Below are 72089 nucleotides of genomic sequence, written 5' to 3' on the forward strand. Positions count from 1 at the left end.
CCTTAAGTTTGCCCACCGCCTCACATGCGGTATTAATAACACCCAGAGCCAGAGATTACGTTTTAATGGTGATGAGATTCGATAAATCACGAAATGTGATGAAGAGGTGACTGAGGTTGACGCTGTCGCTCAAACTGACAAACTGTTTTTGGAATTTCCCATCTGCTTGTGCATCGAGTTCTCCTGCGTTGTTTTGTCGTTTGCCAAAGTCGGCGTTCAACTCTTCTCAATCTGTTTACACGATGATGCGTCTCGGTATCAGCTAATTGCTGTGGAACAGAAAGAAAGCGAGCAGTCACGCCGCGGCCCCTCTGTCAGGATGCTCAAATCAAGACGTAATTGTCCCCCGGCTTTTCCACGCCACACAGTGCAACTCCATTTCCAAATCTGTCTCACTGTAAGTAATACGCCTGCATACTGCCATGAGTGACACGGGCCTCTCCTCCGCGGCGCCGTGACCCGTTTTAGAGATCAACGCCAGCCCATGAGCCTGCACCCAGCAGTCGTCCTCCCTCTGAATGTTATTACAGAGGGAAGCAAGGTCAGATTGCAGAGATGATGATACATGGGAAGCACTTTGGAAATAAGAAAGTCCTCTTTTTCCTTTTTTTTGCCGCTGCATCGCATATTGACCTTGGCATTTCTGACAATAGCATCCATCACACACATGAAACCTTTCCAACAGGCAACGTCGGTCCGCTGAGCAGCCAAGTGAATCAGATTAAGGAATAACACCGGTAGATGGATGCCTGACGTCAAAGCGGCGGAGGGATCAACCTCCCTGTTCCTTGTGAAGTCCACTTCCTCTGCACCCAGTCCCCCCCCCCTCCTCCTGCACCGCCCGGCTGGGTTATGTTTCTCTGATTTTGACACAGATGATTAACGGCTACTGGATTACTTTGTGCTTGCGATCGATACTACAGCATTATGCCGGTGATTAATTCAGCGCAGCATTGAGAGGTTGTCGATTCAATCATCCGCCGCGCAAGGGTTCAGCAGTTTAGACCCAAAAAAAGTTCAGTGAAAGTAAAATCTATTACCCATGTATAATTTAATCACCCCCCCCCGTCCATTCTTTTTTGTGGATTCAGTTTGTTTTTATCTCTATTACAAGTTATTACAAGTTACTATAATGTGAAAAACTTGCCTCGCGATAGCAACTCAGTCGCTTTATGGGCTTTCCAGCTAATCACTGCAGGACATCCCTTGTAAGACTAATGAAATATCCATTCACTGTACGCAAACCTTGTTTTCAAATGTCTTGCATGGGTTCAAGTTCCCCGAACCATTACAAATCGCATTACTGTAAAACAAATATAAAAAGCATCTCTAAAAGAAATGACCCTTTTTTACGTGGGTCGCAAAGTGAGATTCCAGGCTGACGGATGCTCTGCTCCAGGATCAGATCTCAGTAGTTTCCTGGTTGAGACTCAGGAAATCCTGCAGCACCTGCGCCAGAGCAACGGTGACAGTGGACGTAGAGAATCACTTTACTTATAAATTATGTTTTTATTTAAACCAAGAACACAATTTGTTTCTTCCGACACTAAAACGTCCCAAATAAAATCTAATAATTGGTAGAAAACACAACCAGTTTGAACAGTGACAAACAAAAGGCATTTGTTTTTAGGGCTATTTAGGGCAAGAGTGTTGTTCCTATAGCAACAGTCAAGTGTGTGACAATGTTTTTACTGATTATAAAATGAATGAGAAAAAACATTCAGCTAATGCTCGAGTATCAGAGAGAAATGCAGACTACAACACAGCCAAAGCTTTGTGCCAGCGTGGAAAAAGACATTAACACAGTGCACGTGTGTGTGTGTGTGTGTGTGTGTGTGTGTGTGTGTGTGTGTGTGTGTGTGTGTGTGTGTGTGTGTGTGTGTGTGTGTGTGTGCTTCAGTGAAGGGCTGCACTGAAGTACTCAGCTGGGAGCATCCAGTCAGTGACCCCTGTCTTTCCAACTGTGTGGAGAGAACTCTTCAGTGTGCGTGCATGAATGTGTGTATGTGTGTGTGTGTTGTGTGTGTGTGTGTGTGTGTGTGTGTTTGCAGGACAAAAAGAGAGAGAGGCAGATCGAAGCACAACACAAAGAACAGTGGAGCGTTGTGCGGCGCTGAGCCTCCTCTGGTCCACTCCGAGCTGCTCGTCCACATGCTGCAGCTCACGTAGCACGACCAGAGGAGAAGTCCTGAACCGCGCTGACCTTTGCACTTTGCACCGACACTGACTCACACAGGCCAAGGTGGCCGCCGCGCTGCATCTGTCTGGCTCGGGCCAGGTTCAACACACTCCCTGCACCCGGGGAGACGCAGCACACTCACTATACACACGTGGAGGTGGTTCTCATTTAATATTCAATACTGACGCACTGTCCTCAGCACATTCATCTCCATGAGCTCCTTTACTGCACAGATATGGGAAATTTAATTACATAAAAATATATTTAGAAATTAGAAAAACAATCATATGAAAAATGTTGTAAACTTTTTCTTGAACAATTTATTGAAAATATATTGTTACTGTGATACAATGATTTTCAAATCACTCTGCATTTGCATTGGAAAACTGCAGTATCAGTGTTAATTGTTAATAATTAAAATCTCTCTCTCTTCACTTTAGAATTAAATCACAATTGATTCATCTAAAATTAATTTACTCTGAAATTACAATCTAGAAAAATGAAAAACTAATAAAAGCTGAAATTGTTAAAAATCTGTAATTGCCAATAACCTAAATATTGAATTGTGCCAATGTACCTAATGAATATATTTTTCATAAAAAGAAAAGAGAAACTGGGATTAGATCTTTTTGTACTGTGACAAACATGTGTCATAAATCTATTGGGTTTTGGATGCAAACAATTTTGAAAATAAAAACATCTCCAGTTTTTCTCTTTATCAGTCGCAGCGTGACGGTGTTTTCCACAATCAAGTTTTACGGTGTGCCAGCGGTGCAGCGTGTCCACAGGGACTCTGCGGAGGAAGAGGTGAACACCAGGTGCTGCGACCCCTCTCGCACCATTACCACCGCACCGCCACGGCTTTCTGTCCCATTTTTACCTTGTGTACACTCACCCCCCCCCCCAACCCCCCGCCCAACCCCCAAGAACAGGATGGCACCACAACAGCTGCATGTTCTGCAGCTTTGTCCATTTACAGCAAATGTCCAAGTCTTCAAGGTTTTTTTTGTTTTGTTTTGTGAAATGCAGACAAAACATGGAGGACTCATTTTGTGAAGGCAGCATGGAAGCACCAAACTAAAATGGAGAGGGGTCATTTCATTTTTTGGGGGGTGTGGGGGAAGAAGAAGGCGGTAGTGTAGGATTGCAATGCACTGAACAACATTCTCCTCAAACATGGACTTGGAGCACCCTCTACCCATCGCAGGTCAAAATGCAGGCCCCGGCCCCAGAGTCGTCCCGCGTGCTGCACGTCTGTAATCGTCTGGTTGCTCTTCGCAATTTCTCTTTTAACAGAAACCATGAGACCGGGAAGCTTCTTTAAAGGCTTCATCAACTGTGACCAACCACGGTCAGCAGTAACCCATGTTATACAGGCCGCGGTTATGACACCCTCAAAGGGCTGCCCCACGAGGAGGCAGGCGACAGGGAGGGGAGGGGGGGGGCTACGAGTGGAACAGGGCCTCAGAAGTTTCCCACCTTCCCTTGAACCGCAGCCGCACATGCTCGGCAGGAGGTGGACAGGGGCAGCTTTGAAAAATAACACCTTTGTGATCCCCGGTGTTTGGGGATGGATCGTGGTCTGCAGATGGCTCCAGATACTCAGAGAGAAGAGAAGAGAGAGGGACTTCTCTTTCTCAGCTATTTTGTACCAGAGGAAGATTGGACATCCAAAAAGTCTCTGGACGTGACCTCATCTTGACAAATATTATATTCTAACCCTGCAGTTTCAAGTTGGTGTGTCCAGAGACTGAAGGTTTTACAGTCGTGTCTCCTCTAACACGGCCTTGATGGTGAGAACACGGGCGGCAATTAAGTTATACGAAAAAGTTGCCGTCATTCAGAGGGCTCACACGTGTCCTGCATGTGGCTACAGCTAATGGCCGTGAGTGGAAAACCAAAGAGGCAGACGTAGGAGCGGGGGAGCGGAGAGAGTTTTGTACAGGGGGGAATAAATTATTACGGGCCAAGCGACGGTGACAACGTTTCCCCCTCAGTCTGGGGGAAGGAAACACTGAAGCGCTGAACTTCTAACCCCGGATTCTGAAATCATTTTTAGCCGCGGTTGACAGTCGGTAACCGGCACTTGACAGCGAGCGAGCTCACGAAGGCTGGTGACACTTTTCCCGTGGCTCAGCGGGGCCCTCGAATGATCCAGCCCTCTTCTGAAGGTGATCGGCTGTTGTGCTGTTTCTCTTTTCTTCCTCTTGGCTACTCGCCGTGGAGCAGAGCAGGTCTCATCCCCTTTTTTTCCGCCTCATTTGCATCCAACCCTCTTTTTCCTCCTCTTGTTCGGTTGCTAACATCACATCAGGATCAAACACTCCAAACACACATGTCACAGTTTGAAACATCCTCTTCTCGGGGACACGACGAGGGCACGCCATAAATATTCTTACCAAACCGATGGATTCCATTCAAGGGAAAACGTTTGTGATTTCACTTGTTTTCTTTTTAAACTTTAAAATTTCACGTGGACTTCATCCGGGGAATGTTTTTCCAACCCACAAATCTGAAGTGATGATTGCGATTCAGTGTTCATGTAGCAAGCCGGCTCACAGAGTCAGCGTGAGTGCCAGTCTGGGGGCTCGGTGCAGAAGACAGTGCCTCCTGAAGGCTTGTTTTGCCTCCAAACAGCTGTGGTGCCTCTTTTGTGTTATTTGGAGGGCCTGTTGCCCCTGCTCTATTCAGGGCTTTCACACCAGTCTCACTCACTTCTCACTCCCTGGGTTCCTCCTCGCAGGTCATAAATTAAGCGGAGGGAGGGGAAGGCTTGAGATCAGGGGAGAACCGGGAAAAAAAAAAAGATCAGTCAGGACCTTATTCCAGTTTGTTTGTATCACATTATATTCTATGATATAACCCGAAGCTGGAGGAGTTGATTAAGTTTAACAAGGAATATGCCACTCGGAGATTTCTCGTCTCGTCTGTGGATTTGTGAGTGAGGCAGTTTGGGTTTATCCACTTGGGGCCACGCTGCTGTTGACACTATATGTTATTTTAATGAGTGTTGCGGCGTTGTGGTTAATGTGGCCACAGCTCATGGCTCAGAGGTGCCGTGTGTGCTCATGAAGGGGGTCGGTGGGTAGTGGGGCGGGATGGGGTGGGGTGGCAGTGGCAGTGGCAGTGACAATATGGTTATGGTGACGAGCGCTGAGATAACTCACAACGTCTCTCCTGTCAAAACAAAGGCGACTTGAAGTGAATGACAGCGATGCACTTTAACCGGAGAAGCTTCTGGTGCAGCAGACTTTTATTTTCCATTCATATTACTATTCATATTAACAAATACAAAAAAAATCCCTATGATGGACATATTGTATTCAGTAAGGTCACCATACTGTGCACACTGTGACAAGGTCCTTAATGGTGTTAATAGAGGAAATATTGCACAGCTCAGTGGCGTGCATTGCTTGCTATTATCCCTTTGTAACGCAGAAAGATCAAAATTATGAAATATCATGTGACCCATGTGGGATCTATTCAGCGGTATCACAAAACTCCCATTGAAAAACGGTTAAATGGCTTCGCATGAGGCTGTGTGCGCAACCATATGGACGCCTCCACGTCTCCTGGTTTCATACATGTTTCTTTTGACATCAATAACGCCTCGGCATCCAGTGGCGTCTGGAAGGCGTCCAAAACAATTATAAAGCTGCCGTGGAAACTGAGGTCCTGTGCCAGGGTGAGGCACACTGTCTCCGCTCAGATAACCACATGGAAAGTCACAGCAAACAAAGCACTTGACAGGGGTGCAGGGATGGGAGTGAAAAGGGGAGGGGAGGGAGGTGAGGGACGGGCAGAGGTGAGGAGACAGGGACGGAATAACAAAAGCGGGCGAATGGGGCAAATTTGGACGTGCACAGATGATGAAAACGTGCACAATAGATTTGCTTTTTTACGAGAGGGTGAATTACACATATATTGTCATGCAAAACCCTTGTCATATGGATATTTATAGGAGAATCCGGGTATACGTCGAGGTTCAGTCAAGGGTTAAGTTTGTCCAGGTGATATTATGTGCATGAATGTGTGCGATTGTGTACGTGTGGAACATTGGGACCGGAGTAATGTATTGTAACCTTATGCTAACCTAATGAACAAGAGGATGAAAGCGGTGTAATGGAGGCATTTTCACATTCATCTTTAGGCTCCTCATTATGCGGCGGATATGACAACCTCGTTAGGAGTGCACGAAAGATTACCCACGCGGGTAAAGAGCACCACCTTCACGCACAAAAGAAAACACACAGAAAAATGGTAAAACAGGTAGGAATGCAGAGAGCAGGGACAATTGGTACACACACACACAAACACACTCACTCACTCACACACACACACACATCCAAACCCCTGTTGGGAGTAACTGGGCTCTTGGAGTCAGGAAGACAATCTGACTGGCTCTCAAAGACCCCCCGACTGTCCGCTGTGTTTATTCAGATGGGAGCGGAGATCGCCACCATTTCAAAGCCGTTTCATTACTTTGTTTTGATCTCGCTGATGAAGAACATAAGTTTCGGTGTTTTCGTTGGACAGTCGGGATAATAAAACGGGCCCTTGATGCTACTAGCGGCTCCATTTATGTCACGTGTTGCGTAGTGGGTTTAAATTTAACCACACACAAGCTCAAAAATGTAAAAAATATGAATCTATCATGGGGGAAAGATCCATGCAAAACAGATTTTGAGGCTTAAAACATCTGTTTGTTTGCGACGCAGAGAACAACTGAGTGTTTTCTCGGCTATTTCAGGTCACCATAGGAAATGGCTGTAACGTGAATCAATTAAAAACGTGTTTTAGTCGTCTGGGCCTGAAGTGTCAGCAGATCTGCACGCGAGTCATCATTTGTTCTCATTAGTGTTTCTGGGAGAAATCAGTAGCGCTTGAGGAAATCAGGTAATTTGTATTCGCAAATAAGGAGACTCGGCCCAACAACGTCACGTCATTTGTAACAGTAGTGTGTGTGTATTGTGTGTGTGTGTGTCTTTGTGAGTCTATTTGTGACTGTTCTCTTTTACGATGAAAAGGCAAATTCTGCATTAGTCTTAGTAATGGCCACGAGGCCCGAGCACCATTAGCTCAACACTGCTCTCCAGTGGATTTAAAGTATAATAACCGGCCCATAAAGTTCAAGTGCACATCAACTGTGTGTCTCCGTTATATTCTTTGTTATATTTGTGTCTTCAAACTCGAAACAGCCAAATGTTGAGTACTGACTAAAACTGCTTGAAATGGGTCAGTGTTCTCATTGTGTTTCCTACTGTACGAAACACAAAGGGTCAAAGGTCATTGTTCCACAGGACGTTTATTGTTTTAAACCTTTTTTCAAAAGTACTGGGCTGATTTTCACAAAACTTGGTGAAAGGATGGAACATGGGCCAAGAAAGAACTCATCCTCAGATCAGGACAAACGGGAAGATCCAGGATTTTTACGGGGAGGACTGCAGCTTCCTGGAAAACAAGCTGAGTCTGGATTTGGATTCTCCCATCATGGGCCTCAGGTAACTTCCTTTTGGGACCCAGACCCTCAGAGGATCACGCCCCGGTTTCACAACATCACTCGGAGCTCCAGCATCAACTCACCAGTCAGGTGAGTCAAGTAAGTTTTTCTTTTATCAAGATCTCAAAAACACCCGATCTCATGATGTTAAATTCCTGGCTCTGCTGCCTGATGTGTGTTCTGTCCTGATTCACATCCTTCCACAGAATTTGGTGTAAATCAAACCAGTAAAACAACCGACAAAGAAGGCAGACTGGGATGAAAACATAACCTCCTTGGTGAAGGGAACAAAGCACAAATACAGCTCCATTGCTGATTTACATATGAAATGAAAGCTCTGGTTGAAATATGAGGAAGTTCATGCAAAGCAAATAGGCATCATGCAGCTGCACCAGCTTCTCATCTGCCTTGTGTTTTGAAATTAGTAACTGCTGAAATGTATTTTTGAGGACGTTGTTAGAGCAGAAGGTGATGAGGACAGGTGGCTGCTGACAAAACCATCTCACAAGTCAAAGTGCACCCTTTTACTTTACTTACCTGTTCACCATCTCTCCTTGTGCTCCTCCTTGACTCTTTCTCTGGACGACGTCTGTTTTTCAGGCCTTGTCGTCATGTTTGATGCTGGCAGATGGTGAAACTGGTGCGTGCTCTTCATGGGACAACAATGTGTTTGTACATGTTCGAAGGTGTTTAAACAGATTTTCCTGACTTCAAAATGCTTCTGCTCCCTGGTTATTTCTACTCCATCCCGTACGGCAGGCGGCAGGAAACACTGATGGGTCATGATGATGCAGTCAGTGAGTTGTGTTGGTATGACGACCGACTGTACACGGCGTCGTGGGATTCCACTGTCAAGGTTAGAAATCAGGTGAAACTATCTTATGATGTCCATGCATTTATAGATGAACCATGAATAAAACGTTTTGTCATTTGGAACAACACGACATCAATGTTGCAGACAGATGTTTTTTTATTTTTTTATTTAATTTCTACTCAATACAAGCCAATGCAAAGACAAAGACACACTTATACACACATGTGTCACTACTTGAGTGAAAAAGAAAATATGAACGTTGTGGGAACAAGGATCTTGAGTTAACTGCAGGACTGAGAGATCAGAGAAGGCAAAGAAAGTGACGTCGGCTCATATTCATCAGAGGAAGAACAAAAAAGTAAGGCACTTATTGAAAGAATATTGTATGTGTCATTGAAAGTAATGATAATAGTGAAATGAATATGAAATTGTGATTGTGGAAATTCTGAATCCTATTTGACAGCTTATGTGAAAAATCCATTCATCAACTATCGGACAGTTTCTGTTTTCCACTGACCGTTTAAACTTCTCAGCATTAACAGCAGGGGGCATCTCTTAGTGTGGAAGGGTCTCCTGGCATGAATAGTGCTGTGGAGAATTTCTTACATATATATACTTCTTATATATGATAAAGAAAAGTGGAGAATTTCAGTGACGTTGATTAAAGTTTTAATAAAATAATACAATATTGTACTGTAAAGCACAAAGTACTTGCTTAGAAAAGTTCTGGAGCATGTGGACATAAAAAAAACCAGTTTGTACAAAATACTGTGAAACAAATACATGACAATCTTTATCATACGTTAAAACAAAAGTGTTGCATTGCAGTTCAAAAGTATTACAACTGCAATCTGAAGAAAGATTTTTTAAATGCCAATGTGCTTTGTTTAATTGAAAAATATAAAATATTGCTGTGTTTTTAAGAGGTTTTTATCACATCATTCACTTATATCAAGCTGTTCATTGATGACTAAAATGATGACAGTGTTTAATCCTTCATATTAAGTTGTAGTGCTAATTAACACAATTCACAACAGTAGAAATTCTCACCCTGCAGGGAGCGCCGGAGGAACACAGACATCAGAAGTGTTCTCATTTACTAAAACCCCAAAGTGGTTTTACACACACAGATACACAGATACACACACACACACACAGGCATGTACTCACTTTCACCACAAAGTGTCCAGGTAGGAAACTTATGGACTTGAGCCTCAGAAACATGTCCACCAGCATCATGGTCACAACCCTGAAAGAAGCAGATTGAGGTCTTCACAGGTATGTTTTCAGTGGTAAAAACTTAAAATGTCATAGGATAGTATGTCGTCAGGTGAGTGCCATTCCAGTCTGTCTGTTGTTTTAAATAAATAACTTCACAGTCTCCAATTCGTCAAGTCTCAGCTCTTTTACATAATTTATCTGTCAATAGTTGCTTCTTAACGGACAGGGATCTTTTTGTCTTTCTTTCTCTGCACTGTTGTTATCAATCATTTGATCAAAGGAATTAGTTCGCTGGCATAACAGCTGTGATTGTTTCCTTTACGAAAGAGGAATCTGGTTGATTGGTGACAGAAATGTTAGTGACGCTGACTAAACAATCCGTTTGTTAACTGATTCACAACTTGTTTTCTCCTGTGCTAAAACCTCAGAACAGGACAAGTGACACATTCTGAAAGCGTCTGTGTCTTCTGCCTCCTGCAGATAAATCACAAAAGTAAAACCACACTCAGCACCTTCTCATACTCGACCTGAATCCAATGTAGCCATTTATAAATGTCCTGAATTTGCTGAGTACGTCTGTTTATCGTATCCAGAGAAGTTTTACCTCTGTGCTTCCACTGCTTGTCTATCTGCAGCTGATTGACGTGCAGTGCAGGGTTGTGATTACAGCTTTGAAGAATTACTCCACCGCTGCATTGATGAGACACTTTCTCTCATAACATGTGATTTGCTTGAATACAGGAGAAGCAACACAATCACTGCTCGACACCTGACAGTCTAAACGCAGCTTAATAGAAGAGACGTGCTATTTTTGGGAGCATATCATTAATTTCTCCACTCAATCCACGCGCATCAGGGACATTGTTATTCTGTGCAGTTGAAAGAGTGATGCTGTGGTAATTAGAAAATGGAAAATGAGATTCATTATTGCAAACATTGTTTTTATGAGATAATAACACCTTTTTCATTCAGCTTGTGTGTATCCATGGTGACATCTAGAGGTAGAATAAAACCCTAAAAAAAACTATGATTAAAAACATTCTTAAAACGTTGAATTTTTGAGAAATAAACAGACCTGTGTGTTTCCCCTCTCTGATCCAGTTTCATTATGCGCATTATTGACACAGAGATCGATTCTATTGGATTTTGCTCTAGTGCATCACAGCTGCTTCTGTTGTGCTCGGTTCTACACTCCTGCTCGTGATTGGCCCAGGCACATGGGAAGTCCGGTGACGGCGACCAATGGGATTAGAGCTTTATTCCATGTCCTGGTTCCGGAGTGGCCTGTTTCTATTTTAAGTAGCAGGTGAAATATCGGTGAGTATTCCTCATTTTAACATTACAGTTGTGTTTCTCCCGATTAATATTAATTGCAGCACACGTTATGTATTTATGAGACGTGAGTATTGGAGGTAGGAGGCGTCTTGTGGATGAGAAATTGGATCGCATCGTTCCTCGGCGTGCGCGCTTTTTTACGCACGGATGAATCGTCCACGTTTGACATAACGAGTCGTAAAAGATGTGCAGTGATGTGAGCTACATGTTCACCGACACGTTGTGATGTGTGTACTGGTGGTTTATGTGCAAACACACACGCGGAGTAAGAGGATTTCTCATGGTGCTGCGTTCCCGTCACAAGTCCGTCACTTCCAGATCCAGCCAAGATTAATGTGTCGCCCACCATGGAGGGTCTGCAGCCGCCCCCCCCACCCTCCATAACACCCACCATTTATTTATCTATTATAATAAAAACACTCTGTGTGGCAGATGGATAATGTTGCTCCACACATTCCAACATTCCTCCACACAGTTCAAATCAGTGGATTCTACACAGACAAACAGAAAAAACATCCATCTGTCGATTTGTTTATGACTCTCACCTGCACCAACACAAGGTGGCGCCATATCTCCGATTGAATCCTCCTATTGATCGACAGCTCTGCCTGCAGGTCTGATAAAGATGGATATGTATGCTGTGCCCAGCCCGGAGATACCAGGCTGCCCCCCAGGACTAGAATACCTGACCCAGGTGAGCGTCTTTATTTATATCTGACATGTTTAATGTAATGTCAGCTGTTCATTTGGAACAACCTCACCTGCCGCCTTCTATAACTCAGTCTCCCAGTCTCTAGTAGTCTATAGAATTATAGAATTGTTTTATATTTAATTTAGTTTCCTGTTTTTATATTTAAACTCGCACAAATACACCACAGCAGGTTTAGGCGTCTTTGTCAAATGAAAAACAAAATGTCTGCATTCGAACGCGGCTGCTTCAGTGTTATTGTGCACGCTGGCTCACTGTCACGCTGTTGTGGGTTCGTGGGACAAGCTATAGATGGGTTTCCTGTTTACAGAGAGTCCAGTGTACGTGCACAGCAGGAGGAGAGAACATTTCAGCCCACACGAAAGAGTATTTTGGGACATTTTCAGTAAGAAAATAATGTATTTCAGATCAGAAATAAAGCAACTGGCTGGAAATCCCCTCACACATATTCCAGTGGGAAATACTATAGTAGCAAAGATAATACGAACAAAGACTAGACAAAATTAGTCCAAAACCATTGATCTAGTTACTGAGGCCCAATCACACTATTTAGCATTTAGCCACCTTACTACCAGAAGCGTTTCAAGGGACCTTGGGGACCCCGGGCAAAGGGAACCTTGGGGGCCCAGCGTAGAGCCAAACCAAAGTCAAAAAACACGTGATATCAAACCACATCATTCCAATCTTATGACAAATCTTTCATTGTCAACATTATACACATAAATAATAGTAAAGTAGTAAAGTACAAACCTTCACTACCATCTCAAATACATCATATACACACATGTAGACGTTCTAGTCTTCAACCAAACCTCTAAAAGCCGGAACCTGAACATATCCGATCATAGAATATAAGTTGGGTTCTCACACAATTATTGTTGCTGTGGAGTAATATAATCCACTGTTCTCAGGGGCCCCCTCCTCAGCTCGGGGCTCCAGACAGTCGCCTGCTTGGCCTTCACCCTGCTCTTGTTGTTGTTGCAGATTTAACTTGTGTTCTCTGGTTTTCTAGGTGGACCAGCTGCTCATCAAACAGAAAGTGGAAGTTGTTGAAGGTACAATACGTAAACAATGAAACAACAGAAAAAATATCAATGCTTCTGGGTTTTGTTCTGTGCCGTTGGGAACGTTTACCACTAACGCCTCCGTACGTGTCGTTCACCCTCACGCAGCCCTCGTCGGTTTCGAGAGCAACAACAAGTATGAAGTCCGCAACGCCATGGGTCAGAACGTGTTCTACGCCGTCGAGGAGAACGACTGCCTGAGTCGACAGTGCTGCGGCCCCATGCGCTCCTTCACCATCCACGTGCTGGACAATTACGGACAGGAGGTCATCACCGTCACCAGGCCACTGAAGTGCATGTCTTGCTGCTTCCCTTGCTGTTTGCAAGAGGTGAGTGGAGCCTCTTCTTTCTAAGCACGATCCGTTTGTGTCCCTGAAATGACAGAGTTCGCCGCGGTTGCAGTTCACGATATTGTCCAAGCTTCAAATTTACATGTATTTTTGAAACAGTTCATGCCTACTAATCACACCCTGTTCTCCCACAACCCCTCACTCAGCTGGAGGTGCAGTCCCCCCCTGGTAACACAGTGGGGTACGTTGTACAACAGTGGCATCCGTTCTCCCCTAAATTCCTGGTTACGGACGAACACTGCGAGCCTGTGCTGAAGATCCATGGGCCCTTCTGTGGATGGAGCTGCCTCCCAGATGTTGACTTTGAGGTGGGTTTCTCTAAACACAAGAAAACCATTAAATTGGTGAAAACATAACATGACACGGTAACATTCCCGCCCTCTGGGGGTGTTTTTTTGTACTGGATCCTCCTTGTGCTCTGAGAAGGAAATGTGCTTCCAATCAAAGTGCACTGTAGCTTGGACGGGGGCAACGCTCCTGTGTGGTACAGTCTGGCCATTGTTCCACGGCTCAGCTGCTTTTATTACACTGAGCTGAGACAGGGATTTGGGTCAATGATACGGACCTTCTACCAGGGGAGGAGCCAACTGAGCCATGATATCACCCAGCAGATTTGAAGTCATTACTGTGGTCGCTGTGGCAACGGGCATAAAAAAAAACATGATCTCCCTCCAATGAAATTAATAAGTTCAAGGACTGATCTTTATCTTAACGCGACACGTTGGCTGTTTGTCTCGTCCTCAGATTCTCACCATGGATGAAGTCAGTAAAATCGGGAAGATCAGTAAACAGTGGACGGGACTTCTGCGGGAAATGTTCACAGATGCAGACAACTTTGGCATCCAGTTCCCCATGGACCTGGACGTGAGGATGAAGGCTGTGATGATCGGCGCATGTTTCCTCATCGTAAGTGCAATGTTAAGCATCTTAGCACGACTCCATGGTTAGTTACAGTTACATTTCTTTTTTCGAAGGATTCTCTCATAGCAAATGAAATGTTGCCCGAATTGTGGCTGTTACAGTTGCAACAATCTAACGTGACCCAGCTTTTATTTGGGGAATGTATTCCTCTTCACTTGTGTTTGGATGTTTCATGTACGCACCTCTTCATGCACCACTTGGTTCCACATTTTGTAGGAAATGCGACCTGAAACCAGCCGATCGACACAAATGCAAAACAGCTTGTCAGAGCTTCCCTCTGCAGTTGCACGACTTACATTTGTGAATGTTAGTAAAGTGCGTACCTCCGCCAAGGCCCGGCGGCACCATTAAATTCATCAAGCTGCACCAATTTTCACATACTCATAGATATCAGTAAATTTTAGCAGTGATGTATCCATGAACGAATATGTCTCCTTGGCTGATGTATTTTACTGCAATAAGGCCTTAATATCATTTTAATGTTTTGCTTTTCTACAGTATTTACACTTTCTTCTCTTTTTCTCTTCACAGGATTTCATGTTCTTTGAGACGACTAACTAGGGGCCGAGCGGGATTTCCGAGAAAGCATTCAACATTCCTGGAAGAACAAGGCCATAAAGCCGTGATGATCAGTACTGAAAGCCCTGACATGGAGCAAACCTGTCCAACGGATGGTGTGAAGAAAGTACTGAGAGGTATCCACGTGTTTTCATTTTGCATGAACAGTGAAGCCTGGGGGTGTTTTAGTGTTTGCTGCTCGAGGTTGAAAAACATGATACTGTGCCCTGAGTGCAAAACTTCAAAATTAAATGATAACGACCAGAAACACGTTAATGAAACGTTTGTGAAGGAAGGATTGTGTTTCGTCATAGTTTGGATGGGGTCAGCCTCGTGTGCTTTGGTCAGATCAATAGTCAAGATGTTACTTTGTAGAGATCACTCAGCTTGTCGTTATATTGTGAGACCTGCAGGACTCGTGTGCTGCATTAGTTCCTAGATCTTATTTATTGATTTTTATATTTTGTGTTATTTGTCAACATCAGTGTGTGAGGTGCACGCAGCTTTTTCGTGTCCGTGTGCTACGAGTGCACTTGTGTGTGTGTGTGTGTGTGTGTTCACAGAATCATGAACTATTATAGGAATCAAGTTGATATTTTTGATGCCATAACAATTATGCGTCGTCGACTCCGGGGGAGGTTTACAGCATGTTATGCTGTCCCGGTCTTGTCCACTAGAGGGAGCCAGCTTTTCATTTAAGAATAATGCCCGAATGAACAAATTTAATCAAATACTAGAGTCTGATGACATCGTATATTTTTGGACAAACTCAGGTTGAACTGCATGGTACTGTAAAATAGTGTTGGCTGCTTACCTGCTGGCTCTGTGAATCCCACACCTCAGTGTTTGAGTACTTTGGAGGAGGTTTTGTACATTAAATAATATATATATTAATGTTATATGTCATATTTTGAATAGATATCCTGGTGCATCCTGGATTTTTCTAATCTATTCCACTGTTACTTTACATATTTAACAGTTTGAAATGCAAAGCTCAGAAAATACAGCTGATGCAGCATTATACAGTTGATTTGATGAGTGTGGCAATCAGTCTGATTTGGAAAGTATTGCAGCAAAGACATTAGCTATGTGCTACATCAACATTAAGGTTCCTTTGTAGCATCATCATTCTACAGATGGTTAAAAACACCCATCTAAAGTTAGTTATTAAGCCTTAAAAGCTTAAAAGGCTTTTTATTTTTGTATGAAGTATTATACACAGCCCGCTGGGAGGTGTTTCCATTGGCAGACTCATATTTTCTTGTGTGGACAGTGTTGTTTTTCTGCCTTCAGTGCAATGACACTTGTTTGTAGAATTACCATAAGTGGATTTACCTTTTAAAAGCAGCATTTCAAGACGAAACTATGTGATCGAGTGCTTCAGATGGATGTATTTTTGCATATTGCTCTGTTTTTATGGCTTAAGTTGTTGAGAAACTATTCGATTTAATGTAGAAATTTGAATTACATTCTTGCCATTAACATTATTTTTGGTTAAAGAAGCATTAACAGTAGAGGCTGGTACTGGATCCTCTAAAGGCTCTGTGATTGTGTTTAAAAGCCAAATATTCAAATCAGAATGTGATACAAAGGGAATTAAGCTATTTGTAGTAAGTTGTATATTTAACAGTTAAAGTACTTATTCTTCTACTTTTGCACTAATACTGTGAACTAATGAACCATGTTGTCATTTTGTCATGCGATGAATGCAAACTAACTCTGTGAGCTTCAATAAAACCCAAGTGTGATGTGTGCTGTTGTTTTGTGTTTTTTTGTAAATCGTCAGATCCATTAAGCTCCAAAACTCACTGAGCCTCAAAATAAGATTTTTTTTATCTGGCCTTGAGTCCTCCCTCCAGTGCAGACTCTCACAGTGAGCGTAACAATGGTCAGACCTTGTCAAAGTTAATGTAAAACCACTGAACCTTGCTTGTTAATTAGTGGAGCTCATTTGCCACCGTTACAGCCGCCTTCATCTTGTTTGAGCGCAGCCTCCTGAAAGTGCTCAGGTGAAAGCTGAAAAGTCGGAAGAAAAAAATGTAAACTGCCGCAGCGAGTAATTGACTGGACCAATTACGTCGAAACGTAGATTAAACGATTACATGAAAAAACGGAAATTAGACGATTAAGTTTTCTCCGTTTTCAAATAAGCCCATTAACCTGAAGCAGTTAACCTTTGGTGTAAAGTAAAGAAAATCCCTGTTTTAATCACACAACAATGGAAAGAGCTGCTCCGGGGTCGACTAAAGACGAAGGTCGTGCTTCCATTCTTACTGTCTCAGCTCAAACTGTAATTTTTTCTCAAACTGTTACAACTCTGGTATAATAGAGTCTTTTCATTTTTAATCGACAAAAGATCAGAAGGACTGTGTTGAATGGCCACTCTGCTGATACGAAACATTTGAGGCCACGCGTCTGTTGCGTTTAACCTTTAAATACCTTGTTCTATCTCTGACTTATATGAATTCCCATGAGTCATGGTGAGAACGAGGCTTTTTGTGTAAGTGTCGGTTTAACACATTCCCTGGAATAGTTGTCTGGAACATATGAGGCAAGTGCAGCCCTGACTCCTATAGCTGTGGTTAGAAAACAATGTGAGCAGTGGAGGCGTGTACATGCGCAGCAAGAGATGACATGATTTACAAAAAAAATATTTGTATAGCAGAATAACAGTGTAAGTCAATTCACCCCTGGGACGTTTTTATACAGATGCTCATGGTCCCCAGAGGATGAACCCTACAGACTTTGTCCATCACCTGACTTTTCCTCTAGCACCACCATGAGGTTGATCAATGAAATAAACACAAATTAGAACAATGTAAAACTACTTTTTTCTCATTTCCTCCAGATCGTGACCACAACTTCTAAGGTTTCTGTTCTCTGGCATGATGTAACATTTACTTATTGATGGAAACAGACAGCTTTTGAATTCCTTTTACAGCCGTGATTAGCAAAGATTAAGATTTACTATTTCCTACAAATTTCTTTCGAAATGGACCACGGAGACTTCTGCAGAAATCCCCCCCTCTTGGGGTAAGACGACACTAATTTCCTGCTTTGTTGGGTGAGATGTTACAGAGCAGCACTCGTCCTTTGGAATGAATTGAACGCAGAGGCCACACAGTGATACGGCTGATGTCATCCCTGCGATGATTTGCTGGCTGCGACATCCCAGTCTGGGAAAAACACAGATGTTTTGTACTCCCGGCTACAGAATGTGGGATTCTGCTTACACCCCATTTCATGGACTCCCCCCTTGTAATTAGAATCATATTAAAGTTGTGCAACTCGTAAAACTGTGTGATCACTCTCTGTTGTGCGGCGTCTTTAAAAATGACACGATTCATTACACCAGTTACTTTGAAGTCAAACAAACAACAGCATTAATAACTTTGCTTCTGTGATTGAAGCAGGCGTGGTGACTATTTCCTGTGAGTGTGACCCGTGTTTAAACCCTGTTTCTGTCCAACATGGCACAGAAAGGACAGTAGCGTCTGTCGGTGGGTCCCACACTGAGAAGTGTTTGCTCATTGTTAATGGTGACCACTGTTGGCTCCCAACAACCTACTGGAATTTCTGGTATCTGTGCCATAAACCCACTTGAGATAAACAAATGGGCTAAAGCAACATCTGTGCAAACGTCGCCAGGGAAAACACCACACAACACCCGACTGGGGGACAGACAGCAGATGTAATATATAATGGGGGGGGTTGTTTGTTTGGTTTAACACTGGCTTAGCTCAGAACAAATCAAAGACGGCAGAGACCGGAGACACTGGCTCCTAAAACAAGAGGCTCATCCGTAATGTATTTACTTTGGGAAACGTGTCATGCAGAAAATAAACTGCTAATCAGATTGTTTTCCACAGAACGGGATGAGAAAACAATTAGTTTAAGTATTTCATTTGTTTACCAATTTAGCAAAATGATCAATGTTTCAGTATAAAAAAAACAACAACACTGAGTTGATGCAGGAGACATTGACTTTTTACAATATTTAACTGAAATCTGACCAAAAAACCTGATTTTTAATCATTTAGCAGCAACTGCCAACAATATGTGGAACACACGGACCAAATCCCAGTCCCAGTCAGTGGTATCCAAGTCTCCTCCCAGTCACTGTGTGGCATTGGAAAGACGTCACCCAGCTCTTTGTACTTTCAAAATCATTATCTGTGAATCGAAATACAGGAAATTACAAGGAAAGGCTCTCTTGGAGCTTATTCATCCGCCAAAGCCCAAGAGTCCCTTCATGAAACCCTTTTAAATCCACTAGATCAAGATTTTTATTTGGATAAATATATTGGTAATTTGTCAAAATGTAAAAAATGCCCTTTCTCTCAATGTTAACGAAAGCAATTGGTCTTAATGGGTTCTTTCTAAGCCCAATTTCGGTTCAGTAGAATAATTATGTCAAACTAAACATCCAACCAATCAAACAAAAAAACATCCAACCAACCAAAGAAAACAATCAACCAACCAACTATCCAACCAAACAACCAAAAAACAGGAGTAAAAGCACAAACTCCTTGGCATATACTTAAGTTTCTTCAAAATAATACCCTGCAAATCAAATAAGTTGTTTATAACTATATTACTTCACTAAGTGGCACTGGAAGGACATGATTCATTTACTTTAGACGCCTTCTCTCCTCGACCTACGTCTGGTACATTTTTGGAGCCTTGTGGTTTTTAACATGGCCGCCTAATGATGACATTCAAATGAAAGGCCAAGAAAAAAAAGCTCATTACGTGTAATTTCCAAGGAACACTGCCCTAAACAGAAAAAAGGTGGAATCAGTGGAGATGCAAATTTACAGGAGCCCAAAATCGCACAGGTTTGAAAAAATCTCCAACTTTCCTTCAGCATTTTACAGTCACTTGCTGCTCAGGTCTCTGTAGTTAGCTCAGTATGAAACAATAGATGAAAGACCGCCTGTGAACAAAGTGAATTAATTCTCGTCTAAACCCTTTCCCCTTCTGCAGCCAGACACTGGGGTGACATTAAAAATCTAGTCTGCTGTGCTTGTTAAAAGCTCTTTGGTCTAAGATTAAATGAGCTGTTGATGACAAGACCCTGGACCACACCACGAGCCAGTGGATGCCCCCCCCCCCGGCCTCATAAGAGGAGCTGGCGTAGACAGAAGTGGTCCAAGGTATGATGGAAAGATGAGCTGCGCGGAGGAAACGAGCGTCCTTTCCATCGACCGAATTAAACTTCCTGTGGAACGATCAAAGCTTTTGGGTTTAAAAATAAAAACCTATTCTTTTACAATCATTGCGCAATTGTGGTTTCTCCGGCACGGTTGATGGGGACCACGACTCCAGGATTTGTGACTCACCCGTGCAATTGCAAAACCATCCGGCCATGCCACCAATAGAGGGTTGAGTCAAAAATAGAGTTAAGATGTCCAAGGTGGGGCTCAACCACTGACACTTCTGGGATTTTGGTTGCGATACGGCCTGAGGCAGTGCAGGGACAACACATTGTTTTTAGATTATAAACCCACAACCAGTGATGGTAGGAGTCCTGCAAATCATTGGATAAATACAGGAGCAATTTCCTCTTCACTTTCCCATGTGTCGTTATTTTTATTCCTTCGTTTTCCTCAATAGAATTCCTAGTTTTTACGTTCAATATCGGGCATCTGCTTCCCAGTCTCGCTAAAGAATCATCTGTTTCTTCTTTCAGCTTGATTAAATTGAGACAGCGCCTGCAAACCCACTGTCTCCACAACTGTGCCAGAAATAGACGCCGGTCTGCTGTCGTCAGGAAGCTGCAAACACTGTTTAGTCTTTTTAGTCTGTGATGCTGAGGACAGGGGAGGCTTGTGTGTTTTATTTGGCTCGGAAATTAAGCTAAATTAAATAAAAAAGGCAAGGGAGAGGACAAACCACCTGAGCGGTAGGAGGGTTTCCAACCGTCAGGGCTGTCTGTGCATGTTGGTAAACAGGCTCGCTGTGGTCCAAGGTCTGTGCATGTGTGGCTGCTCATCCAGATGTGCACTCCCAGCTTCTGTTTGCTCTATCTCCCCATTTCTGTGTGATTAAAAGTCATTTGAACCCTCGTCATCAGTGCCACTGCTGCATATTCACAAAACTACACCGAAAAAAATCACAATTTAAAAAGATGTACGACTAAACCGAATGGCGACATCTCCCAGCGTAACATATACAATTTTTGTCAGAGTGTAATCAAACCCAGAGGACGTTTCTCCAGCTTTTCTAAATATTTGGAGGGTGTTCAGATTTGAGCCAGTGAGCTGAAGCGAGACGCAGCACACTCCCTGTGACGCGCTGCCAAGATGCAACATGAGGTTCTGTACCACAAACACTTATATTTTCCAGCTGGGGGAAGTCGATACCTTTGTAAAGCTGCACAGGCATTTTTTTTTCCGTTTTTTAACTTGATTTGTGTTTGTCTTCATGGTTTCACAATGGGGAGAATGTCCTTTGTTGGGGTGAGAGTGTTTCAACTTGAGATACAGTTACAGTAGACACACGTAATAATGCGCTCACTTTAGTGTTGCATGCTGGATTACAGTAGGAATGTTTGATGCCCAAGTCAACTTGTGTGTGTTGAGTTTTCTGGCACGGCTCTACGTTCTCAAGGTTAACAGGGCCCCAGTGGAGAGAAGCAATTTATCTTGCACAAAAAAAAAAAAAAGAAGTAGTGCTTCTACTCCTGCATTTAAAACCACGAGCCCGGTGATGTCATTTAGTTAAACAGTCTGGGCGTTGGCAGCAGTCACAGAGTGCCACGCAAAGTGTTCGCCAGGATGGATTGAGCCACAGGGGCAAGTCTGTTCCTCCTAATAATTCAAGGGAGACGCAAATGAGACAAAGTGTTGGTTTCAAGGTCAGCCGAGCACGGGGGGAGACACAGATACAATCTGACGGTAAATGGAAGTTGGATTTAACGTCTGGTTTCTGTTTTCCTCATCATCTCTCCCTCATGTGTGTGTGTGTGTACACAGCTGTAGGTGAGCAGCTATGGCATCTGCAACTTGACTGTTTCTCACACACACACACACATGTACCGTCATTAGGAAGAGGAGGGTTACCTGCTGCGCTGCACGTTTATTTTTCTCACGGTGAATTAAAAACGTGTCGGCACAGTGAAGGCCGAGGGCTCTGGAGAATTGTAAAGGGATTTATTTTCACTCTTTTGTGGCAATTTACAAAACCAAATGATTAACACAGATGAGAATAATCATCAGTTGATACATTTTCTTAATTGTTCCATCATTAGCTCTTATTTGCATTAGTTTTCAATTGTGTGGTCAAATGCCTCAGATAAAGACCATGAAGTGTAACAGTAGAGTTAATATTATCTGAATGTCCAGAGCTTTAGGTCGACCAGTGGTTCAGAAGAGGATCGTTATTCCCTTGTTTTATTAAGAAATGGTTCATTTGACTAAAATTCAAATCTTGTCTTACATACATCACCATGTTGAAAAAATGAATGCAAGGCAATTGGAGCGGTTTTGCAGACATATCGGTATCTGCAGTTACGATTGCTGCTATGAAAATGATTAATTTACAGACATAAGTAAAACAATGTGCATTCATGTTTACATTCTACATTATAGCAAGTTGTTTATTTTCTCTTTACACTTTTGGGGTTTTTTATAACACAGTTGTGCATGGAAGTAAATAAAAAAATAATGCACATTAAACATATATTACTCTTCTCTGAACAGGAACAGCTTACACAGTGAGTACATTTTTCTATTAATAAATGCAAAGCTTTACTGCAAGAGAGTAGTTTTACATTGTGGTTAATTTAAGGAGGGGATCTGAATACTTCTCCCACTGCCAGTATAGAGACATATTCATGCTAGATCGCCTCATACACATCATTAAAACAGGGACAGGGGAACTACTGTATGTTATGTGAACAATTTTATAATAATGAATAAAGCCTTATACATTGAACGTTAGTTTTAAGATGTGATTTTGTAGTTTTACTCCACCTCTAACACTCAGGAGCCTGAAAACGTCTCTTCAGAGCAGATACTGCAGAGTGAGTGCAGTGCTGTTAGACAGGAGCTGTTGCTCAGTGGGAGGGGGCCAGCAGGAGGGATATTTAACAGCCAACAGGTGGGTCAGTGGGGGGGAAATACAGCTGTGCTCAGCTTCACTTTTGCACAAAACATCCCAGTGTCAGGTGTGAATACTGTTATCTATCAAACGCCTAACCAACACCTCCTCAAAACGTCAAAGATCGGACCAAACCTCTGCATCTGAGCCGCGAGTTACACACATCTGATGCAGGATGTAGGTGTTGCCATGGTTATGTCATAGAGAATTGGCAGGGGGGCTTGTGCAGAACATACACAGCTGCTAATTCAGTGCAACATACCCCACACCCACCTGTAGCCTGTGCAATTTTACATGCACGCAACAATATATTCACCTTTACCCTAAATTATACTCCATGGTGGACCACATGCATAGTTGATATAGTTCATATATTCCTTGAAGGGTGCATGTTGTGCTGCCTGATTCAAACCAAATCCCCTCCATGCAAAGAAGAGCTGCTTTGTCTGCTGTTAAAGATGAACTGAAGCAGTGAGGGCAGCAGCAGTCCCTCCTTTTTTACATTCTATTTACATCTACTCATTTGTTTGCAAAGCGAGGAAGAACTTTTTTCCGTGCAGCCTCTCTTTAAATTCAGAGCCCATGTTTGTTTTTCAGTTCATGCAAATTTGGAACCAGTGTCCGTACAAGCAGAAATCTACATCACGCTGACCTTGGCAGATCCTCGATGTGGAAAGTAACACAATTGCTTACAGTCACTCAGGCTCGGCCTCCCAACTTCTCTGTGTTCCGCGTCCCAGATCTCTGAAGAAGTCATTTTAGGCTTGATAATTAAACCTGATGTATTGTGATCATGATGTGGAAGACAAATTCTAGGTTTGGCCTGAGGGGTGTTTCCTGCAGCACGTCCACACTATCCCATCCCCGCACTTTACAGGCAAGTAAAGAATAAACAAAAGTGGCAAAAACTTTAAATTTAGAGCAAAAACAAATTGCTGTGTGTGTGTGCACGTGTGGACTATATGAAGGGTTCAATCACTGTCAGAGCTGTGGCAAATGATGGATGGCTAACTCTTGGGGAGCCGGCTTTGTGGGACTAGAACTGACAACCTACACATTTAACACCAAAAAACGCAAACTACTCACACACAAGGCAGATATCACATAACTATTTTAGCACATCAGTGTGAAGTAAGTGAACTGTTGTATGTATACTAAAAATATCTCTTTAATTTTTCATAAATAATGTATTTTTTTAGTCATAAACTCCACTTCTTAAAGAATAAATTGGAGTGTGTGATATCCCTGACATCACCGCAGCTCTTTTCTGATTGGTCCAACAACCAACCAGGTCTCCATGACATATCATAACTACAAACTGTGATGAGTGTTGATGTGGCGTTTTCAACAGTTCACCAAAACGCACGTAGCCCACATGCGTAAACACACAGTGCGTTTCTCTGTTGCTCCTCGTGCTGTATCTCCTCCTCCTCTCACTCTCTCTCTTTGGGGGCTGTGACTCCACCAGGAGCCCAAGTGGCTGCAGTTGCAATTAAGCAGCCACGCCTGTTGCGCTCTAATGTCTGTGAATTGCAGTACTTATAGGACCCCAGCCTGCAGCGGCGCACAGAGAGCAGCCTCGAGGAAACACTCCCCCACCCCCCTTCCACTTTCCCTGTATTACTTTAATATCGCGAGAGCCACCGGCTACATCACGACCCTCCAGGGTTGGTGCTGTCCGCTGCTGTGGGTCTGAGAGGCAACAGTCCAGTCGGTGACCCAGCCAGGCGCTCCGTGTCCGGGAACACGCACCGCAGCTATGGAGTACCTCACGTTTTGCTTTGTGTTTTCATGCTGGATGAAGTTTGCAATGTCTCTCTCCTCCAGCGCCTCACCTCAGACTGCTGCGTCTATTCCTAAAGGTAAGATTCGATTAAAAAACAAAACTTTCTCTCTATTGTTGCCAGTCTGGTTTCACACCGGCCAGCCTTTTCTCCCATTACGCACGAAGTGACATCACACTTTTACAGCTTTTGCGCGTTTTATAGAACATCTCCAAACTTCTGTGCCAAGAGTGGAAAGTGGAAGGGATGTTTTTACTTTACATCATGTTACTGTACAGGAGTTGCAGATTGCACAGTCGACGTGCCAGCGCGTAAAATTACATGATGGTGCCCCACACAAAAGAACCGTCTGCGGTTTGTCACAATCCCGTTTTTATGTCATGTTGTTTGGCTGCGCACAGTCCGCTTTGTGAACACATGTCAGCCCGTTGGAAGTAACTCCAACTCCAGTCGAGTACTTTCGCTTGTTCGCCCCCTTTTTTCAGCTTTGTGCATCCAAGAGTAAACCAGAACTGTCAGTCACAAGACATGATTTACTCAACGTCAGGATGCGCAAGAAATCCATTAGTATTTGACGCTTATGTTAAACAAACAATTACGTGCGTAAAAAACCCAGCGCAGGAGTCGTTAACCAGTTGTAATTTTATGCTGGTGGAGCAGAGCCAAGCGCAACCGGCTCTTACCGCTGATTGCTCAGACCTATAGAATAAAGTACGTATTCGTGCTCGCCCAAGGCAGCAGCAGCAATGTGTCACACTTTTATTGACTTGTGTGAAAAGTCTTCCCCTGTTAACATGTTGCTGTGGCTAAATTGCTCTTAATTTCCTAAAATCATTTCAGTAAAACACAGCCCTTGTCACTTTGCATCTTGTGAAAAAAAGTGTGGATGTGTGGAAATCTGCTTCTAACCCACAGATGCATTTTGTTGTGTGCCATCATCAGGGCACAGCAGCTGCCCCCCCCTCCCAGTCTCTCCACACAGGCTCCTGTATTGTCCTCCGGTCTGGAGGACTCGCTGGGTGTCCTCCACAAAGCAGCCACTTTAAACTTTTTTACGAGCGTTAAAATGTTTGCCTGCGAGAAGCTTCCAACTTCTTGGAAGGATCATATCACCGGGGAACCGTGAATGTTCTCTGAATTCACGTAAGGCAGGGAATACAAAACCTCACAAAATAAAGAGGATTTGGACAAAATCAGTAAATGGAAACGTTCTCGCTTTATGTGACCATGCAGACTGAATGCAATGAACATTTAATGACCTCCTATCAAAGTAGTTTATTTGGGTCACATTCCGTTTTGTTTGCTCTACTGCAGCTGCTTTCACTGGGGATTTTATCAGGTGCCATGTTTACGGCGAAGGTTTTTAGGTTTATCATAAAAGTAGACTTTTGCATTTTTCCACCTTGCAAAAAGTTGAATGAAAATTGCCAAACAGACAAGATCGAGGCTCAGGAGGCATTGCATGTTTCAGAGGAAGTGCAGAAGGTCTTTAGTTTCTTCCTTCTGATGAAAACATGAGCCAAACGTTTTAACTGCGTCATAATGACAAAACAGTGTCCACCAGTTATCAGACGTTTGTAGACCAATCAGGTTCCTGACGTCAGGCACACTCATGCACAACACCCACCATATGGTGTGTGAGCATCGTGGAGTATCAAACTTCATGAGTCATTTTTCCATCTTTTTAATGTATTTTCCAGAGAAAACTAGAAGTAACACGAGAGGCAAACAGTTTGAAGGACTTGGTGCGATCGCTGTGACTCTCGTCCAGCTGCTCTAAGGCCTGAGTGGGAGTCTTTAGAAAGACGTCAGCTTATCTGTCATCCACCAGGTTGTTCATAGAGTCACTCTACTTTTGGGTGGGGCGAGATGTTGGTCGCCATAGTGACAGGGTGTTACAAAGCACACACAGTGGTGAGTGCGACACCAATATGAGATCCACGGAAACCATTTACATGACATGTAACACAGGTATTCAAATTCCCTTATCTATGTTGACTGCCAGCTGTGGGAAGAGAGGAAGGGAGTGTGTCACTGTTGTTTCAGGCTCGATACCTTCTCTCCAGCACAGATGTGAACAGTGATATTCAGCAGTGAAGGGGATGGGGGGGTCTAACAGAAATGCAGAGCTCTACCCGTTCCTCACCTCCAAGCACCTGGTCAGTGGCTGTGCACAGTGAACAGCAGACGTGGCTGTTGGTGTGTCCGTTTTGGAAAGTTACAAAAGTTGGGTGGTGTGGAGTCAGACGGTCCAGCCCTCTGAAAGGAGCCTTTCACTGGCTGCTGACTGACTGTGTGAGCAGAGTCCACAGCGGATTTAACGTGTAGATCTTTTTGTGTGTGTCGGCCGGCTACGTTTCTCTGGATTCAATTCTATCATACGTGTTGCTTTAACAGATATTTTCTAATATCGGTGTGCAGGTTAATTCAGGAAAACGTTTCACGTGTCCATAGTATGTTGTGTGTTGTGATTACACAAAAACCAATGAATACATATCCACAAAACATAAGAGAAGAGGTGGACCCAGGAATTTATTTAGTCATTTTCTCCAATTTCCATGCAGGTATTAATTAATGGATCTTGATTAAACAAATCAGGTATATATTTTGAGGACTGATATCTGAGTGTTTAAATGTTGGTTTAATGGGACAGTTGGGTCTAGGTTGAGGTGTGTGTTCTACTCAGGGACTTTCTAGGTCTGCTGAACCTCAAGATATCACGATGTGAAAACGGTAGAAGTTGATCTAAAACAGGCCCCCGGAGGATTCACTGCTCTTTTTATTGCAGCGACATTTCACAGAGTTATTATTCACTTGGTGAAAACACTTGTATTCCTGACAGTAACTGGGGCGTAATTCAGGGTAAATGTTTACAGGAGCCTGGGACAAACACCATGATGATGTGGTCTGTCCTGTGGAATTGGCGTCTTTGGATGAGACCTTTCCCAGACTTCACTGACATGTCAACAGGCAGCGTTTTACAGAGAAAGAAAAGGAAACTCCACCTTAGATTGCCCGGGACTTATATACTGGATAATAGCGCTCTCTATTGCCTGTAATTCCAGTGTAACAAACTAACAAACCCTTTTGGCAGGGAAAGGCTGTAATCACGCCTCAGAACATTGTCACTTTATCCCCACAAGGTTGATTCCGTGCCTCCGTTTCAGCCAGATGTGTTGTGTTGTCTGCTTTTTTCTTTTTCTTTGCTGTGTCTGATGTGTTTTCTTCCAACCGTGAAACCGATAACAACAGCAGGATATGCAGCAGATTTCCCAGGATGCAACACTTACATGCACTGAAAACAGATCACATTTCAGCAGTGGACTTGTCAGGATCATGGTCCGAACATAGAGGTTGTCTAAATAATGAATGTCTGGAAGAGGGATTTGAGCAGCTGCTGATCTTTAAAAGCTATTTTGGCTGAAATTCATATTGATACAGCTGAGAGGTCAGAAAGTTCAAAATTCCTAATGTTCATCCAACTCATAGCTTTGTTTTGAGCTGTTATCATTAGTAACTGTACATGCATTAATCAGCAAAGGATTTGGAAACCAGGGGTGGGATGTACTTTCACTTCAGTACTGTACTTTGGTACATTGTTCATGTATTTGAACTTTGCTTGAGTAGATTTATTTACTAACTTTTACAATGCATTATGTTACATGTTCACATAGTTTTAAAAATACTGTTTGAGAGTAATCAATAAAGACAGAGGTATTGGTCCAATCAGAGCGGGCAGGTAACTTTAGACCCCGCCTCCAGCAGCAGCAGCATCACTGGAAACAGATTTGAAAGAGGCCGAGATACTTAAAATTTAAAAGAATTTACATTTAATCATGTAGAAAACTTAATGTTTTACTTTTACTTCTGTACATTTTTGTCTTTATATCTCTACTTCCTCCACCACTTCAAACAAATTAGCCAGCTGGGAGGAACATGCAGATCCCAGACGATGCTCTTCAGGGAGCAGCTCAGTGCTTAATCTTTAAAAAGCTGTTTCAATTCACTCTCCAGGTAGAAACAGGAGCTTTTTCAAGGAAGCAGCATGTGGCTGCACATGCATATACTTGATTCAGATCACCTCTGCAGGAAATAAGATCAAAACACAATAGCTCATATCATTAAAGTGTGTTCTGCATTTCCAATCCGATTAATTTAAGCAAAACAAACCAAAGCACACTGTTGTGGTAAGCTCTTAATTGTGTTTTTGTTAAAATAAACCAGGTGTGTTCCTGTTAACAAAGAATGTTTTAATGTGCATCACTAAAACGCAGAGTGTGGCCGACAGAGGAAACGACTGTCCAAACTGTAAACATAACCCAACAAGAAAGGTCATGACACAAACCAGATGAAATTAAAGAGTTTTTTCTACATTACAATGTTTGTTTGTTTTGGATAAAGTAATTAAACTGTTCTTCATTTAAAATGACGTGTGACGAGACTTCAAAATTGTTTCCTGGCTCAGTGCTGGTGACATGGTGCCACATCCTAAGGCTGAAGGGCCTGTGGTTTAACACATGTAATTGAAAACACACCCTCTATCTGTAGATGCACTACGCTGCCCTGGTGTTGTGGAAATGGTGTGTTTTATCACTCATGGGGAGTTCGACTCAGTCCCCGTGGTGGGCAGCTAAAATGATGTCCAACCAGCTAATCTCAGAGCTGTTTGGTTTTCTAGTCCTTTGTGTATGCATCCCTTGAATCTGGTTACTAAGGCAACATCCACAGATTTCCCTCTTGCTAATGCTTACACTTGGCATCCATGCTTCTCTGGAGGTTTTCTAAACCCCTTAAAATGGAGACGTGGAAACAGTCCATGCCTTGGTTTAGTTTGTAAATGGCTATGTGATGCATTTTCAGGTGTGTTAGTATGGACAGAGATTATTTCTGATTCGCAGCTAAACAATCCTCCTGATCTCAATTGATTTCCTTTTAATAAAGATGTTTAAATACGTGGCCTAAGGCTAATTATATCCACATGGAGTATTGGCCTTGGTTAGGACCATAGTATTTGTTACTGTAGCTGAAAAGGAACATATGCATGTCAGGAGGCTCCTGTCTTTTACATATCAACAATGCTATTTCTATACTGACGCAGCTTTTGATTACACTAAAAGTCTGACGTATTCTATAGCTAGAACAAAACACAGTTACTGTAGGTTGTGTAGTAAACGTCTCTGTTATAGCTGAGGGCTGAGAAATGAAGGGATGATGGAAACTGTATGTGAGGACTGAACAGTTAAAGAAATGTATTGGACTAAGAAGAGATTTGCGTCTGTGTTTATCCCTCTTATATATATATACATTCAGTCCAATACACACACACAATATATACAGATGTTTTTTTTATCTGGAATCAACAACCCAGCAGGCAAACCCACTTTATGCAGAAAGTGACATATGAGGTTTTGACTTTGAACGTGTTGGCCGTTATCACCATATTTAAAAGATGTCAAACCCTGTACGGCAGCTGGCTTTTAACCCCACCTTCCACCGTGGTTACTCAGAGCAGATGTAAACACATTTGATTTCCATCGGGGTTGGCCAACACATTGTTCTCCCGTATAACCGGCTAGAAGCGGCATCAATCAACAGTGTGAAAACAATGTGACATCCCTTTTACTGACTTAAGCAACTGAAGTGAACTAAAGCAACTTGTTTAAATCCTGGAAAAAGGGCGTTTGGCTAATCCTACATGACGCAACAGCAGTATCGTCATCAAATCTTATCCTGTCCCATAAATCTCTTCTTATGCAACATGGCAGGAAACGTTCCCTTTTAGAGAAAGTTGTTAATGAGATGGGTTTCAGTTTGTTTCAGCAACACAAGACGTTTCAGCAGCACAACCTGGCAGTTTGAGTCAGTGTCGAAATTTGGCAAAGCTCAGGGGCCCGTCAATGAAATGTCAATGCCTGGGAGGCTGTTAAACTCATTAAACACATTTTTAAAAATGTCTTACCTCTCGCTGTGTACTGTGATCCTGACGTCTCCTTTCATTATTTTATGAGCCGGGAAGAAACACACAGGAAACCTTGAGTTAAAAGTAAATGTAAAGTTAAATTCCTCAAGCAAAAGCCTCACATTGTGCAATCCTAAAATGAAAGTCTGGATGAGGTGACTTGTGGTCGTTTCTTTTTCCACCTGCCACCGGATTGTTTCTTGCTTTCCTTAGAGATCAGAGGCAGCCTCAGTCAAGCTAGCTCTGCTGTTGTTATCGGTTTCACGGTTGGAAGAAAACACATCAGACACAGCAAAGAAAAAGAAAAGAGCCCAGTTGGCCAATGACTCAACAACTTGCACTTCCCTTTGACCCCACACTTTTCTTTCTTTCTTTCTTTGTGTGAGACTTACAGGTGAAAAACTGTTTATTTACTTGGATGACCAAAATAGAGCAGGGGCTCTGTGTTCGCTGTCCAGGAATGTCTCGTCAAAAGAGGAAAGATCCTGTTATCCTTACGTTCAAGGCCAGGGCACATTCCCACGATGCCTCTTTACGTTCTGCAAGAAATGCTTACTTAAGCTCGGCACCAGCCAGTGAGTCAGGACTTTTGCTCATCTAAGTGTGAAAGTTTACCTAGACGGCTGATCCGCATGTGGTACAGACAGCGAGCGTCAGAGGGAAAGACCACTCTGCGTCCAAGCCCATTCTTGGAGAAGAGTAACGGCAGCACTGTACCGGGCTACATTCCTCCCCCCCCCCCCTCTGTGGGCTGTTCATACAGTACTGACAAGAGCACATGCTGTATTTACTCTGACTACACACTCATCCTGTGAAATCGCGGCTGTCTAGAAGCTTCTCCTTATGAGTGTCTCTCAGCTTTCCTTCATTATTCCTGTAATTATGCTGTTTACGTCAAAAAACACTTCAAGAGAACTGGACATCTGGCATCGGGCATTTGTGTACAGACAGAAAATGTGTTGTTTTGTTGTCCTCCAACTGTTTTCTCTCCGGCTGATGAATCTGAGCAGCAGGAATCTCATCTCATTAACACCCCGGCTCATTCCCATTTCTCTGTAACGAGTCTGAATACAAAAACAATTCAAACTTATACAATAAATTGATATTAGGCCTGCATGTTGCATGAAAAAGCCTAAATGGCCTCTTGACTTCTGTCGCTATTTCTAAAGTAGAATGGATAAGACGTGACAACACAATTTTTTTTTGACAGAATAAGCAAATCAGTGTCTTTTTATGATTCCAAAGATTAAAAAGAAGTTTCTCATATATATATTATTAGTTCTATATATTTAGTTGTATTTGTGTTTTGTCTTTATTTGTAGTTATTTATAATATATTTTATAGGTAAACAGAAAATATCAAACAGAAATTTATTTTCTTGTTTTCTTGTTTCTTGTTATAAGGGTTTGATTATGACATCTTAAGAAACATTGCCAAATCTTATTTTCATTAGTGACTGAAATATCGGTATATAGATTTATATCGGTATAAAGATTTATATCGGTATAAAGATATATCAATATATAGAGTTACCATCGATATATGTTTGAGGTTATGGCTTTAAAGTGTTACATATGTTTGCCTATAGTTCCAAGTAATACTGTATACTATATAGTGGCAGTGAACATTTTTCCAGACCATAATGTGGTTCAGTTCTTTCATTGCTTTTCTGAACCTCTCTGGCAGCATTTGGTTCACATACTGTATATTTCAATAGAGAATGAAAATCAGCTTTTAAAGACTAGAAATATAGTTGAGATTAGTTTTCCTTTTCCACTTGAGACCTGAGAGAGTGTTGTTGGAAGAAACCTCATCTCCTTTTATTACACCACGTTGTAAAATCAGTGCTCTGTTAAAGTTGTATGCAGCATCTGAAAGTGCACATTTTGGAGATGGTGAATATTAGTTAAGGTTAGCTGTGTGAAGATAAAGTGTGGATGAAGGCTGGGGAGAAAATGATCTGCCAGGGGGTTTGTTTTGAGTAAAAATTGGCACCTATACATTTACAGTGTGCGAGGTCAGTTCCCTTTCAGCCTTCATCCATTGTTAGATGTGCAATTCAGCAATCTGTCGGAAAACAGCGTGCCAAACCTGTTAGAAGAGGATTTCCAGGAAGTGATGGAAAGCCCTAATCAAAAACTGGAGTGGGATCAGCTTATTGTCAACCTGCAGTTTAATGTAACACAAAAACGACGGAGAGAGACAGAGATAAATGGCCTCAGCTCGGCAGTGAATTGACACATCATAATTATCCCCTTGGCACTTTGAGCTGTATTTGGTGGCAATGTTGTGAGACGCAGCCAAGAACTCCAGCCTCATTGTTCACACGGGGGCCGCTGTGAATTCTGAGGGAGTCTTTTTCCACTAGAAATTGGGTTCAGAACTAGGGAGACTTGCCCGAGTGTTAATGCAACGCTTGTAAAGTAGCAAATAAAAATGTCAATCCGAGGAGGTTTGCATCCCCAGGCTGTATTTATGCTGGAGCTGCTTGTTGGGATGCACTCATGTGGACTGCATGTTTACACAAGAGGAAAGTGTGTGGATCCATGAGGTCAAAGAGAAGTCACAGAGGGATCACGGGGGGGTTTGGTGTCAGGCTGTTTCTCTGTTATCAGGAGCAAGTCTGTGTTTGTGTTTGTGGTTTTTTATCACGAGAATGACAGTGAAGGAAAAGCGTAGTTTAGAGAATTTAAACCCAGCTCACCATTTGCTTTAAATCACAGAAATACAAACAAAGCTGTTGGTGAAGGATTTACTGGAAGAGAAAAGTCAAGTGAGTTGAGTTCATTGCACACATATACAAAACATATTTCCTGTATGTAATCACAGCCTTATGTAAGGCAAACGATTCACGCCAAGAGATCCCAGCAGAAAATACTTGAGGCATGAGAATACTTTCCACTGAGACTCCACTGAAACTCTCCCCATCCACGCTTGAGGGTCGCGGGGTGGCTGGAACCAATCGCAGCTGACATTGGGCGAGGGGCAAGGTACACCACGGACAGGTCGCCATCATAGAGACAAAAATCCATTCACTCTCACGTTCCTTTACGTTTAAACCTCTTCAGACTGTGGGAGGAAGCAAGAGTTCCCCGAGGACATAAAGAAAATGAAGAGAAAGAGTTCAAACCATAGACTGTATCTAAAGATGGACGGCATGACTACTCCCCAAAGGTGAAGCCAATTAGCCCCTGGAGGCCGGATGCACTTTAGATGCCTTCTCTAAAATGTCAAAATTCACATTAGATGACGTCATATAGGAGCAAGATGGCAGCGTTCGTATCCGAGTTATTTTGGCTTCACTTCTGGACACATTTTTTTACACAGTCTGTGGTTTGAACCCAGAAAGTTTTTACTGTGAGGCGATGGTGCTAATCACTGGACCACCGTGCTGCACTATGATCTAAACTGTGGATTGTTATTGATAAAAGTATTCCCTATGTGACACAGTGGGAATAGCAGCTGTATCTGCATCTTGTCAGAATAGTCTATTGTAAAGCAAGTTTACTTCCGGTTCTGTTGCACCATCTGGACACAAGCTGATTCAAAGTGATTTACAAATGAGTTGGAAATAGATTAACAGACAAAAGATACAAAAGTATCTCATTTATTATTAAGCCTCAGCGAACAATAGGGTTTCAAGCCCTGATGTAAGTGCACTGACAGGTTTAGCAGACCCCGTGTTGTCAGGAAGCTTGTTTCACAGGTGGGGGGGGGGAGTGAAAAGTGCTTTGCTTTTGATTCTGGGAACGCTGAGGAAACCTGTCCCAGGTGACCTGAGCAGGGTTGGATGCTTCACAGCACTCGAGTAAATCAGGGATGACAAGTATAGTGTTTTTTAACTCCATTCTTTTTACTCACAGGAAGCCGGTGCAGTGATTTTAAGAACCGGTGTGTTGTGTTGTAGTTTCTTGATCTTGTCGTGGACTTTTGGCCGCAGCATTCTGGATGAGCTGCAGTTGTAACAGTCTCGCCTGCTGACGATAAACACATGAGCTAGTTTTTCTGTGTTTAGTTCAGACAGGCATCATTTGTCCTCGTCTCATTTTTACATGCGATGGTCGGCTGATCCCATAAATGTCTTCATGTGGCTGTTGAAGTTCAGAGTCCTAAACTACACAAAGATTTCAGGATTGATTTGTGTTTTTTTATGTCACAGATTCAAGCTGAGCACTGACTTTTAATCTGTCCTCTTTCAGGCCAAAAACACTTGTTTATGTTTAGCAGTAGAAGGTTGTACAACATGCTGTTGTAGGGAAATAGGGGGCTTGTAAAATTCTCATGTAACCATTAAAATAACCAGCAGGGAAAATGTATTTCGCAGATGTACGAGACACCGTCCGCTCCCAGCACTCCACTCCATCATCTCCTGCCTTCAAGCCAAGTACAAGAACAAGGACACACCTGTGGCACAAAGCAGGCTTTCCATTCCACCATGCTGCGCTAATGTGAAACTTATGTTGTTCTAATTCTGACCAGTTTTTGCAATAATAATAGTAATAACTTGAATTTATGTAGCGCCTCTCAAGAGACCCAAGATGCTTTACATGTGTCAATAGAGACAGAAAGAGAAAGGAAAGAAAATAAAGTAAATTAAACAAAACAGGACATGTGCCATCTGAAGCTGTGAGGCTGGAGGCGGACGGGGGGGGGGGGAACTATTTCCAACCTGTAAAAAGAAAGTCTGTGTCACAGCAGTGCTGGAATGGCTATTAGAGCCATGACAGGGCCACAGGCTAGACTGGGATGAGAGAATGGCTAAGTCACAATGATAGGAAAAGCCAGAAAAGAGCTGCTTGTAATGTACTTTAGTGCGGAGGAGTGAGTGGGAGGTCGATGATTTTGGATAAAATGAAAAGGCGCCTATATATCGTTCACTTCTCCAATGTAACATAAGACACATACACCATAACTTGATTTTATGTCCAACGTTTCAACATCCACACAGATGGTCTATGTCTGGTATATATTCAGACACTATGTCAACATATTTGTTCTCTCTCGTGTGCCATAACTTTCCCTTTCATGGCCGCCGCGGAGGCTTTGCATGACCAGTGGGAGTGAGTCGGGTTGTACTTATAGACTGTATATAAAGATGGACGTCTCCACTTCCTCCCACTATCAAGAAGTGAAGCCAAAATATTCCCAAATACGAGCGATGTTGCATCACCGACGTCTTTCGGAGCCAGAGTCTGTGCCATACCAAATCAGGGGAATGGAGTGGGGGTATCGAAGTCCCGCCCCATATGCTCGCAATCGCAATCACGAGTCAGCTGTCAATCATGACGTTTCAACCTGTTATTTAAAATAACTTATTAAACTTACCAGAAAACTTACTAGAAAATGATCTGTTCAAAAATTTGAACCCATGTCCCATCTGCTAACTTGGAGGAGACGGGGTATATGGTCTATATTGTAGCCAGATCAAGATGCTTTGGCTTCATTTCTGGGGAGTCATTACATACTGTCACATATCTGAAATGTAATCTGTTATAGCTTTATTTGTTTCGTACATGGTGAGATTCGCTGTGGAGTCAACAAAACAAATAATCCACACACTCCAGGCTCATAAAAACTGCTATTAAATGAACTAATAAATATGTGTTAATCTTTTTTTTACTCCAAAGGTGTAACGTCAGCTCTTGAGCTGTGTTCATGGGCAGAGTGCACTTTGGATTAGGTCTTTTCGAGGCCTTTACTCAGCCCCTATGCTTCCTCTCACGCTTCCAACGCTACTCGCCAGTGAAGGATAGTAAATAATTTACAAGGGGATTTATTGGAACATAGTGCTGCATATTAAATAGGAAGCAGATCGGCTCTGCAAACATGAAAAGCAAGATTAGTCTTCAAGTGCCTTTTGAAGTCGTATTAAAGCGTTGTCAACTTTTTTTGTTGGTCTGTAGAAAATACGAACACACAACAACATTTAGCACATTTTTAAATAATCTGTTCACAGCTGGGGAGGAATTAGTGCCCCTCCCCACCCACATGTTATAATAGTGTTTTACGAACCAGAACTACTTCCCTCCTTGGGCCACAGATCGCCGCCGCCGCTCTGATCAAAGCTACATCCTGTGAACAGAAGAAGTGAAAACTTGCCTCTCGAGCTTCACATACAGCTTCAGTGCTAATTCGTATATGGTCTAACCCGTCCTGAAACCTCAGACTTTCAGCACTCATGACCACTGGAAATGTCCTGGAGGTTTGTGGGAGTTCCTTTAACCCAAGAAGATAGAAACCATCGAGTCCAGGTTTAAAATATACTCCTCTGTTTTTGAATCCAATTAAAACTACAGTTCTGTTCCTCGGAAGCCCAAACCGAATGGTTACCAGTTTGTTGACTTAGGTCTGAGGTTTACATGGAACTCGCTTCACTGAGGTATAAATCTAAATAATCTAAAATAGGTATATATGCATGAAGCTGAATTCACAGCTAAAGAGGTCACAAGTTTTCTGCTGAAACAGGATATTCCCAAATCCCTGTAATCAGCTGTGGAAATGTGCTCTCCTCTCTCTTTCAGAAAAATTGCTTGTCTTAACCGTAGCGACACAGGAAACAGATGGCTTCCTCCGCTTTATGCAGTCCGCAAACTATTTCAACTACACTGTGAAGGTAAGGATCCTTTTCTCCTCTTCCAAAATCACATCCACCAATGGGCAGTTTGTCCCAGCATACAATGCTACACACACACACACACACACACACACACACACACACACACACACACACACACACACACACACACACACACACACACACACACACACACACACACACACACACACACACGGCAGCCAAATGTTTTCTTTTGAAAAACACAATTCACAAGATTGATTAGGCCCATTAAGGGAAACAGTGAAGTGCGGCAAGCTGCAAAAGGAACTTTACAGCGAACGCTGCTGAGTGTGGGCGCAGATTCCCCTATGTGGTCGAAAAAGCAACGGTAAAATAAAAAAAACATTGCTTTTTGTGGCGTGGGGCGCCGAGTTCATGGCCTGCTCACGTTTCCTCAGATCTCTCCTCCCCAGTTTGTATTCCACCTCCTGCAGACACACACCTGCAAACCCCAACAACTCAGGTGTTTCCTCAACGCCTCAAGTAATTTGGACCCATGAGGTTATCGTAAACTCCAACCTTCATATTTTTCTCTCGCCAATCACCTCTGTGTGTGTGTGTGTGTGTGTGTGTGTGTGTGTGTGTGTGTGTGTGTGTGTGTGTGTGTGTCTGTGTGTGTGTGTTTTATTCATGGGCATGTTACAAGTTTGTTCTGGCAGCTTTTACAGACAGGAGTGAACACAGTGAGTCATTCTAGCAATCAGTGGACTGGATAGCATAACGGATCCATTGTCCAGACAAGATTCTTTGACCTATTTTCCCCTTGAATCAAGGGTAATTTTGGTGATATCACTGGACTGGCCAAACTCACGCCCCCTTAATTCCGGAAAAGGTCTTTGAAGATTCTTGCATATTGAAAAATGAGTGAAATCCTTTTTGAAAACAGAATTGTTTAATCACTGCAAAGCTTCCTTTTGGGGATTTTTGGTGTCAGACCAGTTCACGTCAGTTCTCCACAACTTGTCCTTCATGTTTTATGTCTCAGGTGTTGGGAATGGGAGAGGCGTGGAAGGGCGGAGATGTGGGTCGTTCTATCGGTGGAGGGCAAAAAGTCAGACTACTGAAGGAGGCCATGGAGGCTCTGGCTGACCAGGAGGATCTCGTTGTCCTGTCCGTGGACAGGTACGTTGACAACCAAAGATGTTTTTGAAGTTTGTTTTATTTACCTTTACGTGCCCCCCTTCTTTCTTTGTCGTCAGGTAATTTCAGCATTTTCTTCATAATCTGACATTTTTTGTAATTCAACTTCACGAAATTGAGGACATTTCTTCAGCATAAAGATTAAATATTCATCTCAAAGCTTAAATTAATCCTTGTTTATCTGATTGGATTAGTATTTATTTTCAATGACCATCATTTTTGCAGCCAACAAATATACATATATATATATATATAAACACTAAATCTGATTTATATCATTTTTCTGTGTTTCTGTGTTTTTTCATTTTCTTTCTCTGAGAGATGTTCAGCTACTACCATAACAAAATGAATCCATCACAATGAATTACAGCGCAGGTCTATGTATTTAAAGTGAAACTCATTTTCACTATGGCAGCCTGTAATAATTGCTTTGCTTCCTCCACTCGTTCATGCAGAGTGATCATTACAGAGCATCAGCAAATATACGAGGAGAGTAATGCTCACGTGCAGGTGGCTGAGTTAGGATTTGTCACGGCCGATGGAAAGTTTGAATGAGGTAATGAGAGTGATTTGGGATAATAACAGCTTGGAAGGTCATAGATCCTTAATTGAACAGGAGATGATTATACTTACTGTAGCTTGACACAACTTGCAAAGGTGTCACACCCCTGAAACAGGTTACTGGAATATTTTTTTTTTTTTTCTTTCAGTGGAAGTGATTGTTGTGTAATAAATAAGATCTGACACAGGAGATGATGACACAATTGTGTGTATTCTATATATAAAATCTATAAAGCAGCTCTGACTCCTCAACCCTTCTGATAGCTGAAATATTTGACTGCACTTCTGAGCATGTGCTGAATTCCAGAAATGAAGAGGAAAAGATAACATCTCTGTTATCTTTATCTGTCAGAGGAACCATTAGAGCAGTGTTTGCAGAAGGACACTCAGTGCAGCTTTAGACTCTACGCTGGCTTCTGTCCTGCCAGCTATTGATTTAAAACACAAATTAACTCTTGAGTTGAGTCTCAATTAGATGGTTTCTACTGAGTGTTCAGTTATGCTCTAAAAACCAAAAGTCGTGTTATGTATAAAATGCTCTGATTGTGCTCAAAGCTGTTTGTCTGCACTCAGCCACAATAAACTGTTCCTGCACAAATGTCCTGTGCTTCAGTTTGAGTCGGTCTGAATACTGATCTGATTTCTGCAGATTTCTGCTCTTGCTCTTGGTTTTTGTGAAATGACCAAACCAATAAAATGGCAGGTTTGACGTGGACCAATGAAAACGTCACAACATACACACAAATCTAAGATCTCGGGGAGAAAATCTATTTTAATGGTGCCATTATTTTCCTTAAAGGTTTTTCCTTGAATTTAATTATATCTGTGTCATGGTGAATACATCCTTGGCTTTCAAGTGGTATTTACACATAATTACGCCAACACTGTTGCTAGGTAACAAACAACTGAATGGATGGCGATGTCTGCGTGTCAGAGTTTATGAACGGGAAAAGTTCATAAACACACATGCTCAGCCATCCTGACCCAGACCTCGACTGTCACCACACAGTGTGTGTGAGAGCAGTGGGTATTCGAGAGAGAGAGAGGAGGAGGTTTTGAGGGAAATCATCACAGAATCTAAAAGTGAAATGAAGAAATGATGCTCGCGAAAAAATAACCACACTCTTGAGTAAAAAAATGGAAAGAAACTCCACACTCAATAAGTGAGAGAGTGTCAAACAAGCCAGTTTGGTCATTATTGTCTGGTAATTAAGTTTTTAAACTCTTGTTTAATCAAATCAATGTTCTGTTTTGGATTGCGGGTCCTTTTTTTTTTTTGCTGGAGCAGTAACTGTGATTGATGAGGTAACAAGCGACAGTGGGTTCTTGTATGAACATGTGTCGGCCACATGTGGACACACAGAAGAGCCAACGCTGGATGTTCGTTTGACTCCGTTCTTCTTGTAACATGTTGGACTGAGGAGGCTCGGATTGTATAAAGGAGGAGTCTTGCTTTTTCTGGAACCTTATGTAAACTGGTGTGTGTATTTATCCAAGGTCACTCGTAGGCGGACAGCGGTCCAGACCCAGCCCCCCGGTCCCATTCGGACTCAGCATTATATTCTATTAGTCATTCAGAAATATTTCAATTTGACAGAGCAACTTAATTTTAACTGGTGCAGCATTTCTAGCTTTTATTGCTCTGGGTTTGCGGCCCAGGAAACTTACAGACCAATCGCATAGGTTGTAAATCATCTCCCATAACGCTGCTCAGCCCGTCGCCGACACTCGAGACAGTGAGTGAGAGACACAGAGGAGAGATGAGACGGGCCAAGAGGTCAAAGCTGGAGAAATCAGCAGGGAAAGGGAGGGAGTTGGATTTCAGAGGAAAAACTGAGCAAATGAGGTGTTAAAAGCTGTTCGAGTGTAAAGATGTGACGTGAATGTGAGTGTGTTGAAATGTGAAACACAAGAACGCAGACCCTAGTGCAGAATAAACGTCAGTGATTCCTGGGACCAGCGTGAATCGGCTCTTTTACTACGATGACTTCACGCCATAAAGTAATGAAAGAAACATGAGGATTTTCCACATCCCAGAAATATCTGCCCTTTCAGTGATTGCAATGCTTTTTAACAAGTCACCACGGAGCCACCACACTGCCTGCATCAACACGGTGTCTTTGTGGGTTAATGTCTGGCGCAGCAGGAACCTTTTGGAATTGCCCTGACGGTGCAGTCCAGGAATGCCTGCAGACACAAACGCTCACTCACGAAGAATGTCCACTGTTTACATTTAGATCTCTATCTGTCTTAAACAAGTCAAAGCCAAAGGTTGTGTCTCTGAGGTAAAGTTAGTAAAACTGTCACACAAGGATAAAATCTAAAATGACAACCGCATTTCGCTTCTCCCCTTCAGCTACGATCTTATCTTCGCCGGGGGACCAGAGGAGATTCTCAGGAAGTTCCAGCAGGCCAATCACAAAGTGCTATTCGCTGCAGAGGGACTGATATGGCCAGATAAGAGACTTGCTGACAAGTACCCCTCGGTCCGCAGTGGGAAACGCTACCTCAACTCTGGAGGTGGGTTCCAAAAAATTCTAAATATGATGGAAATGCTGGAATGTTGAATGTCTCCTCCCTGACATGTTAACACTTTGTTGTCGGAAGCAAAAGTGACCCTCAACTACTCAATGATCAGGTTACATGTTGCTACCACTTTATAATGTTGTAATCTGCATTGTTTTTAAATGAAGCCACACTCTAAACCCCATTTTTAGCCCAAACCCTTCCAGACTCTAATAATTGTCTAACTGAGAAAGTCTGGTAGCCACAGATTTTACGATGAGGTAGATCAGTGTTAATCTTGTAAATCCAAACACCTCCCTGTGTGTGTGTGTGTGTGTGTGTGTGTGTGTGTGTGTGTGTGTGTGTGTGTGTGTGTGTGTGTGTGTGTGTGTGTGTGTGTGTTGGTTTACATCTTCTACCAACAGCTGTCAAATCTTAAAGACTTGCAGGTCGAACAGGAATTCAGGGGGCGGGCTAAACACCAGCTACCCTTATTGTAACTGATGTAGAGTGGTGGAGAGACAGACCAGTGTTAGTGTATGAATATGAAACCACCAGACTTTTATTATTGTGGAAGTACATTTACCCTGTAACGCGGCCTCCCAGTGGTCTGTCCTCTCCCTGCAATCGTTTCTCACTCGTGATGCATTGTTTTAGTGATCATCCTCCTTTTCCTCCTCGATATATCTACTTCACATGTAGAGCTGTTCCAAAGCACAAAATCAGTGTGACCTCAAGTGAACTTTCTATTGTGCAAATTCATAGCAGAAGTTATCTCTGGGGCCTCGGGACAGGACTGATGGACTCTTTACAATATTATTTACAGAGGCCCAACATTCCCCCATGAGCGAGGCTTGTGGCGAAAGTGGAAAGGAAAAACTTTTAGCGGGAAGAAACCTCGACTAAGTTAGCCTGCATTCTGGGAGTGCAGTGTTCCAGTGGGGTGATGGTTACTATTAGGTCTGTATGATATGATTGCGCCTGATTATTAAGGGATTATTGAGGTTTTCGAATTCTGTGCTGGTTTTTACAAGGAGCCGCTATATTCTGGATCAGCTGGAGTCGTTTATGTTTTTCTGCATCTTTTCGACACAGAATCTGCCTGATTTTTTTTTGCCATGTTGGGTATATCATCTGTACACTGAGTACATGCGGAGGATTTAACAAAGGATGAGTGTATCCTCAAATGACAGGAACAGCTGCATCCTTGCCCGTTCTTCAGGACACTGAATTGCTGCCTTCCCTGTGGTCATCAGCCTGGGCTGACCTCCCATATTGGAGCCTAGCTGTCTCAGGCTGATCAGAGACTGTTTTTAGCGTTCATTGTCATTGACATGACATGTGGATTTGTCTTGGCCCCCCGAATGTCCCGCAATTCCTATAAAATTGTAGGTTTTGTTCGCGCTCCTATGGATCCTGCCCAAGTGACCATCGGGGAATGTTTTAGAGCATCTGGAGACTCACCACTGGGTCACAGAGTAGAGTGAGTGACCGATAGAATCAAGATACACTGAGGTTGTGCTTTCATTTAAGGTGATCAGCCTAATAACCTGAAACTAGGGAGCAGTGCAGAACAGTGACTTCTTTTCCCACAGGCATTGTGACAAAAAAGAAATTCACTTCCCAGGGTTTTCCGTGATCTGTTGTTTTTAAAGCCATCATTTTGTGAACGAGCTGCTGACAATACGAATCGCATGAAATGTTGTGATTTGCTTTTAACTTTTCTTGCGCTGCTGCCATTTAGATTATATCATGTTTACCCATCGACTTGTTTATAGTGTCTGAGGCTTTTTTTTTTTTTAATGAGGGGGATGCAAAATGGCATAGACCAGCGACATAGCCAAACCCTGCAATCTGCGTCTGTGGTCAGTGACCTTAAGCGAGAGAAGGAAGACGAGGAGACGAGGAGACGACAGGGAAAACAGTAGGAGAGGTTGCCATGCGAATGTACATTTAGAGAGGGTGTGAGATGCTCACTGGTTCAGAGGCTCAGTGAGTAGTGCACTGTAGGACAGTTATGATGTATAGATTACAGCTCTCAGACAGGCCTTCATTACACTATTCTCTCGACAAACTGTGGGAAGGGAAAGTCCCTGCACATTTCTGGCCTGCTTTGGATTTTGGCCAAAAATCACACTTTGTGTGAAGCATTCCAGCTTCCTAGGGTGAAGTCTTCAGACTAAGGCGCCCGCAGATAGAGTATAATTGTCACCAAGCGCCTGCCAGCTATACGACCTTATTAACAACTCTCAGCCTATAATTTACAGCTGCATGTGTGATTCATTCTGTTTATTACGTGCAGGTATAATCGGCAGTGCCCCGTACATAAACAGAATAGTTTCACAGTGGGACCTCCATGACAACGATGACGACCAGCTCTTCTACACTAAAATATACGTGGATCCCTTACAAAGAGTAAGTATCTTGTATCTACGACAACACTGAATAGATCCCTGGTAAACATACTGTAGCTGTGTCCCAATTCAGTGGCCTCCCTACGATCTACGTGGCCGCGTTCACCTTGAAGGTTGAACTGAAATAAGACGGTCTGCTCTACAGAGGATTCCTGTGATCGGCCCACAATAGAGCTGTAGTTAAACATGACAAGCAAGTTTTGATGCCCCTTGGTTTTTTAAGATGTTTACCATTAGCCGTTTGGTTGAGTTAAAGCCTGAAACATCTTGTTTCTTGCCGGCACCATGTTAGACAATGAATCATGGGATAGGTTGGGCCGGGAAGGATTCAACCATTGGAGCTCTCGTTTGTCTGGGATGAAAGGACAGATTAGTCAGCCACATCTGGAGGAGCCTTTGAAACGGGACATAAATTTGCTGCTGTGACACCATCAGTCTTCAAATGCAGCCTCCGAGGGATGCGGCCGCTGAATTGAGACACAGCTTGTATCTTGAATAGCTTAGTAACTGTCTCTATGTTCATGTTTTTCAGCAAAGACTCAATATGACTTTGGACCACAAGTGCCAGATTTTCCAGAACCTGAACGGGGCAGTTGGTGAGATATTCCCCAAACATTTATTCTATGATTCAATTTCCTGATTATCTGCCTAATATTTGTCAAACATTCCAAATAATGTCATTTGAAACCCCAGTTTTCTTAGTAAACTTAAACCTGTATCGTGATCCCCATTTCTCTGCCACGCTTCTGTGAAAGATCCCATATTTTCAGAGAACTTGTCGTCTTGGCAACTTACCTGGCAAATTATAAAGCTTTGCCGCTCTTGCCGCTCTTGCCCATGTAGTAAGTCAGTTTTCATAACCTGGCCTTAAATGTCTCATGTTCCTCCTTCTGGCAGATGAAGTGCTTCTCAAGTTTGGAACAGACCGAGTGAGAGTCAGAAACACAGCGTACGACTCTCTGCCGGTGGTTGTCCATGGAAACGGAAACACCAAAGTAAGTAAGGAATAATGATCTCACGCACATGTTATATATATATATTCAACTCATGGCACAGCGTGTACTTCTAAGTTAATCCTCCTTATCTAGGACACCGCATATAGCTTTGGGTTGAATTGTTGAACTCTTTGTCCTTTTTGCTGATGACTTTCTATTGGCCAATGCCTTTTGGATTTTCCTCCAGCTAACACTCATCGCCAAAGATTGCATTACAGTGTCTAAACTCCCATACAGTCGGGAAATATGCATTCTGTTCATGTGATACTTGCCAGACCCTGATCTAAAAAGCCAGCTCCTTATTCAGTGGAGAAGAAACGTCTGGCCAAAACTACGCTAAAATGCAAAGTACATTTTCTCCTCCCCCTCATTCCCTGTACATGTGAGTGACGGGCTCTGCGAGCTGAAGAGCAGGATGTCCGTACACATTTTCTTCTCCGGTCTTTTTCCTTCCCCTGACTCTTCACACGTCTCGCTCCACCACCAGCTGCCTGTCTCTGGTCTTCCTTGGTTAGGGACCAAACCCACCACAGTGTTGAGTCACTCTTCCCAGAGGCCTCAGCATCTGGAGGAGAAGCTCGAAACTGTAGATCACAGAATCTGTGTCCTAGCAGTGGTTTCTCATGTGGAGCCTGCTAGATGGGTCTGTTACCATTAGTTAGTATTATTTTCCGGTCCACACGCCAAGTTCAATCTGGCGACAAATACATGATCACTCTTTAATGTCTCCAATAAATGATTCATAAACAGTAGCGCTTTGGAAATGATATGTTCCCAGACAATTTCTAACATTTACGCCCACTAAATACAGAGCAGTTATGATTGTGATTGCAATATGCTGACATTTATGAAGAGAACCACGGTGAGATAGCTGTCTGTCAACTGCTGTGTTCCCTCGACTGAAGCATGCAGCAGTTTACCCACTTCTTAAGAAACAGAGCCGTGACCCTGCCAGTTTATCAGGATTTTACTTATCACCTTCAAAGCACTTCCTGGTTTTTCTCCCGGTTATATTGCGAAGTTTCTTCTACTCCCATGTGAGCCAGAGTGCAGCCTCAGATCCTCAGACAGGGCTCTGGTGGCTGTTTATAAATCCCGACTTAAGACTAAAGGTGACTCGTCCACAAAAACAGCCTTTGTTTTAGTCCAGAAACATTTTAATCCTGGTTCAACCATGTTAAACACTTTGTAACTTTGTTTTGAGAACTGCATGCGTTTGTTTATTATTATTTATTATCACTAGATTGTCAAGTCACAATCTCCGTGGGATAGATATTCCTTACCCTGTGATTCTTCTCAGTCATTTTCACATTCTTCCAGTAGATCTGAAAATCCAAAGTTGTATTCCAGGTTGGGTTATTTCAAACACAGTGCTTTTGGTGTAAAACAGAGGAGTCATGGAATTGTTGCTTATGTTGCTATTAATCTTCCGTAACAAGTTGTTCACCTTCGTTGAAATCTTTCCTTTACAGATGTATTTGAACTCCTTAGCCAACTATGTCCCCAACACGTGGAACTATGAACGTGGGTGCGGCCACTGCGACGACGATGTTGTGGACCTGTCTCAGTTAAAAGTAAGTCCCACAAATGATCCCATTCCACTTCTATTTGCTGTCCACTTGAGTCCATTTTTAAATAGCCACTGTGGAAAGTTTGTCTTCAGCCTCCTCCCTGGAGAGGAAAGGATGAAACACAGCCTGGTTTTCCAGCATGAGCGATCCATCTATCAATGACAGTCTAGACAGAAGGAGGGTTGCCCAGCCAGTCCTATTTCAACAGATAAGCATTGGTGCCACACACACTCCCGTTCCAACAATAACAGGTCATGCACCCATTGGTCCTTTTGGCCCCTTTTAAAAGAGCATAAGTGCCAGAGAAACTACTTGGGGAAGCGGAAGCACTGCACTGCTGTGGTGCAGGATATGGCTTCTGGGGTTTTCGGAAGGGCTCACTTAAAAGGGTGTCACTGTCGACCAGCCTTGCTTTTAGTGGGCCTCGCAGTATGGGTTATATCCATAATAATAAGTTGTGGTGGTTTTGCTGAAAATTTGTCACAAAGTGCAGCCAAGCACAGCAACGTATAGACGGCAGGAATGGCAGGAACTAGGAAATATCTCTGGCTGTGTGGTTGCATCTGTCAAAAATGTTTTAGTGTTTTACAAATGTACTTCTCTCTTTCTGGGAAGATTACTGAAGCATACACACAATTACAGTCAATATAGTGTTTTTTTATAATCCTTGTTTTTATCTACTCTCCTTCTGCAAGTAACTTTGCTGTAAACCTGTTCAAATGTGCAACAAAATGGGGTTTTCTGTATTCCTGCAGACTCCTTAAATAAACGTGGCTCAATAGTTAAAACTGGAGCTGATTCAAGACAAACCCAGGTACATGAAAGGCATCTCTGTGCAGGCTGCTCTCAGTGACCCTCTATAATGAATGCAAATAAAACACTGCTTTGCAATAATAGAGAAGTTAGTGGGCATTTCATTGCACTGTGCTACTCTGTGTTTGGGACAGAGACTTCTGGAAGATCAGGTCATGTGGAAACACTGGACATTCTGCCCTTTCTTGTGGGTAAAAACCCATTTGGATCTTTGTGTACTTTGGATGTAGGACTGAGTTTAGGTCGTATATAGACACTGTGCTACACCACCAGAACCGCTCCTGTACCAGCCAGACCACTTTGCTGCATACTGTAGTTTTGTCTCTTATGTAATAGGTGTTGCTTCCAGTTTTCAGTGGCTATTCCCTGTCCCTTTCTGCCACTCCCTTTCCCTTTGCTGGCTGTCCACTGTCATTCTGTGACAACTTCCAGCTCCAACTGGCTGGATGCACGAGTGCTCCCTTCATGTGCCTGAAATACAGTCATTATGGAACTTGCAAATTAGATGGTTTCTGCTCGGATCCCCTTTGATCCCTGGCCCAGACCTTCTCTGTGAACTGGTCAAGAGGATCAAGAGTCCAGACTGAGCTGTGTGGGCTGGAGCGGAGTGTCATGGGAAAATGTTTCCTCTTCTCTTCTCTGTGTCTCTTGCATCATTTTCTGTATGTCATCTTAGGCTTAGCTGTCTGAGCGATACTTGTGTACATATGCTGTTCTTTATAGAGAGTTACACGTGGCAGTGTGGGTTAGAGAGCCTGTAAGGCAGTTTGTTAATGTGTTATAATGTAAACTTAAAGTATATTTGTAAGACAGAACACTGCAGAGAAGACGCACAAGGGCCACATCCGTTAATTAAATGCTATGAGGTGGTACTAAGGAAAAGAGAATGATGTCATGGATACCATCTGGAGCAACATCACTGTTTGTTTATGTCTAATGTGTAAACGTCAAAATCCTCCATGATTGATTCTAAACAGTGGTCCCTTACTGGGGCCCTGTTGTTTAAAATAGTCCTAATTTGTCTCTCCTCTAATCTAAACAGGAATATCCGAATGTGTTGGTTGGCGTGTTCATCGAGCAGCCGACACCATTTCTTCCCGAATTCTTCCAGCGGCTGCTGACCCTGGATTATCCTCATGACAAAATCCACCTTTTTGTCCACAACAATGTGAGTCTCCAGCTGCTGAATTTCTTCTTTTTTTCCAACATCTCTATCAAACATGACCCTTCGTATTTGACTCCCAATCCATTACCCACTGGCTCTCTCCTCAGGAGGTTTACCACGAGAAGCACATCCAGAAGTTCTGGGAAGAGAACCGGAATGCATTCAGCAGCTTCAAGGTTGTGGGACCAGAAGAAAATCTGAGCCAAGGAGAGGCCAGGAACATGGCCATGTAAGCGCGCTGCTTCTCTAAATCTGTCATCTCTCAGAACCTGTGGTGGGAAGAACAGAATTGATGGAGCCATGTTATGGCAGCGTTGGCACAGATTAATCATAGCCTTTAGAAAAGGTGCCTGCTGAAGGTTTTTTTCAAAGCTTCCTCGTGGTTTCTATTTAAGGAAGCTTTTCTAAATATTTAACCGTGTAAATTAAAGCTCGACCTTTTTGGGGGCTGTTGCTGATAGTGACATAATGGCCGATATATATAGAGATATAAAAAAATGGCAATGATTTCTAAAGGCTCACGTTTGCTGCCTTTATGTACAAAAAGATGTAGCCCCTCAAAGTTCCATGTGTCGAGAGGGCAGTGCAGAGTTGAAACATGTTAACGGTGAAGGAGGTTTTGGAGCAAAAGCAGCTGTTTGAATTAATGTTGTATTTCCTGTCGTTTCTTACCAACGCGCAAAGTCTCTTCTCAAAAAATATCCTCTTTTGTTGAAATGTATTTCTCGAGTCCCTTGAGCTATTGGCTACACTGCCCCCCTCACGATTTCCTGCAGTACGTTCTATTTTGTCTGCTTCGTCTGTATTCATAAGCTTTGGGAGGACATCCACAAATATGGACAAAATGAACTAGACCCTTAAAACATTGTGTTTTCATATAAGCTAATATTAATGCTGAAACTGATATTTCAGACAATGGCTCATATCGGCCAACAGATATATTGGCAGAGCTATTGTCTATTGTCAAAATTCTGCTCGCTAGACTATTTTATAATTTCTTAATCTGGACTGTAGGAAAGTGTGGATGTGATTTACTCCGTGGCAGCATCTCAGGTGCAGTTTCCCCCCCCCCACAGGGAGCTTCCCGTCATTGTTCAGTGTTGAATAACAGTCTGTTGTCACAGTGATATTTCAATCTGTGAGGCCTCAACACAGCGATCAGATCAAAAGCACAGCAACCCTAAAGAGCGCTGGTCAGGACATCCCTATAATGAAGAAGTCTAAGGTTTATGAGAAGCCTCTAATCTTCCTACAATCCTATTATCCACTGGAGGCTTAAAGATAGTCAGCGAGAGTCTGACTCTGCAATTAAAAGTGACATCTTATACTTAGGTGCTGATAAATTCCAACTTGTGGTGGTGATTACTTCCAAGTATTTCACTGACTGTAATCAGGGCTGGAATATACAATCACTACTTTCTCTGCCATGTCTATGTCTTTTTGTTTTTTTTGATCAGGGATCTTTGCCGTAAGGATGCAACGTGTGAGTACTACTTCAGCATGGATTCTGACGTCATGCTCACCAACAGACAGACACTGAAGCTCCTCATCGAGCAAAACAGGTAAACACACGGTAACCGGGACACGGGCCACACTGGAACACGTTCAGCAGACCTCCTTGGAAGCCGCTGTGATCATTGAAGCACTGAATTCATGCCTCCATTGGCGAAAGCGCAGGAACATTACAGCCGAGTGAATGAAAGTTTAAAAATAAAAGGCTCTGGCTTCCTGTTTTTGCCTGACCACATGGAAACAGTGAAGGAGTCCATTGCTCTAACCCCCGAAATGCCACTTTGCGTTATACAAAAAACAAACGTGCAGAGCTTTTTTCCTTCTGCAGCTCATGACTGTGAAGAAGGCTTCCCACAAACTAGATGTCATTGTGGCTGTGGGCTTGTATTGTGACCTGTTGGAAGCATGCAAAGCAAAAGCCTTTCTAGGATATTTAAAGACAGCATGAGAATTTTGTACTGGCACAAAACCTGTGGAAGTAAAATGCAGATGTATCTTATTCTAGACATTTTAGCCTTAGCATATAGCTTAGCCCATATCTACCCATGCCCCATTTTTTCTTAAAGCCTGCCTAGTTTCTCATTTAATAGAAAAAAAATTCCTTTCATTGTGGTTTGTGGGCCTAGAAGAAAAGCAGTGGAAAAAATCCAGTGTTACAGTATCTCATGCAAATTCAAAGAAACAGACAAAAGAAAGCCTGCTGCAGAAAGCGATCCAGTCCAGCATGACGTACAGCTCTGGTTTACATTAGACACTTCTACGATCTGTTACCGACTTGGCTGCGAGCGTATCTTTCCAGTGAGAGGCTGATCTCCTCCACGCAGGACGCACGGCCTCACCAGCGAGGCACTCGGTGCATTAGTTGGCCGGCCGTCTGCGAGATGTCACTGAGTTTTATCTGCCTTGAGAGAATTACCATCTCTCCGCTCTGTCTCCCCTGCTTCCCTACAGAAAAATAATTGGTCCCGTTGTCACTCGTCACGGGAAGCTGTGGTCCAACTTCTGGGGAGCCTTGAGTCTCGATGGTTATTATGCCCGCTCCGAAGATTATGTCGACATTGTGCAGAGAAAACGCATGTAAGTCACAAGTGGCACACACAGCTATGGCTCTGCATTGTTATGGTTCACACACCATGTATATGTTTAGCATTGGTCATGACTGTAATTATTGCGCTGAAACAACTGTTGCCCATGCTAACCCATAAACAACAAGCTCAACTCTACGTTGCACATATGCAGAGTCATTAAAGACTGAGGCGTGAGAAAAGCAGAAGTCAAATTCACTTCTCCTCTCTGACAGACTCACTGTTTGTTTTTTTTACGAGATTGAAAATAAGTTGAAATAGCGGCCAGATGACGCAGAGGAATAAACATCCACCCACCGCAGTGGAAACGCAGGTTTAATCACCCGTGGACGACAGTGAGGGATCAGGCTTCTGTCGCTGCATTAGCAACTCCTACACTACTGGTTAGATAGAGGGGTGAGGAGGTGAAGGGAGTTGGGATCCGGGAATAGTTTGACTTTCCAGCACAACAGGGGACGTTTGTGGTGAGAGATTCTAAAGTGTAATGGAACTGTTTGTCCCAAAATGAGAGAAACTGGTGAAAATCCAGGGTGGCAAAATTATATTTTGCACAACTGTTATGTTCATTTGGACATGGTTCTAAGCAATAGTTCTGAAACTGTTTGTCCCTGACTGAATTCAAATGATCTCAGCTGCACATTAGTGGTATTTACTGGATTGTATTTGATGCTGTCCAGCAGTAACCACTAAAAACCCTACGAAACCACATTTAAATCTGCTGGATGTGTATTTTTATTGGATTAGCATCAAATTGCCCCACTCATAGGTGGCAGTGCTCTAAAAATATGACCCTCAAAATGTCAAGGAAAATGATTCCTTAAATCCATGCAAAAATTTGGCCCATATTTCATCCATCTACCAAGTGTCATGCAAATGTGTTCAGTAGTTTAAACGTAGTCCTGCTGACAAACAAACCGAAGGACAAGGGCGAAAAACACAACCTCCTCTATGGAGTTATTATTTATGTCTTTTCCCACGTGTTCCATATATAGTATCTCAGCAGTTCACCAACAACTCCTACAGCTCACCTGTAGTCACGGATGACATGACGACTGCAATGCAAAGTCTCCTCCAGCGTTTCGGCGGTTGGCTGCTGCAAAGTGAGCTCTTCCTCTCTTGTTGTTTCTAGGGGCGTGTGGAACATTCCTTACATGGCACACATTTACCTGGTCAAGGGCCAAGTGTTGAGGAATGAAATGAAAGAGAGGAACTTCTTTGTCCTGGAGAAACTGGACCCGGATATGGCTTTGTGTAGAAATGCCAGAGAACTGGTAAGAAGGCCCGGCTTCCGTCTTTAAGGATTCACGTCTCTAAACTAATATTCTGTATTTTAGTATTATTATTATTATATTTTAGTCTTTAAAAACGTGTTTAAAACCTGTTTGTGTAAGGACGTAGCTACTTTAAAGGACATTTATACCAGAATATTAACGTCTGTACTAGAGAAAATATTATTAGCGTTACTAGTTTATAAATGCAATGAATCTTAACCCTGACAAAAGTGAACAGCTCAACGGAAACCAAAGATGAAAGCTTGGCAAGTATGAGCGGACTAAAATGTCTTCGTCTGTCATCGAGGCATGATCCTTCCCTGTTTATGGTTTCTCTATGGTGTGTAAAGGGTTCCTTGCTCCACTTATATCCCATCATCCTTCACTTTCTTTTGCCCTCGTTGTCACATGAGCACAGACAGTGCAGCCTGTTGTAATGCCTGGTTGTGCTAAAGCCGACAAATCCCACCTTGTGTGTTACTGAATGTGTTTTCCTTTCCTTAGCGGTTTTAAGAGCTTTTAAAAATGTGTCTCCAGCTAATGCTTTAACCTCACTGACATGTCCCCTGTGCTCCGCTCGAAACGACTACCCCGCCGGATCCAAACCCCGGGTACTTTTGGATTGATTGACCCTTTTCCCAGCATGCACTCCTCTCCCGTGTTAACCCACAAAAAACATCAGCTTCAGAGGGAATCTTGCTCCTTTGTTTCATGCAGGCGTGTTCCCCCTCCTCCTGAGTTTCCATGTATGTGACGTATTTATATTTCTACCGTGTCTCTGATTCTGAAACATTGATTCATGTTATTCTATTTACACGATGCTTCTCCTTCATTTTAGACCAGTCACAGAGAAAAAGACTCCCCTTCTCCGGAATCATTCCATATGCTCAGGCCCCCAAAGGTTTCCACTTGTTTTGATTATTCTGCTTTGTGAAACATCCATTTCCAATGGGTCAGCACTGAGAATCTGGATCATTTCATTGACAGACTCTCATTTGACTAAAGATTTCTTGGCTCTGCCGAGTAAAAATGTTGTTTCATCGAAAAAATGTTTTGAGTCTAAGTTGCTGTCCGTGTTGCTGCCTCATGTCCATATTTAAAAAACGATGACTGGCAGCTCTTTGGAAATCGATGTTGACCTTTTTTCTTGTGATGAGACAAGCAGACTTGTCTAAGGTAGAGAGAAAGAAAGACCTGAGCGCTGTCCTGTTGTAATTATCACTTCCTAGAGGAGATGAAGGGGGAGAAAGAAGAGTTCCTCATGCAAGTCCCCTGTCCTGATGCTTTACAGAGAACAGCCAAACCCCACAGCAAACACATGCAACCACATGCAACCTCTAAACACACCGACTGATTTCAGACTAGGCTCCAAGAAAATTCTTGTCAGTCTTAAATCATCCGGCTCCAAACCTCAGCTTTCACACACCATTTGGAAACGTACATTTGTGGAACCAATCCCTGATTCATTACTCTTTTACGAAGCCTAGTCTGACAGAGTCCACCCCCAATGCTTCAACGTAGAGGAATATCATTCCTGGACTTGCTTTATCCCAACCTGCCCCCCATTCCTGTTCTCCCAATCCTCTCACCTCACTGCCCCACCCTCTCCTGTTCCCCACCAACACCCCCAACAACCCATAAATAATCTTAGATTATTTATATGGCACCTGTCTCTGTTTTTGGTTCTCTCTATGATCATCATAGTTGATTTCAGTGTCTTAAAACACACTGAAATCACACTTGATTTGATTTTTTGTGCAAATGAAGCTTTTAAGTAGTTTGCCACAAGTTTTTTTTTTTTTTTTTTTCATTTTATACCAGTGCTAACCTTAAAAGAGTCATAAACATTTTACCATAATTATAACCTGCAGTGCGCTCATGCACTGTAGATCTGCACGTGTTATGGTTGTTATGAATGCTTCTTGTGAGACATTACTGAGATTGTTTGCCTCCCTAAAATCTGTGAAAGTGACTTGATGTTTTTCCCCGTTTGCTGCAGGGAGTCTTCATGTACATAACAAACCGTCACGACTTCGGGAGGCTCATTTCCACCGCCAATTATAACACTTCTCATTACAACAGTGACTTGTGGCAGATATTTGAAAACCCCGTGGTAAGTCATTATGATCTCTCCTTTATTCTTCAATCGTAAAAAATAGACATTTCTTTCTGAGTAGCAGCGATAAGGAGCAGCCACCTGTAAAGGTTATTAGACATAATGGATTAGAGATGTCAGACAGCTTTGACTTAATGACTTCAGTGTGATAGCACTCCTGACTGATAAGGCCGGGTGATTTACTGTATTTGGCACGCTGGGACGTGCCTCGCAGGAGAGAGGATTAGCTCTGTGAGGTATGCGGGTCAGAAAACCGCCAAATAAAAAAAGGCCACTAATCCGAAATTCTTTCTATTTCCAGGATTGGAAGGAGAAATACATCCACAAAAACTACACTCGGATTTTCACTGAAAACTTCTTGGAGCAGGTTTGTATTTATGTGTGTTTGACATGTACAGTAGGCAAAAGAGAAGTGACATGATGTCGTGCAGCAATCCCAACATCTGCTTTTAACATGCAGGATCTGGGTATCCCATTAGTCAGGGCAGCTGGAGGTGAAGGTGTGAGTGAAGTCTATTCTCAGTCGTCTCTTTCTGCATGTTTACAGCCCTGCCCAGATGTGTTCTGGTTCCCAGTGTTCTCAGAGAAGGCCTGCGATGAAATAGTGGAGGAGATGGAGCACTACGGTTCCTGGTCTGGGGGCAGACATGAGGTCAGTAGAACTGCAGTGAACACGGTGGAGACACATAGTGGCAGACGTGGGTAGCTACGCGTTAGATGTACTCCGTTACATGTACTTGAGTAGTTTTTTCAATAAATTGTACTCCTGAGAGTAGTTGTTTTGCTAAATACTGTAGTTCTGACTCCTACTCAGTTGCATTATTGATGAAAAATAATTACTTTTCCAGTGCGGTCAAACCAGCCGTCGCTTGTGTCTCCGTAGTCAAACCAGCCGCCCCTGAATTTTGGAGTGCGCCCGTATTCAGACCTTTACGGTTCAAGTTGAAGACATTTGCTGTAACCTATTAACTTCATATAATACTTACTTCTTTTTAAGTATCTGAATTACATGCTTATTATCGTCGAGCTGAAGCCTTCAAAGTCTAATTGTATTTGAATGTTTTGTTCAATGTGTGTTGTATTTAATACGAAGTGAAAGTAAGTACATAACATTGCTCTGTAAACTTTATTGTTCCAAACATTCCTTCGTCAGTCGGCTGAGTCGTTATCTCCGGGCCACCTCTCTCGCCCCCGTGTGAGCCAGATGTGCTGAGCAGCGAATGGCCTGTTCTTCAGATTAGATTTTTATTTTATGTGTTTATTAGGACACGCATCATCTCGCACACAGACACACAACTGATGATCCGCGTTCTTGTAAACACATGTGCTTTTAATTTTATCACCGTCGTCTCCAGGTCCAACATTTAAATATAATGGAATAAAACATTATGATGTTGTGTTGATGGTGTTTAAGTCATGCGGCCGGTTTTATGTGGTTTGAAATTGGTCATTAATGTGCCTAAAAGTTTGCCTGGGAGACTAAATGTATACAGATACTTGGACTAACTCTGTTTGGAGAAAGCGCTGGGCTGGATGGGTCATTAAGCCTGACGCAGGCCGACAACGGCACAGCCTGCGGTTTTGCAGGCAAACACATGAACACACAGACGCGTCATCATCATCATCATCATCAGCATCGTCACCACACTGAAAACCACGGTCACACACAAAGAGGACGGTGGGTCATTTGTTCCGTCGTTAATCACACTGCAGTGTTTTGCTTTATTTTCTCTCCTCCTCCTCAGGACAAGCGGATCACCGGAGGCTACGAGACGGTGCCGACGGACGACATTCACATGAAGCAAATCGGCTACGATAAAGAGTGGCTCCACTTCATCCGAGAGTTCATTTCACCCGTCACGTTAAAGGTTTTCTCTGGCTACTACACAAAGGTTAGTGTGTCCACAGGGAGAAATGAAGGGGAGATAAAGAACGAGCTCCACCGCTATTCAGCCAAAAGCTGAAACAGCAGGAATAAAGTTAGCGTATTACCCTGTGATGAGTTTTTACACGTCTTTGACATTCTCTGATGAAATGTGAGCTTTAACAGCAGCTGACAGCTTTCACATATAGGATGATATATTGAACTGTACACAGCTGACTCGATGTTATCATGTGCCTCGATCGCAGGGTTACGCCATAATGAATTTCGTGGTGAAATACACGCCTGAGAGACAAGCGTACTTGAGGCCCCACCACGACTCCTCCACCTTCACCATCAACATCGCCCTCAACAGCAAAGACACAGACTTTCAGGTAAAAAAAAAAAGAAGGAGGGTGAGTCATTCTGATATTAGACCAGGATTTAACATCTGGATATATTCAGGTCTGATTTAATCTCAATGTTCCCGGACTCAGTGACTCATTCCACAATTATCAATCCATCTTCAACTGTCCCTCACATTCTCATCTCCGCTTTAGGGAGGGGGCTGCCGTTTCCATAGGTACAACTGCTCCGTAGACTCGCTCAGAAAAGGCTGGAGCTTCATGCACCCAGGACGCTTGACTCACCTCCACGAAGGCCTGCCCACCACCAACGGCACCCGCTACATCGCAGTGTCCTTCATCGACCCTTGAACGACCCGATCACGCTGTAAAATAGTCGTCTGACCTTTGCTTTGCTTCTCTTTCTGTCATGTTTGTTCAGTTTTTTTTTTTTTTGTGCCCCAGATGTTTTGCCGATGCGATCCTTTTCTTTAAGGCAACTGCTTTAAAAGAGTAAATGATTGCATAAAAAAATAAAGGAAATCTCTGTCAAACAGAGTGTGGAGTGGAAAATGGAGGTGACAAAAGCAATTCACACATTCACACAAATAAGAAGAACGATGCTAGCAGGGTACAGCGCTTCCCATTTAAACCATTAAAATCCCAGACTTTACTGGTGCTGTAGCTTGTCATGATTCCCACACTGGTGCCTTTGCTAGCTGTACCCTGCTGGCGTGCAGCTGTTGTGTATCTATTTGCGTTTTTAGGTAAGATGTCACTGAATGCATTTATACTGTAAAATCACACGTTTCTACTGGTGCTAATCAACAATCCATGTTTCTGCGTTAAAATTCAAATCATATATTGTTGGGGTGTAAATTGTTTTCCGCCCTAAAACAATCCAGATGTGTGATTTCAGTAAAATAATTTGTGCCTAGTGAAAAAAAAAAATATTTTTTTGTAATTTTGCACATCAGAAAAATATAAAAACAAAAAACAAAGAGGCAGAATTCAATATGAATTCCGTTTGAATGAGGTTTAATTTTCTGTTTTACTTGAAAGGCTTCGTTCTTGTTTTGGAGATTGGCAACATTCATTTGAAAAAGTTTTCCTGCGATATTCCTCTGCAAAGATGTGTGTGAATGGATTTTGGGACTCGGAAAATTAAGTTGTTTAACTTATTGTCAAATATGAATAAAATTCTTTATAAGAAAATGTGTTCTCTCGTTTTTTAAGCTGTGACAATTCACATTTAAAGCTCACACCAGCCTTGTTCTGCAGCTTCTCCTGCTCCACTCGAAAGGAAGAAGACATGTATCCGCCTGTGCAGATTCTGGCAGAAGCAAAGCAAAGTCTGGACGGGATTACGCTCCACTGCGGAGAGGTTTCCATTGTGTTATCTCTGTTACCGGTGCGTCTGTCAAGTTGCTCTGCCGTGAACACTTCACATGTAGAAACAATCAGGCCTGTTCTTTGGAGTTCAGCTCTGCACAGGGCTGAGGGAGCAGTGTTTGGGGTGTGGTGCGGTGATGTAAATCAATGCAAATGTAGTTCAGTTTACACGAGGACCCGAGTGTAAACATGCACATGCAACTTCAGAGGAGTTGCACAGATGGTGGCTGTGAGCCTGATGATGGGGGTATGTCGACTGGAACTTAGAAAAAAGAAAAGAATAATGACCTATTGATTCATAACTGAGATTTCTCTGTAGCAGTTCCAAGTTTCTACATGTAGAAGCCACAACACTGATCACAATCAGTTCACTGATGAAACATCTTCTGGAATCTCACCTCCCTATCAGATCTCATTGCTTTTTAGCACACGCGACCTCTGGAGAGACGACCCCTGCAGGGCGGACGAGTTGCTGCTCCCTGTAAAGTCCGGGTGAAGGCTGCATGTCTGAGGAGCTGCTGTGAGAGGGGGGAGAGATGGAGGAGATTTGGGTCAACACGCTGCTGAAAGAGCCCTTTGTGGCCGTCATTTCCCTCCGTCCGCCCCATGAAAGGTGACATTGATTCCTGCCAGGCGCGCAGTAAAACCTGCATTCCTCACAGGTTCTCACAGGAATGATTTTTATCAAATGGCAGTAATGGACGAAAAATGGTTCAAGTCTGATTTACTTCTACAGCTGGATGAAGAATAAAGCAAAGTGAATACTTGAGCTACAGTGACAGGTTGTTTTAGATTCCTTTCTACCCTTTAGGAGTTTAGTCTACCTTAAACCCGTGTTTTGTTTTTTTACAGTGAATTCCCATTGAGGCCACACCCCCCCCCTCTATAACCCAGTGAATACTCACGCTTGGGGTCAGCAGCTCTAACGATGGGTAACATGAGACTCTTCCAAAGTAGATTTGAGTGTGCCACAAACTGCAGGGTGCCCAGTAACAGACTGCGATTTAGCCATTACCGTGGCACCCACACGGGTCCTGACTAAACACGGGATTTGAATTAAGTGTTTGCAATGATCCAAGAATGCGAAGTGCCTGAGGCCAGTGTATGTGTGGGCAAATACAGTATGTGCTATCTGGTGCTGATGGTTTGGAGGAGGACAGTCATGCATATGTGCGTGCAGGAGCAGTTTCAGGCCTGTGGGTCACATCTGCACCATTTTCATATTCACCACTTGAGGGAATGAATCCAGGGGTTATTGCAGTACATGCCTGACCTGGCATGACCGGGTATGTGCCACAGAACATTTGAATCTGCTGTTTGAATTAGACATTGTCCCCATTTGCTACTTACTGAGAATATAAGTGCACCCCTGTCAGTACCTCACTGACAGGGGTTTTCATCGTGTTTGGACAACTTTGGAGGTCCACGGCTTCAGGCAGATTAACGTGATCAATTCATGGTTTGGTATTTTCATTTTCACAGGATTTGTTGACAGTAAAAATACAGATTATTAACAGATTTACGCTTTAAGTTATTTAATGTTCTTATGGAGTCATTTTAAAGAAAGCAGACACTGAATAACTGGCTCATTTGAAATCCACTTAAAATCAACATATAAAGGTTTGCATTGCAACTCCAAAAGTGTCCTCACTAAGATAGAAGTACAAACTTGTGCGTGGGTGTGTGTCTGTGTGTGTGTGTGTGTGTGTGTGTGTGTGTGTGTGTGTGTGTGTGTGTGTGTGTGTGTTAATGTTCCAGACGATTAACTTTCTGTATATTACTCAGATTGTATTTAAAGAGGAGGGGGAGGACTAGGAGTGCAGGTATCTGGGTTCATGCACAGTGCAACTGACAGTCAGAGATGGAAAAGTGGAAAACAACTGGAAGAGAACCTGTGAACAGAGAGAAAATGTTCAATGCATATACACAGTGCGTGTGTGTGTCTGTGCGCGTCTCAGTAGGTACATTTGTGTTCATGTTGTGTTTTTCTACTTCTGTGTGCAGTTCAGGAAGTTAAATTTGTCAAGTTTCACATTTCTTGCAAATGGACCAAAGTATATATATCTAGTAGCTGCGTGTGTGTGTGACGTAGCCACATTAAATGCAAGAACGTCTGAATGTGTGAAACCAGCGTGACCCCCTCTGTGCAATTTATTGCTTGGCAGCTCGAGCATCCGCACCATGTTTCACATTCTTTGAGAAGCGAGAAACGCTGAGGTATGAGGCCTGATGGGGCTTTAAGGGGACATGTACCAAACCAAAGAGTCAAATATAAACTGTTGTTTCGAGCAATCAATGTCACTGTTATTGTAAATTAATACAAATTAACTATAGTTTTTTATGATGATCCCTGTTTGCACATGAGGAACATTCAGGTGCTTGTTTATCATCTTTGCATTTGCAATAGTGCCGGAGAACATAAAACCCCTCAGTATCAAACGTAATCATTGGTTCCAGTTGCAGTTACATCATGTTACATTATCCATGTTGACTCAGAACCACGCTTGTTGTTTAAAACCTGTGTACTTCCATTATCATGTGGTGAGTTCGAGTCCTGCAGCAGCTGAAGAGGAGGAGACTTCACTTCTTTGATTTTAACAACTTAAACCCACTGACTCTGGCAACAGTAGCTACTCTCACACATTGTAAAAGGTTTCGTTTTTGTAACTTTTTATTGGGCTCTTATAAAAAGGCCATGGGAATTTATGTGTGCAAAGTCCTTGATCATTTTTATGTTGGAAATCTCTCGTGTAGCAGAGGACCAACTATGATTATAGGCGACATAATAATGGATCCAGACATGTCAGGTAAAACATGACACATTGAATATGATCCATATTCTGTAATTTAACCCAAATACCACTTATTATTTCAAGGCTGCCATCGCGCCCGTCATCCAGGTAAGTAATCAAATACATCCAGAGTCCACAACAGCAATTACGGTTGATTGTATGCTTTCGAGACGATCTGCACACTCCCTTTTTGCCAGCCAGACTGTTTACCATCCCAGAGTAAACCGGGCGCAAGTGCCATTTAGCCAAATTACACAGAAACGCTCTGTAAAAACCATCAGCAGCCCCACACCCCCAGACAGATATTGATTTATGTAAAAAAAAGGACAAAAGCAAGGAGGAGGACGTGGATGGGTGGAGGACGGGGTGAAGCCACAGAGGCTCCGTTTGTGGTGAGCAGAGTAAAATATAAGTCGCACAACATGTCTTTTATGAGCTATTTTCGGGGGTGTTCTGGATGATCCTTCAGTGTGTTTAGTCTGGTTCTGCTCCTTCAATCGACGCTTTGCAAGTCGAGATGCAGATGAAAGAAAGGGAGTGGAGGGTATTTTGGTGTCTCGGGTGCGCGCGCCCTTGTTTACGTGGAGGCCACGTGTCTTAGGTCAATACGGGCAAAGAGGGGGGGGGGGAGCAACAGGAGGACGGTGTTCAGACCCCCAGAGCCCCCATGTGGGTACACCCTGTCTGTGCCATTTTAAAACTGCAGTGTGCCGCTGTGAGGTGAGAAGTCTGGCAATAATATCTCAGACAGGAGAAGTAGTTACATTAATCATTAATATTCCATGTGACAAGCGGATGTAATGAAGAGCAAATACACGGGTGCACAGGAGTTAATCACACACCTGCGAGCGAAGCAGAAACTCTGACTGGAGTGTTTTATGATGGGTTTGTGTGTCAAATGAAATATACTGCGCGGCGTCTTGTTCTTATTGGAGCAATCACATTGATCGCGCTTGTTTCCTCAAGGAACTACATCTTCAACCTCCGTGTCAGGCAAGAAAAGTTTTATGGATTTTCTATTCGCAGGCGGTGAGAGTTTATTTAAGCACATTCTTCATATATGATGAGACAGAGTTATGAAAACAGGGAGATGTGATGTTGAAATGTGTAAAATGCTGAAAGAAAGTGATGAAATACCTCAATGGGTCTTTGATCTGTGAAATAACCCCGACGTCAGAGGAAGCGACTTCCTGCAAAGTTTGTTGAGGTCTGTCAACAAACTGTGTCGGGTTTGTTGACACATCATCAATTCCCTCGCTACTTTCACCGGAGTCGGTTTGTGATCTTTGGCGCGATACTAGAGGCGACCACCCACGTTCACCATGTCCATGACACAAGGGAAAAAATGATGTTTAGGGACAGTGAGTTTACTGAGGGTGAACCTTAATATATCGATGTTTTTATTTAGGTTCTGAGCTTGAACCTACAGCAAAAATATAAACATGAATAACTGAAGTTACGACTAAAATAGTCTACATGTTAGAAATATGCCATCTTTAGTCCTTTATACCAACCTTAGTGTCTCAGGACTTTATTGCCCTGAATTAAGACTTGTAGGTAAACACTTCTTAAGTGTGTGATGTGTTTATTTTGCCTTCTTTACTTTACCGGAATAGAAAAAAAACATTACCTAGAATGGAATTCTGTATAAAATGACCCCACCAAAGCCAGTGTTCGTCAAGCTCGATCTATTATTCCCTGGGAAAGTGGTGAAAATGTTGAAAAATCTTGCAATGTTGCAATAAAATTCTGGATTTAGGCTCGACACCAACATTTAACGGGTTCTTCCCTGACCCAGACTGCATCCTCCAACCAAGATCTGTATTAATCTGTGAAGTTTTTGCTAAAAAGTAAAAGCATGACCTCCTTGGTGGTTAAAAGACAGGATGAAAATAAAAGAAATGAACTGTAAAAATACAATGATACATCAGTGTGACATTTTCAAAAGGAACATTTCTTAAAATTTATAAATGCAATGAGGTGGCACCGATGTTGTTTGCTTTTTGTTGAGCAGGAAACGACCTGAAGCTAATAACCGTGAGTAAAATGCACTGACAGCGTCATACCAGCTATAACAGAGAGGAAAATCCAAGAAAGCCTCAAGTGCTTTACTTAAATCATCCGAATAACAACCATGAAAACATCTGAACCTGTGAATTCTGTGATGAGTGAAATCTAATCCCAAGGTTCCAGAAGGCTCATCCAAGAACAAGAAATACATCAACCACATTCATCTATCATTTCATCCCGGTGTCTAAGTGTGTATTTATCACTTGTAGATTCCCTGATGGACGAGCAGACGCAGCAGTGCAGGGCCGAGCTTCATTCACCGACACAGAAGGAAAAGCAACAGGGTTCAAGAAGCGTTCGTGACATGTGAGCATTCCCACCACTGCTCTGGACCTCATGCCATAGAGAGCGTTCTCCCACTGCCTGTCTATCCATCACTGCGATATAATTGCACGTTCCCGTCGTGTGGCTCTTGTTGGATTTGTACTTAGCACTTCTTCAAGTCCGATCAGAAACCAAAGACCAAGAGTCCCTCTGTGGAGGCTGGTTTTGCTGCGAGTCCTCCGCGCGAACTTGTTGCCCTCTGAGGAGCCAGAAGCGACACAATAAGCAAACTGGCAATTTGGTGACCACAGCTCATCAAGACAAAACCAGTGGTGATCCACCCTAATCCTTCTAATTGGCTCTTTGGCTCTGACTTAAAAGAACCACCACAAAAGAGGGATTTCATTCCCTCCCTTGGATACCTCTGTCACATGCACCAAGCGAATCCTCCACACTGGACGTTGTGGTCTGTACGGCTCTGTTGTGGCATCCTGCCTCCGTCTAGGCCCGCCGCCAAAATCCTAGTTTTGTTTTGACTTTCACAACTTCGGGTGGAATCATTTATGATGCGGGTCAAGTGAATCTAGCCGTGTAATACTATAATATTAGAGTTCAGGAGAGGGAGGTTTTGCCAAGAGAGGCACACATCATACATGATTGGAAGCCTTTACGATTCAATAAAACCTTTTTCTTTCTCAGCCAAGAATTTGGATAAAGTCGAGGAGAGGTATCCTGTTTGGACAATGAGTCACTTTAAAGGGATGACTACTGTTTAATTTCCATTTGGCTAATTTTTACAACATCTCGACATCTCAAATCCTTCAATACGAATACTTTTAGGTTCATTTAGGAGAGAACTAAAAAAAAACACAACAACAATGAAGTGCACTGTATGTTTACAGAAAAAGAACATTAAAACTTTAGCTTATGGGCTTTTACGTTATGGGGCTAATCTTATAAAATATCTTCACTCACTATCAGAAAATGACTGAAATAGCGTATGTTAGTAATTTCATATTGTCATTGGTGTTCAGTACGTTTCTTTTACATCTGTCAGATGCTGCTCTGTGTAATATTAGCATTGGTTTAATAAAATTACAGAGTGAACCTGAACTCAGCAGAGGGTCCTCTCGAGACGGAGGAAAACATTTAGCCACTGAAGGTCGAGGTTTGGTCGAGAAACAAGTGCAGAGCACAGCGCCAGAGTCAAGTGGTGGCCATGAGGGGACCACACACGGGAGCTCCACCCCCCCATCCTCAACCACGCCCTGTTGTCCTCCCCCCAAAACAACCACAAACACATAGAGGTCAGAAACTAAGTGGAAATCACACACACACATACACTCACGCTTCCTGGGAACACAAAGCCTGAGATGGGTTTGCAAAGGTCGAAAGTTCCCCCTCTCATCTGCTTCTTCCCTCTCCACCATTCTCAGACCACGATCAACAATGTTAAAAATAGCACGCACGTTTAATATCTTCTGCTTTGTGGCATGGGAGAAGCCAGTGAGCTCATTCATGTGGTAAAAATCCACAATATCTCAGATTTATTGCCGAATACATGCGTAGTGCAGGCACACATATGTTTCCACTTAAGTACGTATATATCTCTTCTTGCACAGCCTTACACATAAAGCTCCCAACCTCGGATCGCTCTACGCAAGCTCTCCCCTCTTAAGGCTTGCAGACAATTGTCCAAATGTTCCCTGGAACTTGGGAGCACTTAGGTACAACTCTTTGTTCTTTGATCCACTCCCGAGACAAGCCCAGTCTGCTGTGAATGACTGTGTTGCGATCGGTCAACTGCTTCCAGCTTCTCTCCCTCTCCGTGCAAGACGAGCCACGAGGTGTGCATCATGCAAACGTGGGGCATTGTGATGTCACGACGATGCTGAAGGGCTGCACAGACGAGTGACGAAGTACTTACCCGCTGCCTGGGAGGAGGAGGACAGGAACTTAACGTCCTCTGTTCATCACACATCTATAATGGCAGAGGAAGGGCTCAAGACCGCACTTGACCACGATGGCCTTGCTCGTGGTGTGTGTGAGGCCGCCAAGGCTTTGGACAGGCGTCAGGTACATCTCTTCATCCTTGCAGCCGACTCTAAAGAGCCTATTTATGTCAAGCCGGTGGAAGCCCTCTGCAATGAGCATCAGGTCAACCTGATCAAGGTTGATACAACAAGAAGTGACTGGATTGGTCTGTGCTAGTTTGACCGTGAGGGCAAACCCTGCAAGATGGTGGGCTACAGCTGCGTGGTAGTGAAGTACTACGGTCTCAAGCCAAGGATGTGATCAAGAAATACTTCAAATACTTCATTGCATTGAGGCAACATTAATGACAGAGATGCCAGAGACAGCAAAAAGTACAGAGACAGATTTTCAAACTTTGATAACAGTTTCATAAAAAAATGTACCTTTCCTTCATTAGGGCCCGAGCACCGAACGGTGGGAGGCCCTATTATATTTCGAAGGATTTGTATTTCCCTTTTGGGGCTTTTTCAGGGCCTAGACATGCTCAAATTGTTACCTAAGTTTGCAGGGAATTCAAAACCCCAAAAAGTAATTGTATTCTGGAGTAATTTGAAATGGGTGTGGAAAAATGGCTCAACAGTGCCATCTAAGGAAAAGCCCCTCAGTTAGCTTTCACCGATCTTCACATAAATCGTAGCCCAGGTGTATCATGACCAGACAAACAAAAAAGGTCAGAGGTGCAATTGGAAAAAAGCTACAGGAAGCCCGCCATTTTGACTTTAGTGGCCATATTGACCATTATAGACATTTTTACTTTGACGAACTTGTCCCAGGGCTTTCATCAGATCAACTTCAAATTGAGATGAGTGTCATTTAAACAAGATGGAGATAAAAACTAACCCAAAGATCGATTTTTCGTCACACGGTGTGACCGTGGCATGGTGACAAAGTTTGATTACACGCCATCAAAACACGAGGTTCTGTATCTCGGACATACATGGTCCAGACATGTAGACATGTAAGACAAGAATCCCGGCCTGATGACATCTACACAGAAATCATGGCTTAAAATCACAGCGCCACCTGCTGGCTACAGGAAGTGACATGTTTTATACGTTGATGCACTGCTCCTGGCTGATTAACAATATACAGCTCAAATGAGCTGAGACAAGTCATTGGACCATGGTCAGAATTGTGACATTTTCTCAAACCGTGTAAACATTGCGGTGCGGCGAAGGATCATCCTTCGCCAAAGGACACGATGTTGTCATAACTCCAGTGTGCATAGTCCTATCACTACCAAACTTCTGTCACATGATTAGAGTCCAAGCCTGAATATGTGTCAATATTTCCTCAGCGCCACCTACTGATTCGCCATGAAACAGGAAGTACTTTGTAAATCCCCTCTGCATTATCCAACCGGCTCCGAACTACTGACCTATGATCACAATCCTGACCTGAACACATCCATATATTAATATTAGTTCAGGGTCATAGTGCCTGATCAGTTACGTTACTGATCAGTGTGAAAATTAAGTTAAGTTAATTAAGTTGTTGTAACAAAATTGCTCACGCTACATCAGAGACCCTACTTGAACAGATATATCTAATATATGTAATAATAGTGATGGCGCCACCTACTGGCAACAGGAAGTAAGCTTTGTTTTACAACTATCATTCGATTTACATAAAATGTTCACAGTGTGATGTGCAATTGATAGCGTGGACCGTAATGAGCAATTAGCAGGCAAGGATTGACAACACGTGACGGACGCAGGAAGTGAAGCGTTTGTCCTTGCCGCAGTGCGCAAAACGCATGTAACGCGGGGACGTGCGCTTGGTCATTGATCGCTCTCTCCACCGACCGCAACAGGCTTCAAAATGCCTGTGCTTGGGCCCGTTAGTGCTACAACGTATCCCTAGTTTACTTCTACTGTATAGGTCTCCACCTGTTATGTATCAGGAACATCATCAAACGTATGTGCAGTCTTTTGAGACAGCCCCATAATTCACTGCTTGTCTTAACGCTGGCGTGTGTGTGAATCCTCATAAAACAGCTGGAGTAGTGTACATCATAAATGGGAAACTCATCTCTCCTGGTGAGACGAAGCTGCAGATGATCAACCCAGACGTGAACTGAAAGAGGATCCGGAATCTAAAAACTAAATACAAACTCCTTTAATATGTATTTATACACAAGCCTCCTTGACCTCATTCATATATGTTGAAAGCACATTGAAGGGGTTTCCCATAGGCACTTTAAATCATTAGCTTCAAATGGTTCTGCAGAGTAAAATGCCTTCCATGATAATGTTGGTAAACAGAGGGCTTTGGAAGAATGAGGGTTCCATCGAGGGAAACAATTTTCCTGTATTAACAGTCATATAAATTATACTGCAAATATTTGTTCAACCCTTTTTCAGGAGTTTAAACTGGAGTCCTGATTGTGGGAGTTAAAAAACTGATCTCACATCGAGTAAATCCGATAGATAAAACGATAGAACGATAGAAGGACAGATAGATCGATCGATAGATAGACAGATAGATAGATAGATAGATAGATAGATAGATAGATAGATAGATAGATAGATAGAATTTGTGTGTATCTGTATCAAATTCACATCTCACATGCAGATGCGGAGGAAGATAAATCTGCGATAAGCTGCTGCAGATGGGCAAAACTTCATTACACCCACTCACATACTTACACACTGCACTCATTTGATTTAGTCGGTGGGCTGAAATACCCACGGTCAGTCAGCGGTGGCGTATGTTTGCCTACGTGCACACTTACACACAAATTCAGGTAATTTTCACTTGCACGGGAAGCCAATTAATTTGCACGCCCAACTATGAATATACATCTGTCGCGCCCACAATGTGCAGATACGGAGACTGAACTCTCTACTTTTGCACTTGAAGCAATCTAATTACTGCTGCATGTGTAGGTTTGGTAGTTTGCTGCTGGTTCTAAACTTGTTTGACACTGTACAGCATGAAAATGGAAATAACTGATAGAACTCAATACGTTCTCAAGGATTTCTTTTTTAATATTCATATTACTTAACCTCAGCACTGCAAAAGACTCCCCAGAGCCCGAGGACTCGCAACGCAAATATCCAGAGATTTCTCCAGGAAATTACACGTACATTAGCGATAACGATCTGAGAAGACTCTCAAGTGAGCCATGATGGAGAGAAAAACATGGAGGACCGTCTCCTGTGCCAAACTGAACTCATCAATCCTGTATATTGCTCTAAATCTTTGCCGCACTCTCCGCCGCTGCAGACAGGGACACATCGCATGGAGTGAAGAATTTACAGCTCGCTAACAAGGCAGTAAAATGTGCTTCATAAGAAAAATAATTCATTTTGTGGACTGTAACGTAGACGGGGCACGATCAAAACCTTGGCTTGTTTTTCATGCACGAAGGGAAAAAAACATGGGAGCGGGTGTTGAGAGAGAAATGTAATGGCCCAGGTGTTTTTCCTCACAGACTTACAGTGGCACTGCCAAGACACGGAAACAACCAGGGTTTTAAATGTGGGGCAACATTAAAGCGCAGTCTGAAACTAATGAGTCATGGTAGTCTGGGAAAGGTGACATCATTTCCCTTTCGCCCCAGTGGGTCAGGAATGTGACCCTTCCCGCTCTAACCGCTGCTGCAGGATGTCTGGAAGGGACGGAGCTGTGAAATTCATCTACAATGGAGACAGTGTGGGTTTTGAACCTGTAACGCACGGGGAGCCACACATGGACCAGGTGCTGAGATAATATCATTTCACTTTAAGCAGCAAAGAAAATAATAGGAGTCCTAAAGTGGCAGCGTGATTTGGGTATTTTCCCTGATATGCGCTGTAATCCAGCCTTGTCAAATTGCAGGGTAGTGCCCCAGAAAAACAGGCATTAAGTGAGTTTTTCACCCGGCACGGAGGGAGCTTAAAGCTAACAGCCAAATTGAATGGTGTTATTACCGGGATCTGATGAAATACTGTGGACGTGTTGGTAAAAATCAGCACATACACTGAAATACAGCGACAGGATTGAGGGAGGTGTGTATTCACAGAGAAGCCGAAAAGATTTCCAGAGAATGACGACTCATCCCAAGAGTTACTTCCCTGGGATTGATACTGTGACTAAGCGCTGATAGCGCCGGATAAATTCCTGGCTGGTTAGATAATTAAAGAAGATAAAATGCACAGAGCTCCGTGAACAGTCATATATTCAGAAAGACGCTACAGCCTCAGCTGTGTGGGAGAGACATCTGCTCAGTGAAATATGACGGTGGAGCAACGCCAGTCTGAAAACCTGCCCTCCCAGGAGGTCTGGTGTTTCTGAAATGAAGGGAAGATGCACATGGTAATTAAAACTTTTTTTGAAGCTCGTGTAAAAATAAATTTTCTCTTTGCATTGAGAATGTTTTACGGCCTGATGGGAGAGCAACGGCCTCTTCTGTGGACACGAAGGGGGTCGATGGTAATAATCTACTGGTGCTGATACAAAATAAAACCCACAGTGTATTAACACAAGATCCGGCTGAGTCTCTCCACCTTGTGCATTGCTTCTTCTTCAATTATAGACACATACTGCATTAAGATGTCATTCCAGGAAACTAGATTGGCACTGAGAAGTGTGGATACATCTGCCAAGGCCCAGCTGTCCCCTCAATTCTATCAAGCCTAGCAAATTGCACACACTTATATCAGTCCTATAAATGCGCCTGATCCATGAATCATTTCTCGGAAAATCTGTGAAAATGTCTCTCGCAATGTAAAAGAGAAAAAGAGAAATTCCTGGATTCAGATCAGCAAACAATTCTAATGGGTTCTTGCCTGACCCATAGGCCGACTGTGTCCTTCTACCAAGTTTGGAGGAAATTCATTCCTCATTGATATCGGAGGAAACTGCAAATCACTGTTAAACATTTGTGCTTGATCAGCTAAAATGAGATGGTACATATACGTTTTTTTAATATCTTGCTTTAGTCTCCATATACATAACAAAGGTTGATGAGGTGGACCATCAACATAGTAAGTACAATTTATTTAATAGCAGCTTTCTATGATAAGTAACATGGGGTTAAATAAAATAACACCAGAAAGTAGCAGTACAAATATGTGTGTGTGTGTGTGTGTGTGTGTGTGTGTGTGTGTGTGTGTGTGTGTGTGGTTTAGGGTCAATTTGAGTCCAACCTGGAGCCACATTACACACTAAACAAACACCTTTTCACTTGCACAGGAGAACAGAGGATGTTCACATGTTGAAAGTGTTGCCGTGATGTATAAATGCAAAAGTGAAAAGTAATATTTGAATGCTTGAAATGATTTAATACTCTGTGATGTCAAAAATCCACATCCACAAATGCTATTTAACAGTGAAGTGCCAGTGCCTTTATGTCCATGCTGCCATCTTTAATACAGACTAAACAGAGATCGACTGGATGCGGTTCAAAGTTTGGATTCAGTTGAGTTTAAATGTGTTTCATGTCCCCGCCAGCATCCACAAGGTGCCACCGCGAGGACGACCCCGTCACAGGCATGAAGCTCCTCCGATTCTTGTGCTGCAAAATTAATCAACACTGCAGGGAGAGGTTTTTAAAAAAAAAAACAGGGCATAAAAAAAAAAAAACACATCAAAAAACGAATTAACATTTGCTCATTTGCATTTGTCAAATGCTCAGCCATCAGAATTATCACAAGTTGATAGAAGTTGTTGTCAACATCATTAACAACAAAGCGGAATTTCAAATGGAAAGGAAATATTTGATCAGGGAGATGAGAAGCTCTGTGTTTGCATCTGTTCCCCTCTTCTTCCCCCTTGTGGCTGAGGACGGGACACGGAATCAGCCCTAATGAAGGAGCCACCATTAGACATGCAGGCACGTACTTTAACTGTGTTGATCTTTGCCTGGAGATACTTTGGCCAAGAAAATATTCTCATGACATTTGATTTCTGTGAAATTATAATAAAACATCTATTAAATATCCCCCCAAATATAACCAGATGTTTTATTGACTCTTTCTCTCAAGGCAAACATGAAACAGTGATTTTTTTTTTATGTCAATAAAATAGTAATGTTTGATATTGTAATGTATTCCCACTCAAATTTAATTCAAGGAGGTCAAAAGGAGGATGTTCATCTTAGCGCCACAAGGCAGCGCCGGTGAGCTGCAAATGGAATGAGCTCCAACCAGCATCCCAAAAAATTTTTTAACTCTCACACACACACACACACACACACACACACACACACACACACACACACACACAGACACTGAAACTAACACAAAACTAACTGCCTGCACTGGCTGTGAGCTCCTAATTGACGATGTGGGTTTTGAGTTTCTGCACCATTCATCGGGAGCAAACTGGGTCATAATTTACAAACATCATTTAATAATAATGGCAATTCATTAGTGCAAGACCCAAGCAATCTCTTTCATCAGCTGAACAGAAAGAATGCCACTGGGGCTTGAAAGCGGGTCGGGCATGGGGGGTGGGGGGTGGTGTTGGTGGTGGTGGTAAACAGCAGTGCACGGTCGTTTAATGTGGCTGCCTGCTGCATCCCTCTGAAAACGTGATCCGAAATGAGCCTCATCTGCAAAGTGTAAGTAAATGTTTCCACGAGGCCCAGCAGGGACAGAGTTGGGAATCAGCGATGTCTCTCTGACAAAAAGCATAAATCAGAATCATGTGCTTTTTACTCCCCGCTTCCCCCTTTCACAAACAAATTGAATGGCCCATATCTTTTGTCATAAACTTGAGTCATGTTTCGCCTTTAAGCTCCTGAACACAATGGCGCCGGGGCTGTTTTGTGTTTTGGCGGCAGACAGAGGGAATAAGTTGTGCAAGTGTTGTCAGGGATAATTGTGATTCAGTCCCCGCCGCTTGATGAGAGGAGACTGAGCAAGTGGAGGGAAGAGATGAATGGTCATGGAGGAGGCTCTGGTTTATCTTCTCTGTGTTGGTGTCCGGGGAGATATGATGGATGTCGGTGCCATCGGGGACTCGAGGTGTTGTCTGGGTGGCAGAGGCGTAATAGAATGTGAGGGATTTGGGGTTCTCAAGGTGGGTCCCGTGTCTCCAGAGGACGAGGACGCTTATCTGCCAAAAGTCCCCGTCCCCGAGAGA

General features: G+C 42.9%; 2 protein-coding genes across 6 annotated transcripts; both read left to right on the forward strand.

Moving 5' to 3' along the window:
- The first annotated feature begins 10958 nt into the window (after positions 1–10958).
- si:ch73-206p6.1 (phospholipid scramblase 1) lies at positions 10959–14788 on the forward strand. 3 transcript variants are annotated; one of them, XM_035142204.2, is made up of 7 exons: positions 10959–11031; positions 11664–11743; positions 12771–12813; positions 12931–13151; positions 13319–13480; positions 13917–14078; positions 14625–14788. In XM_035142204.2, exons 2-7 carry the CDS (start codon positions 11675–11677, stop codon positions 14652–14654), a joined length of 687 nt encoding a protein of 228 aa, XP_034998095.1. In that variant the 5' UTR covers positions 10959–11031; positions 11664–11674; the 3' UTR covers positions 14655–14788. The 3 variants fall into 3 exon arrangements, with proteins under 3 accessions (XP_034998095.1, XP_034998097.1, XP_034998096.1); XM_035142206.2 differs by having other exon boundaries at positions 10977–11031; positions 11610–11743; XM_035142205.2 differs by having other exon boundaries at positions 10980–11031; positions 11652–11743.
- plod2 (procollagen-lysine, 2-oxoglutarate 5-dioxygenase 2) lies at positions 14658–57681 on the forward strand. 3 transcript variants are annotated; one of them, XM_035142201.2, is made up of 20 exons: positions 14658–14788; positions 37019–37110; positions 38099–38235; positions 41171–41334; positions 43622–43734; positions 44266–44329; positions 44631–44728; positions 46201–46302; positions 48155–48280; positions 48385–48506; positions 49735–49839; positions 50741–50866; positions 52004–52145; positions 52984–53046; positions 54145–54258; positions 54563–54628; positions 54809–54913; positions 56007–56153; positions 56392–56517; positions 56683–57681. In XM_035142201.2, the coding sequence occupies exons 1-20, from the start codon at positions 14719–14721 to the stop codon at positions 56836–56838; spliced, it is 2238 nt and encodes a 745-aa protein (XP_034998092.1). In that variant the 5' UTR covers positions 14658–14718; the 3' UTR covers positions 56839–57681. The 3 variants fall into 3 exon arrangements, with proteins under 3 accessions (XP_034998092.1, XP_034998091.1, XP_034998094.1); XM_035142200.2 differs by lacking the exon at positions 14658–14788 and adding an exon at positions 24308–24616; XM_035142203.2 differs by lacking the exons at positions 14658–14788; positions 52984–53046 and adding an exon at positions 24308–24616.
- Positions 57682–72089: the final 14408 nt, after the last annotated feature.

The sequence above is a fragment of the Hippoglossus stenolepis genome, chromosome 19 (assembly GCF_022539355.2).
Source record: "Hippoglossus stenolepis isolate QCI-W04-F060 chromosome 19, HSTE1.2, whole genome shotgun sequence".
NCBI classification, from domain to species: domain Eukaryota; kingdom Metazoa; phylum Chordata; class Actinopteri; order Pleuronectiformes; family Pleuronectidae; genus Hippoglossus; species Hippoglossus stenolepis.

Bases quoted from the DNA above. Each gene is read 5' to 3' on its own strand.
- si:ch73-206p6.1 (XM_035142204.2), top strand. From the start codon at position 11,675: ATGGATATGTATGCTGTGCCCAGCCCGGAGATACCAGGCTGCCCCCCA. The intron at 13,152-13,318 runs GTGAGTGGAGCC...CCCCTCACTCAG, and splicing joins TCCCTTGCTGTTTGCAAGAG to CTGGAGGTGCAGTCCCCCCC. The intron at 14,079-14,624 runs GTAAGTGCAATG...TTCTCTTCACAG, and splicing joins TCGGCGCATGTTTCCTCATC to GATTTCATGTTCTTTGAGAC.
- plod2 (XM_035142200.2), top strand. From the start codon at position 24,514: ATGGAGTACCTCACGTTTTGCTTTGTGTTTTCATGCTGGATGAAGTTT. The intron at 48,507-49,734 runs GTAAGCGCGCTG...TTTTTTGATCAG, and splicing joins GAGGCCAGGAACATGGCCAT to GGATCTTTGCCGTAAGGATG. The intron at 54,259-54,562 runs GTAAGTCATTAT...TTCTATTTCCAG, and splicing joins AGATATTTGAAAACCCCGTG to GATTGGAAGGAGAAATACAT.